The following is a 68,820-nucleotide window of genomic DNA, read 5'->3' on the forward strand; positions in this document are numbered from 1 at the left end:
TGTAATATTTTGAGTTGTGCACACGACTTTCGTAATGAAACCAAAACTAGTCCAGGTCCTCATTTCCCAAGCCCTTGAAAATGGGCAACTTCATCGTATTTGACATATTGAATGGTGGCAAAGGTGGTAGCAGTGTGGGCGAAGGTGTATGTTGTGGAGGTGAAGGTGGAGGTGGTGTGGATGGATGGGGTATTCGAGGAAACCCTTGCCTTATTAACTGGACAGTGCTTTGCGGTGAAGCCTGTGTTGATCCCTCGTCGTCACTTAGAGGAGGCTCAATCAGCAGGCTATATTCAGGGTCTGTTCTCCCTTTATCCCTGAATAACTTTCCACTTCATGTAGCTCCAAACATCAAGGTAATGGCATAACCCTCCTTTCACACAAGAGAATCTTAATCCAAGTAATCAAAGAAATTAAATACTTACCTTGCGGTCCCTTGAAGAAGCATCACTCTATTTTACTGTAGCTGACTAAGGTATCGACCATGAATTCTGTCACAATTCCTCCTATGACGCGATCAAGCTAGTGATCGAGAGTGTGCATGATCTCATCTTCAGAGGCTTCCAATCTCTGCACTAGCTATGGGGTCCACACTATTGGACCGTCAAGCCTCCACCTTCCTTGGTCGTATGCCAATGTAGAAATCTACTCGTATAGTTCAATCGAGAAGGAATATAAGAAAAGATTTTGTATCTCCATGTACAAATATTTGTCCATCCATTGTTCTTTCATCAAGTGGGATTTATGTTTTCTTTCACTGTGAATTCGTGGATCTTTCTATCCAACCACTCCTCAATTTCCTTCTTAGTTGGATTCTAGTGATGCGACATCACACATCGCTTTATGCAGATACTGGTCCCAGCAACAGAACCATTTGTTGGCTTAGTGGGTCTTGACCCAGGTTCAGAGCTAGTTTTCCAAACAAATCCCTACACTAATGTCTCTTTCGGCATCAATCCGCGAAAGAGGGGACTAAAGTCTCACTCGAAGCAGTAGAGGGGGATGCCGGAACCAAGTTTCTGCACCCAGAGATTAGTGTAATGTTTTGTTATGCCCTAAACCTACCTTCATGTAGATCGATAAGCCTTTAAGGCTTATCAATATAACTCTATTTAATCAGCCTTTGGACCTTTGTGAAGGTCTATGACTTTCTTTCGCAGACCCTGAATAGGTGAATCAACTACTTGCACCCCTTAAAGACTACTCTTCACCCCACAATTGCTTAGGTCATCTTAATTATTTGATAACTTCAACATGCAACAATATATGTTTCGCGTAAACAATTAATATTAAGTGCGTTCATAAGACAATATCAATTATGTAAAGTCATACATCAATATAGTATTATTTCATAAACCCCTCATTCATCACAGCATAAAAGTGCATTCATTCATAACAAAAGTAAATAGATAAACACAAGTGTTTATAGAACAATCTCTTTATTGTTACTTCCATTTTGATTACAGACTCAAGAATTCCCAGCGCACTCAGTTGCAGGGGTCCACGCACTCAGGTGCAGACTCTACACTAAGCCTTTGTGCACAAAGTTGTAGAGCCTCTCTTCTACTCTAAGACTTCTTCGCTCTTCCTTCTATTGACCCATTACATTCATCTTCATCATCGTACCATGCCTTAAACTCTCTAAGACTCTCCTATTTATACAGTCCCATGGTCCACATACCATGGGTAGATCTACAAAAGATGACTCAACATACGTAAAATAAGGGTAAAACCCTTTATGAAACTTTGACTATCTATGCGCTCCACAACCACAAATTGCTAAGACTTTAAATTTTATACAATAACACTTGGGATTTTTGCACCAATACTTGGGATTTTTCCCCAAAATTGACCCTAAGGGACCTTGTCCCAACATCTCCCAAGGAATCATGCAAAGGAATACCTTTATTCAAGAATCTACTTTTAGCATTGGGAGGTTGCATGTAAGGATCATTTCAGAAACCTCCTACCAAGTTTTGCTCAGCCTAGATTCGTGGCATGCATGTCACATCTTCGATTTTATCAAAACTCATGAACCAAATGTTGTAGATCTCTTTCTCCATATCGACCTTGCAGCTCTAACATCCCACATTTCACCTAGGAGTCATCGTCACATACTCAGTTGTTTCGAGGTAAGACCTCTTTTCAAGTCTCACATTGTGTTTCTATCGCTTTTTGTGTTTCACTTTGTGTGAGTGTTGTCTGCTTGATTTCAGTGAGTGCTTGTTATCATTTTGATATATGTTAGCTTGTAGAAGCAATGTTTCAGTTTTCGTTCACATATCAATGTTTTCGCATGCATGACATTGTTTTTATATGGACGGTCGCCATTGCGGCGACTCGCTTCACACACATGCATGCTTTCCCATTTTCTAAATCTTGCACTTGTTGTTTGCATGTATGATCATTCACTCTTGTTTTCACTCATCTCATCATGCATTTAGACTTCTCATGTTTTCAGTCACCCATCCGTCGGTCTCAGCTACCTTGGCCCGGGCCATGCCTTTTCCTGGCTAGCACTACACATTTCTGAAAGCGAAGGCTCTGCCTTCCCTCCAAAAATTGTGCAAGTCTAGCTCAACACTGACCTCTAGGCTTGCATTGCACAATCCTTGGAGGCAATGTCCTACTGGGCCCAGAAACTACGCAATGCAGTTTGCTGGTTGCATGTTACTGCTCACTGAAATTGTGCATTGCACAATTTCAGTCCTCAGCAGGCCAGGATGTACTGTGCATTATGTAGTTTCAATAGTCAATCAACCTCTACACAACCCGGAATATGCCTTGCACAATTTTCGCAATCAGTCTCCCGACCTCCCAGCGGAAATTGTGCAACCTTCACGATCGATCACACAGGTACATTTCAAGTCAGTCCTCAAGTTTGTTTTGGTTTTCGACTGACAGATTCCTTGCCATGAGTGTTTCTATGTCTCCAGGCATCACAAGTGTTCATCTGTCTCTCAGTAGCACAAGTACAATGACCTTCAGGAGAACATATTCAAAGGACACCGTTGAAAGCACAATCGGGGTTGCAGCCAAGTAAGTGTCTATGAGCTTACCTACCTAATAAGACATCAAGTTGTTCGTAGACAAGGACATCAAGATAAGATGGCCGCAACATCACACCGAGTAGCACCATCAGTAGCAGTAGAAGGTAGCACACTTGGATGTCGTGAGTGCAAGAGGAAGGTTGTTAACAACATAGAGGCAGAGCAAAGATACGAGTTCAAAGCAGATCCACTCATGATGAAAGCAAATTTGGAGATTAACGTTATGAGGTGATGACACAAGATGAAGATCGCACGAAGGCAGAGAATGAAACAGAAAAGGAGTTGCATGTGCTAAAGTAGCAACAAAGAAGAACAAGAGTTGCATAGATGAGAGAATGAGTTGCAGCAAGAACAGGTACAGTAGGGGGTGCAACATGCACAGATGGATGAAATTGTGTTCATACAAGTTATGGATCCATTCCAGTAGCTGGCATGGAATAGACAAGGCAAGAAGTGTTGTTGATTGCATGCAAGGAAATTCAGTAGCATGCATGTCATTATGTACACACATGCAATCCCACCCATTTGGCACACTCACTGAGGCAAAGACAAGAAGCAAGTCTGACTAGAGTTGAACATGTATTTCGACAAATTGATGTGCACGACCACCAGACCATTTTTGGAGATCAGCACATACACTATGCATGAACATGTTGCTAGTCCGATCGCACCCAGGACGACCATGTGCATGCTATTAGATGAGTTGGATGGAGGAGCCATATCAATGTACCCGGATGTAACAGAGGAAAGAGTTCGCTTCAGCAAAATGTCACCATTGACCACACAGACACCATCACGGATGACCAATCTTGGCATCAGTTCACCACCATCGACCATCAAAAGGATGTCAAAGAGTTGGTCTCACCACAACAGTCTAAGTTTCAGTGATGTTTGGCATGGCTTGCTCAAGCCATTTTGTCTCACATGGGTACATGTGCATTATAATGTAACATCTTTTCAAGTGGAATTTCAAGTGTTGATAGTTGGATTTAATACTCATAGAGTCGATGAAGAGTCATGAGGGTAGATGAACTGTCACAAAGGGGAATGTCAAGGGCGACCCAAACCTTTGCTATAAATAGTCCCTCATAACACATTGTAGAGTCTTTTGGTCAGCCAAGATTTGATAGGAGTATCTTAGAGAAAGCTTGGATAGTATTGTAACATGCCTTGGCTTCCCCACTGCGCAGAGCTAGTATTTCCCTTTAGAGGAGCAGGCGGTTGTGGCTATAGCATTCCGCTATTGGAACTAGTGGTTGGATATGGATACATTGTATGACTGGAACTTACACTTCTTAATATAGCAGAGCCAACACATTTCATGCATATGTCATATTGTATTCCATTTATCGTTTTTACTCTAAATGGTATATGTATATGTTTGTTTATGCATGCATATATAGACTATTATCTATAAGTATGTATGAATCTTATGGAAATGTGTTGATTGATTTAACCATCGCTTTGGATTGTTAGCTAACTTGCTTTCCAGTTTGTGATGCATCTTTGCTCATGTGTTCCCTTTAAAGCCATGTGATATCACAGGTTTCCAAGGAGCGCACTCACCCCACTCTCTGTGTGTTAAAACCATTCATGCATCTTCCTTGTCTCGCCGCAACTGTCACACCCTTGCTACCAACATGGAAATCTTACTTTCCTCTGTGCAAAATCGTGTTCAAGGCATTATCGTACGACGCGCTTTTGGGACTCCTACACCAAAAGGTCTGATGTCTAATTGGGACTTCTTACGGGAGAGATCCCCTGACATGTTGTCAATCCATCACTGTCAACATTTCTGGTGCTAGAAGGAGGGCTAGATGACAAGTTGTGTCATCTCATCCTGTTTTGAACCTTTTCATATCCATTATGGAGTCTTTCACTCTCCTCCTTCCACGATGTTTTTCACATGTCGAATTTGTTAACATCACGAGGGAGTTTTTGGATCTCTTGTCCACATACACATATGATGGTGAAGATGAAGTGGCATGGCATGGATTTTTGGAAGTGGTTCCGTGATTTACAGTTTCAAGCTCCGAAAAGCCAAATTAAATTTCCTTATCCTTGGGATAGATTCAAGTACTGTCTTAACAAATCAGTTCATCCCAAGAAAAATTTCAAGCTCAAGCCCCACTCAACATACTTCAGTGATGGAGCTACACAATCACAAACGAACATGGTCACTGTCACAAGTGATTGTTCGCCATCCTCTCATCAAATAGCTCCACCATCATAGAATTATGTGGGAGAGCATGAACACACATTTGTTGAATCATCACGTCCTCCTGACATCACTCCTTCTGATTTTTGCGTAGACTTGGTTGTGAGTCCTACACCTCGTCACATGTATTTTATACTTCAACCTCCATATTCATACTCTGATCATCCTCCAGATGACATTGTCTTGTGCTCTTCCATTCTATACTCTACACTTGATTTGAACGAGGATCGATCTATCGACGGGGTTGGTGTTGCACAACCAACATGCACTGGAATTCATGAGGAGTATGATGGGGAGCTTGAACATCCACCAATAGCAAAGAACCATCCCTATCTATTTGTACCTCCTATGTTTTTTCCTGACATCCTCAATGATCCTTCCATCCCTAATTTTTCATGTGTATCTCTGTCCATGAATGCACCTATTATTAATAATTCATAGGACACACTGTATGTCATCCCATCATCCAATAATGGAGAGGGCCAATCATTCATTGAGAATCCACTTTATCTTTCATCTGCTTTTTTTGGAAATGAAGAGGGTGAACATCCTTGCTTCTCATCTACCCCTCTGTGTGATTCATCAAATCATCAGGATGCTAACCAAGATCCTGAATTTTCTGACCTTGGTTATCATGATCTCTTTAGCTCATCATCCGATCACGATTTTGATTCATTTGTTGTTAATACGTCTAAGCCATTGGTCTATGATGATCCATCTATCAACAAAGTTGAAACCCCACAGACTATCAAGGAACTTCAGCACAAGCTAATGGTTATGTGAAGCCCTCGCTCTCTTGAGGTTGGTTTCACTTTTGATCATGAAATTTTTCAAACACTCAAGTCTCCTCATCACTCATTTTTGTGCACTTAAGATCAATCTAACACTCATATTTTACTTCCTCCACTCAAACTACACGATCCCATCGCTTATGCATTGGAGGAATATTACACAGCAAGTACACTTGTGCAACACAAGTGGTCTAGCTTTCTCATGTTTTCTTGCATATCATGGTCACGAGAATGCATACTCTCAACATTTGCATGCAGTATAGAACAACACCATGGCAAGTCCACAGAGTGCATGTCACGAGCTTTCACTCATTTTTATTTTGTGAACACTTGTAATCTCAAAGTGTATCTATTGTATCTTTCACATCTTCTAGTTTGCATTGTTGTGTTTTTCATGAACCATGCCTTCACCCACATGGGTCAGCCAATGCACTAGTGGATGCATTGGAAGTATCACTTCATGTGAGATGACCCATGCATTGTTAGCTTATGAGTAGGAGTAGTGTTTTCTTTTGAGTTATTTGCTTGCATGCATGTTTTCTTCTTTCTTTGTACGTTTGTTTGCTTGCTTGTGTATTTTCTTACTCGCTTTTCTTTCACATTTTCCTCTTCTTCTTGCTTTTCTTTTTGGTTTGTTTTCTTGTTTTTGTTCGTAGGTTAGTTTCGCATGGAATGTGTGCAACTCTTGAAACAAGTTGGGTAAAGTACAAGAGGACTTGTACAGCTATCAACATTCGGTTATCTATTATTTGCTCTCTTATTTAAGAACTTTTTGTCTTCAATCCATAATACATCAATGGAAAGTACATACTGTTCAAAGTTAACCTTGTTGAAAACACAACACTTGCATGCTAACTAGTGTCACCTACTCTAGTCAGTTATTTTTGGGTTAACCCTCAACAGCTTAATCAAGTAGAGTAAGGTGACGAGGAAAACCTTATCAAACACATCATAGGTATATAATAAACTACTTCTATGAAGGAAAAACCTATTTTGCTATCAATAAGTTGGGATCCCTCTTCCACCCTTGAAATGAATAAGTGTTATGCACATTTATGAAAATAAAAAATGAAAAAATGAAAAGTGAAAAAATTTCGAAAAAATAAATAAAAACGGTTAAGGTGAAAGAAGAGAAAGGCTTCCTACGTAGGGAGGTGACGCAAGTAACTCCACTAGGGTATTGACTAGGATCGTTGGTAGCAGAGCGATGCTTGTGTTCCTGTGTGACTCTATTGGGGTGCTATCCAAGCTTGTTGGCAGCAGAGCAAACCAAAGATGAAACTAAGACTTTGATGACTATACTGCTTATGCACCAATATACCCATCAACCCAAATTGAAACAACTGTGTTGACTTGTCTTGGAATGTGTGTTGACCAACCACGATCTTAGAAATTGCTACATCTTACAATCAAGCAAGTTTGGAAACCAAGGCGAACTGAGAACTGAACAATACATCCAGAGGTGCTAGACTTGCTTTTAACAAATAAGGTCCATTCAGAGAGCTAGTGTTCTACTAGTGTGTTGCAAAGTGTTGTAGCACCTACAACCACCCTCCAAAATTTTTCCTTAGCTTTGTTTTGGAGCCTCCCTACCAACCTTCCTCAGTAATAGGTATTGTCTTGTCAAGCAACAAGCTTCAGTGTTTTTCTAGTAGACTGCCAACCTGTGCCTGATAGCTTGATTTCATTCCCCTCACAAGCTCTTTCTTCAGACTTGGTCTAGCTATACGCTGAGAAGCTTCCTCAAGAAATTGTGCAATTCTGGAGGGGAATTAGACTTCCCTCTAGAAATTGCACAATCATGTCTGGTAACCTGTTGGGATCCAGAATTGTGCAAATCTTCCTATCACCCTTTACTAGAAAAGTTATGTAATTCCTCTTGGGAAGACTTCTTTGCCCTTAAATTTTACAATTCTGGGTAGTAGTCAGCTACTTAGCCCAAAAATTACAAAATCCTTCTGGGCAGCCAGCCCAACTCCCTACCAAAAATGGGCATTTTTTCCCCTCAATTGAGTAGACTGTTGCATGTGAATTTAGGTTGATTGGTTCCCTACGGACCGAGAAAAATTGATTTTCATGCATGGACTGCTTTTCCCAAGGTAGCATGTAAAGGAATCCCTTGATTCAGGGATCTAATTTTAGTAGCTAGAGGTTTCATGCAAGGATCATTTCAGAAACCTCCCACCAAGTGTTGTTCTTCTTAGATTTGTGGCATGCATATCACATCTTCGATTTTATCAAAACTCATGAACTGGACGGTGCAGATCTCTTTCCCCGCATCAACCTTGCATCTCTAACATCCCACATTACATCTAGGAGTCGTCATCACATTCAGCACAGTTCTTTCTAGGTAAGCCCTCTTTTCATGTCTCGCACTGTGTTTTTGTTGATTTTTGTGTTTGTCTTTGTGTGAATGTTGTCTACTTGATTTCGGTGAGCGCTTGTTGTAGTTTTGATGTATGTTAGTTTGTAGAAGAACCGTTTCAGTTTTCATTCGCATCTCACTATTGTTACAAGAATGACATTGTTTCTATACGGACAGTCGTCATTATGGCAACTCACCTCACACACATGCATGCTTTTCTGTTTCTGAATCATGCACTTGTTGTTTGCGTGTATGATCATTCACTCTTATTTGCACTCGTCTCATCATGCATTCAAACTTCTCATGCTTTCAGTCACCATCGGTCGGTCTGAGCTTACTTGGCCCAGACCGTGGCTTGCCCAGCTAGCACTACACATTTTTGGAAGCAAAGGCTCTACCTTCCCTCCAGAAATTGTGCAAGTCTAGCCCAACACTGACCTCTAGGCTTGAATTTTGGAATTCTTTAAGGTAGTGTCCTGCTGGCCCCAGAAACGACGCAACATAGTTTGTTGGTTGCATGACACAGTTTAAATCCTCAGCAAGCCAAGCTAGACTATTCATTGTGTAGTTCCAGTGGTCAGTCAACCTCCTAACAACCCAAACTATGCCTTGTGCAGTTTTGGCAGTCAATCTCCCTAGCTCTTAGCGGAAATTGTGCAACCTTCACAATCAATCACATAGGTATGTTGCAAGTCAATCCTCATTTTATTTTGGTTTTCAGCTAACAAATTGCTTTCCATGAGTGTTGTTACTTCTCTAGGAATCATAGGTGTTCATCCATCTCTCAATAGCACAAGTATAATGGCCTTTAGGAGAACAGAGTCAAAAGACACCGTTGAGAGCACAACGGGGGTTGCAACCAAGCAAGTGTCTATGATCTTGCCTACCTATGAAGACATCAAGTTATTCATATATAAGGACATCAAGATAAGATGGCCACAACATCACAACGAGTAGCACCATTAGCAGCAGTAGAAGGTAGCACACCCGAATGCCACAAGTGTAAGAGGAAGTTTGTTGATAGCATAGAGGCAGAGCAAAGCTGCAAGTTCAAAGATCCACTCATGATGAAAGCGGCTTTGGAGATTGAGGCTATGAGGTAACAGTGTGACATGAAGCTCACACGAAGGCATAGAACGGAACAGAGAAGGAGTTGCATGTGCTGAAGCAACAAATTAAGGAAGAACAGGAGTTGCATAGATGAGAGAATGAGTTGCAATAGGAATAGTTACAACAAGGGTTGCAACATGCACAAACAAATGAAATTATGCCCGTACAAGTTATGGTCCCATCCCAGCAGCTTTCACAGAGCAGATAATGTGAGCAATGTTGTTTATTGCATGCAATGGAATTAAGAAGAATGCATGTCATTGTGCACATGCATGCAATCCCACCCATTTGGCACACTCACCAGGGTGAAGACAAGAAGAAAGTCTAACTGGAGCTAAACATGTATTTTGACAAGTTGATGTGAATGAGCACCAGCACATGTTCGGAGATCAGAACATACACTATGCATGAACATGTTGCTGGTTCAATTGTGCCTAGGACAACCATGTGCATGCTATTAGATGAGTTAGATGGAGAAGCCATATCAGTGTACCCCAAATGCAACAAAGGCAATACTTCTCTTTAGTAAAATGTCACCATTGACCATAAAGACACCATCACAGATGACCAATCTTGGCATCAATTTGCCACCATCAACCATCACAAGGATGTCAAAGAGTTGGTCTCAATAGAATGGTCTAAATGTCAGTGATGTCTTGCATGGCTTGCTCAAGCCATTTTGTCTCACATGGGTGCATCTTCATTGTAATGTAACGTCTTATCAAGTGGAAGTTCAAGTGTCAATATTTGGGTGTAATAGTGGTAGACTAGATGAAGAGTCATGAGGGTAGATGAACTGTCACAAAGGAGACTGTCAAGGGCCACCCCACCCTTTGGTATAAATAGTCCCTCATAACTCATTGTAGAGGCTTTTGGTCAGCTAAGCTTTGATATTAGTATCTTAGAGAAAGATTGGACAATATTGTAACGTGCCTTGGCTTCTCCACTGTGCAGAGCTAGTATATCTCTTTGGAGGTCCAGGCAGTTGTGGCTGTAACGTTCCGCTATCAGGACTAGTGGTTGGACATGGATGTATTATATGACTGGAACTTACACTTATTAATATAACAAAGCCGTCAGGTTTCATGCATATGTTATATTGTATTCCAGCTATTTTGTTGACTCTAAATGGTATATGTATATGTTTTCTTATGCACACATGTATGGACTATTTTGTATAAGTATGTATGAATCTTATGGAAATGTGTTGATTGGTTTTGTTAGATAACTTTCTTTCCAGTTTGTGATGCATCTTCGCTCGTATGTTTCCTTCCAAGCCACGTGGTATCACAAGTTTCCAAGGGGCGCACTCACCCCACTCTCCATGTGTTAGAACCATTCATGCATCTTCCCTATCTCATCGTAGTTATCACACCCTTGCTACAAACTATAGGTTTTAACCCCATATATAAATTACCTACATTCGAATTCTAAAACATAGAAAATAAACAATGCGAGAGCGTAACAAATAAAACACATATACACAAATATTTTCCCTAGATCCCAAAACTGGGGCTACCAGCTTGATTTTTCATTATCTTCCTTTCAATGTTACAATACATATTTATACATGCTGAAGAATACAATACCATGGACCGAAAACCATCGCATCCAAAACCATGGACCAAAAACCATCGTGTCCAAAACCATGTGTGAAAAATCATGCACAAAACCATAGGTAGGTCTGTCCAACCTAATATAGGGTCCAAACCACTCAAACCCCCTGTGCCTCCCCCCGCTATGCAATCGACACAACGAAAGGGGGACTCTGGCCCCCTTCTAACCCCCCGATTAACTATGTGGACTAGTCATGGAAATAATATAACACAACCCAACATTGTCCCATTTGTTGTTTTCTTTCCACAGGGAACCACAAGAGAGCTTAGTCATTTATCCAGCCCTGCAACACCCATTGTTTCTCTACACCAAGAGAACTTCTCAGAGCTCACAGATTTTGTAAATGCATCTGTAGTATTCTTCGAAGTGTCCACCTATACTAGCAACACCTTTTTGCCTTCTATCATATCCCTTACAAAGTGATATTGAACATCAATGTGCTTTGTCTTTGAATGATATGCGAGGTTCTTTGCTAAGAAAATTTCATTTTGTCTATCACAATCTATCCCTATAGCTCCTTGTACTAACCCCATACTTGAACACAATATCTGCAACCAAACTTCTTCCTTTCTTGCATGAGTGGCTACCATGTATTTTGACTCTCTAGTTGATAGTGCCACTATAGATTATTTCTTACTCATCCAACTAACTATACCTCCAAATAGGTTAAACACATACCCACTTGTAGATCTTCTCTGATCTAGATCTCCAGCCCAGTCTGCATCAACAAAGCCACGAATATCGAACAATTTGTCCAATCATGATCTTCCTTGGTAGCACAAACCATAATCACTAGTTCCACTCAAATACCTGAAAACCTACTTCACTATTGTCCAGTGCTCCTTCCCTGGTTTTGACATAAACTTGCTCAATACTCCCATTACATATACAATGTTTGGTCTAGTACAGACCATCGCATACATCAAGCTACCAATTTCAGTTTCATATGGAACACAAGACATGTCCTCTTCCTCTTCTTGTGTCTTGGGACATTGTTCAACGGATAACATTACACTTACAAGAATAGGAACCTTCACCGGTTTACTATCCTGCATATTAAACCTCTACAGTATTGTCTTGACATACTTCCTCTGGTTTAACCAGAGCTTCCTCTTTTCCCAATCTCTTTTAATTTCCATGCCCAAAATATAGTTTGCAACACCAAGATCTTTCATGTTGAATTTGGAGAACAATTGGGACTTCAAATCTTGGATAATTTCTTTGTCATTTCCAACTAGCAACATATCATCCACATATAATACCAGATAAATAACATGGTCACCAATCACTTTAAAATACACATAGTGCTCTACTTTGCTTCTGGTGAATCCAAGTCCCTGTATAAATGTATCAAATTTCTGATACCACATCCTTGGCAACTGTTTTAACCCATACAGAGACTTCTTTAACTTGCATACTAGTTCTTTCTTACCCTTCACCGCAAAGCCTTCAGGTTTCTTCATGTAGATTTCCTCTTCCAGATTCCCATGAAGAAATGTTGTCTTCACATACATTTGTTTTACCTCAAAATCAAAAGTAGCAACAACATATAAAAGTAATCTGATAGAAGTTACCTTGGAAACAAGAGAAAAAATATCACCGAAATCGATTACGGGCACCTGGGAATAACTTTTTGCTACCAACTGAGCTTTGTATTTCTCCACCTTTCCTTCTGCATTTTTCTTCCTCTTGAACACCCATTTTCTACCAATTGGTTTCTTTCCAGCCAGCAACTCCACTAGATCCCAAGCCTCATTTTTGTGTAAAAATGCCATTTCATCAACCATGGCCTCTTTCCAGAGTTTTCTATCCTCTGAATCTACTGCTTCCTTCACAGTTCTAGGATCATCATCAGTAATAGATAAAACAAAATTTTAATAGAAATCAGATGGACTATACCTTTCTAGCTACCTTCTTTCTCGAACTGATACTCTCACACCCGAATTTTGTGGCTCTTCATCTTCTGATTCCTCCTCTGCTTTAGAGTCTGATTCTTCCTCCTTAAGCTCAAACTTTATCTTCTTAGGTTCCTTTGGTTGGACTTCACGTTTAATAACATCTTTTACCCCTCTGAAAAACACATCTCGACTGTACACAACCTTCCTTGTTACTGGGTTCCAAAGCTTATAACCTTTTAAACCATCCTTATACCCAATAAACATGCACTTTTCAAATTTACTATCCAACTTGGCCCGTTTCTCCTTTGGAACATGTACATATGCATCACATCCAAATACCCTCAGATGTGAAAGAGAAGGTTTCTTACCAGTCCATAACTCTTTTGGAGTCTTACCCTCCAACACTAATGAAGGTGATCTGTTGACCAAGTAATGTGCAGTCTCCACCACCTCTGCCCAGAATTCATGTCCTAGCCCGACACCACTGAGCATGCTTCTTACCCTTTCCATAAACATCTTATTCATTATTTCTGCCACTCCATTTTGCTGAGGTGTATATGGAGTGGTCTTCTGTCGTGTTATACCACACTTCTTACAGAATTCTTCAAATTCCTTACTGCAAAACTTTTCACCGTTATCTGTGCTCAGCACCTTTATCTTCTTCTCTGTCTAGTTTTCCCCTAGAGCCTTAAATTCTTTAAACCTGTCAAAGACTTCAAATTTCTTCTTAACGAAATATATCGATGTATTCCTTGAGAAGTCATCTATAAATGAATTATAATACATAGAATTACCAAGTGATGGAACCTTCATAGGTCCAAACACATCATTGTGCACAAGTTTTAATATCTATTTCACCCTCTTACCACCAGAGGGGAAACTCACCTAATTATGCTTCCCATATACACAATTTTCGTAGAAATAAAAATCCAGAGAGCTATTACTCATACCTTCTACCATACCCTTACCATGAACTATTTGAAGGCCCTTCTCTCCAATATGTCTAAGCCTTTGATGCCATAGCATGGTCTTCTCTTCAAAGACCACTAGATTTTCTATTCCAGTTTTAGGAACCACAGAACTATTGCACCCATTAGCAACACTGCTACCAGAAACTTGTAGAGAGTTCCAAATCCTACTTCGTGCATCAATACTAGTGCCCCCCAAACCATCTTGTAGGTATCCTTCTCTAACACTACTTTTACACCTGCATCATCTAGCTTGCTTACAAAAATTAGATTTCTAGCTAATGAAGGAATATGCAGAACACCTGGAAGTGTTCTAACCCTTCTACCTTGCAACTTCAACTTTACTTTTCCACGACCAACAATTCTATCCTTCCTGTCATCCCCCAAGAATACATCACCACCATCATATTTCTCGTACTTGTAGAACCACTCTCTATGGGGAGTGAAGTGAAAGGATGCACCCGAGTTAATCAACCATGCCTCATGATCTACATGTGTACTTGAAGAAGCCAAGTACACATTGCCACCTTCATCTGAGGTGGTTTTCACCTCTGCAGAAGGAGCATCATCAGATCCCTTTCCCTTATCAGGAGCTTTAGATTTGCAATCCCTTTTGTAGTGCCCTTCCTTTCCGCATTTCCATCACACCACCTTTACATGTTTTTCTAGAGATTTAGATCTCCCTCTAGATTTAAACCTCCCACTCAATGACTTATTTTTGTTTCTGTTCTAGGACCGTCCTCGTACAGACAAGGCATCACCATTCTGGCTCTCCATATATTTTCATCTCATCTCCTCCATCAACAAGGGTGAGATTATTTCATCAAACTGCAAGGTAGTTATATTGCTACCTATTACAATAACCAAACTATCCCACAAATTTGGTAGAGAACACAACAAACTGATCTTCATTTGAAATTTTAATATCAACAGATAATAACTAACTTACCACACTATTAAATGCATTCATATGCTCTATCACCGAGTCTCCATCTTTCACCCTCAAGTAATACAACTTTTTCCGTAAGAATAGTTTATTCACCAGAGACTTAGATTGGTACAAAGTCCCTAACTTGTCCCACAAAGCCTTAGCCGTAGCTTCCCCTGATACATTCAACAATATTGAATTTGAGACACACAATCATATTGTGCTCTTTGCCTTTCGATCTAACTTCTTCTATTCTTCATCGGACACTCCCAATGGTTTAGTATTTGGATCTAACGATCCACTGATCTTCATCCACCAACAGATCCTCCATCTTGAGTTTCCACAACTAAAACCTCTAATCATTAAATTTCTCGATCTCTATCTTTCCACTTCTCACCATCCCATTTCCCCACCAGAATCGATCTCGCAGATCTCCCACTGAACAGGGTCTACCACAAACCCAAGTGAAACCCCTCAGCAACAAAGGAATCCCCATGAAGCCAACAAAGCTATGATACCAAATGTAGGTTTTAACATCGTATAGAAATTACCTGCAAACAAATTCTAAAACACAGAAAATAAACAATGCGAGATCATAACACATAAAACACATACATAAAGATTTTCCCCTAGATCCCAAAATCAGGACTACCAGCTTGATTTTCATTATCTTTCTTTCAATGTGACAACATTATACATGCTGAAGCATCCAATACCATGGAACAAAAACCATCACGTCCAAAACCATGGACAAAAAACCGTCGCGTCCAAAACCACGTGCGAAAAATCATGCACAAAACCATAGGTAGGTCTTCCCAACCTAATATAGGCTCCAAAAAAAAAATTTCTGGGGCACTACCCCAAACCCCATAGAGTGGGGTTACCTGCACCACTCAAACCCCCTTTGACTCCCCCCGCTACACAATCAGTGCAATGAAAGGGGGGTTCTGCCCCCCTTCTAACCCCCTGGTTAACTACATGGGCTAGTTGTGGAAAGAATATAACACAACCCAACACCGACAGGGACATCTTACTTTCCTCTATGTGAAATCACAATCAAGGCATTACCATACGACCCACTGTTGAGACTCCTACACAAAATGGTCTGAAGTCTAATTGGCACTTCTTACCAGGGAGATCCCCTAACATGTTGGTGTGTCCAACATAGTCAACAAGTTATGACAAGCTATACACTAAATTGTTTTTTGAGATTTTTTTCTAGAATAATAATATAAATTTAAGGTTATGACAAGATATACACTAATTAGTAGAAGAATTTTTTTATTTTTTTATTTTTATGGAAAAGGTAATCATATCTGTACAATAATTTATACCTATAACATTGCTTGAAACTACATGGTTTTTACTATTAGTCCCATTTAAATGAGCCTAGATCCATTTTAATTTTATGTGTGCTAAGAGGGATCAATGCAAACATTTTTTCATGTTTTGTATAAAAAATAGAATTGATCCATTAGGTTGATGTAAAGATGAGTTTAAGATCGATCTATACTCATAATTGATGTGAATATTTTCTACTTTATATCGAGGTCTACCATATTTATCTCGTTTGATTCTTAGTTTTCATTTGCTAATAATCTTATTTTATCTTTATGTTTATATGTAGAGTATTTCACGTGAGGTTAAACACTTAAATCCATCATATAGTCACCAATTTATGTAGAGTTTGGGGAGGCATTAAAGGGTTTAGCTGCAATTTTTGCATACGAAGCATATGACCCCATGGAAATGATCAACTGGAAAAAAATGGATAATAATTTCAAGTTCACGTTGGTAAACATAAACTCCAACCATTGGCTTTCTATAAGACTGGAAACTTTAGGCGATCTTATGATATGGTTGACAACATCATTTGTTATATTTATGCAGGAACCAATGTGCTAATTCAACAACATTTTTTTCATTATGGAACTACTACTTAGTTATACCTTCAATAATACTAGTCTATTGACAACAACTTTATGGTTAGCAAGTATGGTAGAGAATGATTTTAATGGTGTAAAAGGATTTGGGACCTATGTAGATTTTCTTGTTGAATCCCCACTTATTATTGATAACAATAGGCCACCACCTAGGTGGCCTTCATATGAAGTCATTGAATGCAAAAAAGTTGTAATGTGGTATCGTTAAGAACTTCCTCCTATTCTTCATGATATATCATTCAGAGTAATTAAAAGTGAGAAAGTTGGAATAGTTGAATACACTGTGCAGGAAAATCAAGCATGTTCAATATCTTGTTCCACATTCATGAACTAGAGAGTGAAAATAATCTCATTGTTGAATGCGACATTTCTAAGAATGGACTGGCCAATTTGCACAAAGCTTTAGGCATGATACCACTAGCACCAGTTCTATTTTCAGGTATAGTTATCTCTATAGCTATGGTGCACTATAGCTCACCATTCATCACTCATGTTTTGTGTTTGTTGAAAGTTATAGTTTTAGAGATACCTTTTATATAACAAATTTCACCATTTGACATTTACTAATATTAATACCCCAAAGAAACATGTCCATCTCTGAAGATGGAATATGCCACCTTATTGAAGCATAAGCAGGAAAACTAAATTTTTCCAATACAGTTTGAGCTTTTTAAAGATGAAACTACTTCTTAGATCTCATCTTAATTGATACTCGTGCTCACCAACAGACTGCTAGTACTTCTAAAGAGTCATAGACTTCTAATTTTAAACTATGTAAAAAGGCTACAACATAAAGATGGAAACTATATGCAAGGGGTATTTCCTCTATTTGAAGGCCCCATGTTATCTTATCACTTAATGAATTAAGCCAAGTTTTTTTTTTTTGTATCTCAGAGAAAACTAGAAACCCACCTAACATGTAACTACTAACAAACCTTTGGGGGCCTACTACCTGTCCTCCTCTCTACAAAATAGGTCACAACCGAGGGGATTTGAACCTTAGATCTCTCAATTTTCACAGGTTTCACATTACATCAATCACCAATTGAGATTCCCCCTTGGGATGAATTAAGCCAAGTTTAAGTTATGAGAATTCTGTGTTTTCAACAAGCCTTGTCATTATATGCTTGAAATTTTCTAACTTCCTAGTTTTTTATTGTCTCAATTCTTATCAGTTGGTATCATTGAGTAGTATTTTTCTAGCATATTCCCTTACATATAGGCTTGAATTCTCCATAAAAGTTATTTTCTCTACATTAACAATCATAGTTAAACACTTACTGTTTTGAAAAACATGGAAAGGATAGAAAGGAGTTTTAGTTAAACTCAAGAAAAAAATTATATTGGAAAAACTAGTTCTACTCACAAGTATTTTCCAGTCTAACTCAGAAATGGTGTGTCATACTTTCCATCATCGATTTTGAATTATTATCACATTTTATTGGTCTATTATATGGACCAAGCTGGGTTTGACCTACAAGTCCAGAATCCAAGCCAAACAAGGTGAATTTTGTAGCACTCTTAACAAGTCATTGTTTAGTTTGTAATTTCACTCTAGTATTTTCTCTATGTTAAAGCATCTAAATAATTCTCAATACTCATCACCTTTATGTACCCTTTGTTTCAACACATTTCTATGCATTATTTATTATAAAATACTCATGATTAAATCCTTGGGGAAATATTATACACTAGTAGAAAATGGTGAAATTAGTGACTAGGTGACTAAAAAAGTTAGTCACCACAAGTTTTCCTAGTGAAATACTACCAAAAATTAGCAATATTAAGAGAATCAACTAAAAATGACTAACGTAAATGACTATTTTAGTCACCAATTAAAATATACCACTAGATAATAAGTAATACTACTAAAAATGACTAACATAAATTACCAATATAGTCTAGGAAAAAAAATATGACTATCTAACAAAAACTACAATAATATGAATTAGTCATTTATGTTAGTCATTTTAATTGCATCACTTCAACAATCTAAACTTACAAGTCATAGGGGATTCAAAGGTTGTTTTATATTGGATGAAAGGTTATACTTCCTTGTACACTTGTTTATTGGATCAAAGGATTATTAAAATTATGGAGCTTATTAGAATATTTAGGGTCATATCATTTGATCACATTCACAGAGAATCAAATTAAAAGGCTGACAAATTATCAAAAAGGGGAGTGAGCCAACACTTCCTTTTGCAACACAACATGACCACCTATATATGTTGAAACAACCTTTCCAAATTATTTAGTTGTTTGCTCATATATTTCACATTTCTTCCTCATCTTGCAAAGTGGTAGTGCTAAGGAGAGGGTATGAACTTTGATCAAAGAATGTTCACTTTATACCACTACCCAATTTCCTTCATGAAACTTGCATGAATATGATAAATGGATGACATTTGAATATTGCAAACATCTAAGTAGTCCACATTCAACTTTGTTCTCTTCATTGTCCTTAGTAAGAATGACAAGTTTGAATATTTCCTTTATTTATCATCACAAACACATGACTCTTTGTTGTCCCAAACAAAGTTAATATTGTTGGTGTATGATCTCTTAAATGTGGAATGGTCTCTTGATGATGATGAAAAACTCTCAATCTCCAATTCTCATTAATACGATGAATGAATGATCTAATGCCTTACCTGTATAGACAATTTATGATTCATTTTCTATTTTTATTGTGTCATTGTATATATGTTTCACTAGCATCTCATGCTATATGGTTAATTGAGCAATCTTTATCTTTCATTTTTCAAGTATAATTTGGTTGCATGAATAAGCATAGTTGTGTAATTAAAACCATTCAAAATTTGTTAATAATTCATGGTTTGTTTGACTATTCACACACTTATCACTTTGAGAGTGATTAGTGTCAAATCACTAGTCTTCATTAAGGAACTTCACTTCATTACTCAATGACCTAGCTTAGCTCAATATTTAAGGATTCCCCCCTAGATAAGGATATCCTTCTTGTAGTCTAAAGAGTGAGAGAATTCCACCAAGGGGACATTGGGTGGCTTGCTTGATGGGTGGGGTCAAGACTTTCTTTTCTATGAGAGTATTTGAGTGGAGATACAATTTAGAAAATGCATACAAGAAAATTAGTTTCCTTTATTTCTATCACCTAAAATAAAATTTTGTGCTTTTAATAAAATCTAATTTCGATAAATAATTAATTCAATAAAATTAAAAAAATAAGATTATTATTATTATTGTTATTTTTTGTATATGAGAGGATAGACAACTATAGCATGTTTGTACTTAAGAATCTATTCTATCCACTACCACAATCACCTCCAAGTGTACCCACATTGCCTCATGCATGGCACACTGAGCTAATCGAAGTTTAAACCAATAACATCATAAGAAATGCCTTAACAACCCATTCTATCATAAACTAATATACACCATGGGGAAAATTAAAAATAACTTTTAATATTAAAAAATATAGCCAATTTATTTTATTTTAAAATCAATTTTAACATCTAATTTGAGGACACTCCGTAAAATAAAAATTAATGTGAAAAATGTTAAGAAAAAATAAGGTTGGGTTAAATTATTAAAACAAAATAAGTAAAGTGAAATATAAAATTAATAATTATAATTATAATTATTAATTCAATCATATTACTCCTAATTTACCAAGTATCAGAGGCATAAAATCTCTTCATATACATACCTTTTTTAAAGTGAAAAGAGATTTGATCCCCTCTACCCTTGGTAAAACCAAAATTAAGATCTAAAATTAAGATAGATCCATGCTAGTTTTATATCAATTTATGTAATTGAAAGTAAAGAATTATTATTTTAATGAAAAGTTACTTTCAAAAATATTTGTAATTTCCTCAATTTTAAAATAAAGCCAGCCTAGTTCTATCTTAACTCCAGATCTATCAAGCAATGAGAGGGACCACATCTCTGGAGGTGCACACCTCTTTTTTGAGTACAAAACTTGAGGAAATGTTTGTACCTCAAGAGATTTGATCCCTTTTGGCGCTTGATAGATCCAGAGTTAAGATGGATCTAGGTTGGTTTCAGTCATGTGCAGCCAAATAAAATCTAATAAACATATGATTAATTTTATCAATAATATGTAAATTCATCTAATATTAATATAATCATTTTAAATATGCCAATATGTCTCAGATTAATCTGTATACTTTAATTTCAAATTTGCTTAGTTGCCTCAATTTGTTGTGATGATAATAACTTTAAATATGAAAATTGATGAAATATAAATTTTTTATGTAAAGGGACAATGTAATAGTGTTGAATGATAGAAAATGTGAACAATAAGAATATAATCAATTACAAATAGTCTTCATTGTGGTTAATCTAAAACTATTTTCTTCTATTATTCTTATTGTCGCCCTTGTTACTTTTGTCATATTTTCATATTGATTGTCATATTTTCATATCGATTATATGAAAAGGACAGGTTAAACCATAAACCATTTAGATATTTAGCTTAATCTATTGTAGTAAACATCATTCCTTGTCTCTCCTTCTCTCTAATATTAATAGGTTGAATTACTAAAACACAAAAATAATTGTACATTGTCAATAATTTTTTGTGCTTACAGTGAAATCAATGCACAATGTTAATCCAATCGCTTTAAAATTAATGTACCATCATACATCCAATTAAATCAAAACAGAAATCAACATTTACACTGAAATTAATGAATTTAATGCAAGCAACTAAATAAGATTAGAAAACAACATTTACACTAAAATCACTGCATCTAATGAAAGCAATCAAATAAGATTAGAAATCAACACTTACACTCAAATAAATTCATCTAGTGCATGTAAGAAAATTGGATTATAAACCAACATCTACACTGAAATTAATGCACCTACTGCAAGTAAGCAAATAGGATTATAAAGCAACATCTACACTGAAATAAATGCATCTAGTGCAAGAAATCAAATAGGATTAGAAATCACCATCTACATTGAAATCAATGCATTTAGTGCAAGCAATCAAATAATATTATAAATCACCATCTACATTGAAATCAATGCATCTAGTGCAAGTAATCAAATATTATTAGAAATCAACATCTACATTGAAACAAATGCATATAGTGCAAGCAATCAAATAGGAATAGAAATCACCATCTACATTGAAATCAATGCATTTAGTGCAAGCAATCAAATAGGATTAGAAATCATCTACATTCGAATTAATGCATATAGTGAAAGCAATCAAATATCATTAGGAATCAACATCTACACTAAAAGCAATGCATCTAGTGCAAGAAATCAAATTGGATTATAAATCACCATCTACACTGAAATCAATGTATCTAGTGCAAGAAATATTATTCCCTCTCCTCCCCCCATATATATCTATATCTCCCTCCATCTCTCCTTATTTTCCACTCTATCTCAACCCCCCAAACACACATGTTATTTCACTTAATATCTATTAATCTCTTTGTCCCTCCCTCCCTCTCTACATCTCTCTCTTTTTTCCTCTCTTCACTTTCCATCTATATCTCTATCTCCATTTGCCTCTCTATATCACCGCCAAAACATACACTCTATTTCTTCAATCTATCTACTTCTCTCTCTCTCTCTCTCCCCCTCCGCTGCTTCTATATCTCTTCCCTACTTCTTTCCTCTCTCCCTCTCTCTCCATCCTCCACTTTATAACTCCCTATCTCTCTCACTCCTCCTTACTCTCTATATTTATTTCTTCTTACCTCTCCCTCCCCCATTCCTCCAACTCCATCTCTCTTTCCCTCCCTCACTCCACTCTCTCACATCCTCTCTCTCCTCCTTCCTCTCTTTCTCTCTCTCTCTTACTCTTCAGCCTCCAAATCTGTTACTATATCCCTCCCTCTCTCCTTCTCTCCCCCATTCTCTCCATCTCTCCTTCTTTGTCTTTATCTCAACCCAAAACATACACACTCTCTCTCCATCTCTCCCTTGTTACTCCCTCTCTCTCAACACTTCTCACTCTCTATGTATTTCTTCTTCCCTCCCTCTCTCCCCCTCCAACTCCATCTCCCTCTCTCCTCCTCTCTCTAAAATATTCTCCCTCGTACTTCCTTTTTATCACTTTCTCTCCTACCTTCCTCTCTCTTCCCCCATCTCTCTCTCTCTCTCTCTCTCTCTCTCTCTCTCTCTTGCCCCATAACTCTCCTTCTCTCTCTCAAGTATTATCTCTCATTCTTCCTCTCTCTCTCTCTCTCTCTCTCTCTCTCTCTATGTTACTATATCCCTCCCTCTCTCCTTTTGTCTCCTTCTCTCCCCCCGTCTCTCTATCTCTCCTTTTTTGTCTCTTTATCTCACCCCTAAACATACACTCTTTCTCTCCATCTCTCCCTTGTCACTCACTCTCTCTCTCCACTTCTCACTCTCTATGTATTTCTTCTTCCCTCCCTCTCTCCACCTCCAACTCCATATCCATATCCCTCCCTCTATCATCTTCTATCTCATCCTTCCTTTCTCACCCTTTCTCGCCTATATTTATCTCTCTTCCCCCATCTCTCTCTCTCTCTCTCTACCCTCCAATCCTCTCACTATCTCCCTCCCACTCTCCTCTCTCTTCCCCCTCCATCTTTGTGTCTCCCTCTCCCTCTTCTACCCTTCTCTACCTCTCTCTCTTTTTATTCCTCCTCTCCCCTCTCCTTCAGTTTATCTCCATCTCTCCCTTGTCACTCCCCCTATCTCTCCACCTCTATAGCTTTATGTCTTTGCTATTACCTTCTATATATATAGAGTTAACATATATCATCATATATTAATATATATTATAATATAAAAAAATTAATATTGGATTAAAACAAAGTTATTATATTTAATAATATCAATATTATGATATATTAAAATGAATATTAGATTTAATAATAATATTAATATTATGGTTAATAGTATTTTTTGCATGGTGTTAATAATAATTTGGCCCATGGGATTTTTCCCATAGGCTTCACCTAAATAAAACCTATTTTTTATGTGTTAGTAAGTGTAAAGAGGTTTATGGAGCAAATATAGAAAGAGGTTTTATTTATTTACCATACCTCTTCTTTATTTATATTTTTATTTATTTATCATATTTCTTTTATTTATAATGGTATTTGGCTCATAGGCTTTGTATATAATTAGATGTTGATTTATAATCTTATTTGATATGTTTTTATTTATTTACCATACACCTTTATACGTCTTTATATTTATTTATTTATCATACCTCTTTTATAAATATGGTAATTGGCCCATGGTATTAATAATTATGTGTCCACGAGAATCCACCTAAATAAAACGTATTTTTTGAGTTTAATAAATATAAAGAGGTTAATGGAGTAAAGATAAAAAGAGGTTTTATTTATTTACCATATCTCTAGTTTATTTAATTTTTTTTTTATTTACCATACCTTTGAAGTAAACATAAAAAAATTCTTATTTATTTTCCGTAGTTCTTTTTTTTACTATTCGTAAACCTTTTTATATTTTAAATTTATGTTGTCTTTATATATAATAATAACAATTAGATTGATTTTTAAATAGGGTCATTAGATTAATGATGTTAAATGTTAAATATTAATGTTTACATTTACGTTTATGTTTGTATTCACATTTAAGTTTACATGTTTACATTTTTACATGAGATCTACCCTATATGGGCAATAATTATTTAATTTTAATCTAAAATTATAAATAACTTTGAAAAATACATATAAATAACCAAAAACAATTTTATATTAATTAAAATAAAATAAATTTCAATTAATTGAAAGTTAAAATAATATTATTTGAATGAAAAGTTGCTTTCTATTTTCAAAGAGAGTAAAGAGATTTGTATTTATTTTATTTAAACTTTGAATTACAAATAACTTAATAGTTTGATAATTTAAACTGCTGTAAATTTGGGGTTTTGGGTCATCTTGCCTTGATAATTGGCAATGTAAAGGCATTGTTTGACATCTGGCACTGTTTCTACCATGATAATAGCTATCCAAATATCTGGGAGGGTAAAACTAATCCAGATCGTGCAGCTGGATTTTCAATGGATCCCTGTGTTTGGTGCCCTTGAAAACTGACATCTCAACCATCAGATTCATTTCAGATTCTCTCGGGATTGAATTAGCCACAAATAGTTGGGAACTAGAGAAACAGAGATGCAGTGAGCTACTGAAACCTAGAAAAAAACTAGAAGGTTTTTAGATTCAAAGTTCGTTGTAATGGAGACATGCTGGGTGTTTAAGATGTTGGTTACATGTCTAGCAATTTGAACCGTTGCATACAGATCAATGGATGTCGAGGTTTCATCAAAAGTCGATCTTTGAAAAAGTTGAGGAAAACTTCGGATCTGATGCTTGATTACTCTCACATTGTTGTTGAGCTAAATCAAATATTCAGCTTGTAGAATGATTGATCCAATCATTACACGCTACGGAAAAGGTAAACTATCTTGCTTCTTGGCTGATCCAGATTCTGTGCTAGATCTGATTAGTAACTCTTAACAAAGTGTGAAAAATCATTTCGTAATTAATTTTAGATTTTCTGGAGTATTTCCATATTAAATTTTTTTATTAGATTACATTTTTCATCTATATCTGGAATATGATAGTGGATGGTTCCAAACTTAGATTTCACATTTTTTAATTGTTTAGATCATATTTATTTGATTTTTCTGAAACTTCACTACATTATTTATTTCTCTTGGGAGATCAAATCTTCCATATATGTCTTCAAAACTTCGACTCAAAAAACCATTATCCTTTTTCTCTTAAATGTGTTATTTTTTTGGTTGAATTCAAATTACAGATATCAGCGGACATGGTTGTGAATGCAACTTTAGCAACCATGGCCAAACACCCAAGAAAGCATGGTGTAAAGGTTTATCAAGTTGCTTCTACAGTGGTAAATCCCATAACAATTCAGGAATTTTTAAAAATAATATTTGAACATTTTAAATATAATCCCTACATTGATAGCAAAGGAAACTTGGTAAAATTGTTGAAACAATTCACTTGCGTTAATACTATGGAGAATTATGGGCAGTAGTTAAAGTTGTAACGATATTATGTGTTTCTTACTCGAAATTTTGATGAATATAAGTGGAATTTTAAAAGTTAAAAATTTACTCATGTAAATTTTACTTTGCATATAATATCTGCATATAATCTCTGTTAAAGGAGTAGATATGTTATTTAATCTAAAGAATTATCGATTCACCATAATTATAAAAAGAAATACATAAAATGAATCATGGCAAACTGATAGTTATATTGAAGATATCGGGGTTATCAAGATCATCTCCAAAATATATGTTATAGCAATTGAAGCACCTCGAAAAGATCTACGAGCTATATGCATTCTACGAAGGAAGGTGAACTATGTGCAATGGAGATGAAATACAAATTTGTTGGTGTTGTATTGTTTTAAACATTTTGATTGGTAATCAAGTAGCATACATTAATAATTTTTTTAATATATTTGTGCAGATTCGATACAATAGTGAAAAATTGTTTCAAGAGCTCTCTGAAGATGAATGAGACAGTTTCGGATTTGATGTTAAGATTATCAAGTGGAAAAATTACATCGGAAATATTCATATTCCTTGACTTGGTGAATATATCTTAAATGGGTGAATATGTATTAGTGGATCACAATGGTTGCAATGGCCATGAAGACATCAATTTTCACTTCACTGGGTTCACTATTTTTGGGAGAGTGATGGGGGTTGTTGGAGCATAAAGTTGTCTAGATATAAATGGAGGTGGTGCCAATGTGAAGGTTGAACTCATTTCCACCAGCAATGATCTCATTAATGTTGTGTTTATGTCACAGGGAGGTAGTTACACATTTACAAATATTACTCCAAGGAAATATAGGCTGGTTGCTTCCCATCATAAATACATAAACTCCATCAATCCTCGAGAAATATACAAATATTAGGTCATATCAAATCCCACTACATATTTTTTCAAAAAGGAAAGGCCATGATAATTTTCTCTCTTTGCCTTCTTTTGATACACATATTAAGTTTAGAGATTCCTTAAGGATGAGTGTTTGAAGGACACAATAGCCCTCCATGAAATCAAATGTGAAGAAGTGGAAAGATCGGGCTCTGTGAGCCAATTGTTAAATAGAGGAAGAAGATACAAGGTCATACCTAATGTTGATCCTAGCTAGGATGGAGCTACTCATTAGGTAAAATGACTGAGGTTTATAGAGTATACTTTCTATAATATTCTCTTTCAAATACATGATTCTCATGTTCTCTAAACAACTGTCCAAAGAGGCTCTCTAGAGATGGAGTTGGGCTTTGGAAATCTGGTAGTAGATGACATCTTTTCTGTCCCAAGTTATGATATGGATGGCTTAGTTGTTTCTCAAGGTAACCCTATTTTAGATGTTCATGTATACCTTTATTCAGATGATTTCCATGAGGTGAAGTACCCTCAAAGAAGCTCCTTGGCCAAATCAAGTGCTTTGTCATCAAATATCTGATGCAGATGGGGAATTTGCTTTTAATTTTATTCCAAATGGAAAATAAAGGTTGTTGCCATTATACAAGGGTGAGAATACAATATTTTATGTTTCACTTCCATATATAGAGGTTCTTGTTGAGCACAGTCATGTTAATATATCTCAGCCATTTCAGGTCATAGGTTTCCTAGTTGGAGGACTTGTGGTGACTTATGATGGAGTCTATTTTGAAGGTGTTAAGATATTAGATGATGGACGAGAAAAAGATACAATAGATGTCTAGGGATATTACAAAATTGATCATGCAACATCAACACGCTACACAATCAAGGCTGAGAAGGATCACTTCGAGTTTAGCAGTTTGGAGAATTTCATGATTATGCCAAACATGGCTTCAATCCCAAAGATAGAAGCAACACATTATAATATTTGTGGTTCACTAAAATTAGTGAAAAATGGCTATTATGGCAAGTGTCAAGTTGGCTTGACACATGGGTCAAACAATGTTAAGCCTCAACTAAAGAGGATTGATGATATGGGAAACTTCTGCTTCGAGGTTGAACGATGTTAATATCGAATATCCCCACTGACCACAATAGTAGAACTTGATTCCAGTCTTCAATTTTCACTATCACATATTGATGTGATATTAACTAGACCAATGTTTGGCATTGAATTTATAAAGGCCCTTGTTGATATATATGGATCGGTGATATGCAAGGAAGGATGTGACTCCTCAATTTCTATATCACTTACTTCTCTGACTATTGAACTCTAGGTTCAAAGAAGCTTAACTCTTTAATTTTAACAAATGAGAGTAGTGACTTCATATTTGAGAAATTCGTACCTGGTGCATCGCGTCTTGAGGTAAAACATGGACCTTCATCTAATTTGTTAGATTGTGATGATAAATGGTGTTGGGAGAGAAAGGTTATTAATGTCAATGTTGGCATTTTTTATCATTCAGAGATAATGTCTATCCAAAAAATCTATTGGTTTCATATTATGTCTACTCATCCTGTGGGTTCTTCATCGTACAACCAAACAAAGAACCCATGAATTGTTGATTGAGAAAGGATGGTAGCAAATTTGATTAGAAGCTTCTCATGTGCACATTACTTCATTTCTTGAACTCGTGCATTTTATTTGGAATGTCTTCATTAGAATTCAATGTATTTAACCATAAGCCTATATATTTGACTGGTCAAAAATATCTACTGAGTGGTGACATACATGTTGATTCAAGTTCTTATCCCATAGCAAATGGGTTGTCTCGAAGCATTATTGTAGACATCTAGTAAAAGGAGAGTGAATTTATAGATATGATCAATAATGTCAAACTTGTTTCAAATGATAATGGACCAACCAACATTGTTGTATATCAGTACACTCACTGGGCCAATCTTGAAGATGAAATGGTATTTGTTCTAAGAGATAAAAGGAATGATAGTGAGAAAAATAGTTTTGAAAAGGTCTTGTTTTACTCAAGAAGTCGGCATGTTGTTGTTAAAACTGATGGGTGCCAACCTGCTATTCCTTCTTTTGTGGGGTTCCCAGGAAAGTACATTCAGGGTTAGTGCTACCAACAATCCTAGGTGTTGACATTAAAGTAATTTCTCAAAATGACAGTAGCAATGGTCATTTAAAAAAGGGTGACATGGTTCTTCAAACTTTGACAGGATCAGATGGTCTGTTTTTGGGTGGTCCTCTGTATGATGATACTGAGTACTATGTTGAAGCTTCCAAGGGATATCATTTAAAAGCACTTGCATAGGACCCCTTTTGAATCTTAGCTATATGCTCATCCAATTTGATCAGACACCCCACTCGACTAGCCAAACCATAAAGAATATTTGATCGTTAATATTCAACCTTCTATGCACTCCTTGTGTTTGTGGTCCTCAGTAGAGGAATCACTGAATTTGTGTCAAAAAGCCGCTAGATATGGACAAAACCTCTTCAATCGCATTACTTCAAAATACAACCATGTAAGTATAGATTTTACTATTACTTTCAATACTTTACAATGAAACCAATGTAAATGCAGGTTGTATGTGGATAAAATATAAACCAATGTAAACGCAGGTTGTCTTCTATGTGTATGCAGGGGCATACATGATAAAATATTTGAGAGTGAATGGGATACTGTTTCAAGAGCTTTCATGCTCTATCTTGAGACTCAATATACAACGTGGAAGTAATTCGACCGTACTGGAAATGGACTCATATCCTGATAATTCATACAATTTCTTTGTGGACATATTGATTGAGATGATGGATTAAAGGATTTGGTAATATGTGTTGTGCCTTTGCTTAAATAAATGTGTCTTCTCAATTTGTTGTTCAAGAGGCTTCCTAATCTCCAATGTTTGTTAATGGGTGACAAATTTACCTTGGTAAAAACAAAAAATTTTCTTTTCTTTTACATGTGCAACAAACAACATGTTTCAATGTTTACGAATGTTTGCATTTGCTACTTAGTTGTCAGGTATAGCATAAAAAAAGAATTATACACAGCATATGTTGATATATCTTAGGTTGACTATTATGTCTTGGTTCATTATTATGTCATGTTTGTAGATTCAATATATCCAATAGATATGAAACAAAACCAAGTAACGACTTTGTTTCATATCTATTCCTTAATGAAAATCTACACTACTTAAATTAAAAAATTTAACCTGCTATAAGATGTGAAAAGACCATAAAATTCTTCCATGGTTTTTTCCATGATGTTCATAATGAATATTTATGTGTTTTACCTCATAAATGAGTGTAGAGTTGGCTTATTCTAGTTTTGAAATTCAATGAAGGAACTTTCAAAATATCCCATACCTCGACGTCTCAGATCCCCACTCTCTCATCTTCGTATATACAAGTTTATGTAAACATAATTGAATTTCATGAGAGGGAAATTGGTGTATTAGGTTGCTTTTTTCAAAGCGCCCCTGTGATAGAGATGATAGAAATTCATTTAATTGATGACTTGAATTATGACAATCCATGATATGTAAAGTTTTTGGAGGAGATGATGTATTTGAATAGAGTTTCAAAGCAAGCAAGGATATTGATATGAGAATATTCTTTTCAAATACACACTTCAAAATCTTTAAACCATTGACCAGTAAAAAGGCTTTCTGGCTTCAATTTTTTTCTTTATGAAAGGGTATGACCAATGCAGGATGTATGGAGATATGAGAATGAAATCCTCGTCTTGATCTTAGTTCTTATGATTCTCTTCTTCTTCTAAGCTAAGCAATTGGAAAAACATTACCTCCCTACCACCACAAATAGACAAATCATTTTTCCTACACTATCTTTCAAGCTCCACAAGAGGAATACTAAACAATTCTCAAGTTGTTGCTCCATCTCCAATCACCATAGCAACATTTTTATTTGGACCGGATCCATATGTTATTGTTCGTAAGATTGGATTCAGAACTATCAAGGTCCTTCAATGGTGGGGCATCTCCACATATTGAACGAAAGGGAGGGACACCTTAATTTCCAAACCGAAGAATGATAGCTCTTTGTCCATTCACATAAGCATATGAAAAGAGAAACTAGTCTGACCAAACCTGGATAGCTTTAATCACTCTCTCCTTCAAGGACATCATCATATAAATGTAAGAAAATTCACAAAAACATCCACACAGTCATTACACTAATTATGATATATTTTTTTTTACGAGTAAAAATTACTAGCTACCTTGCTAATTGATGACCAATAAGGGGCTTGATCTTAATACATGATCTATTTTCATCATTACTATCCTCAACATGTTCTATTATTTAGAGTGAGATTTTGTGAATTGGCAAGCGTGTTTTTCCACATTTCTGTTTTTATATCCCACAAAATTGGAATCCTTCTACATTTGGCCTCCTCTACTTCCCTAGGCTACATGTGTTAAAGAGGGTACAAAACATTAATGATATGTTCTTTTTCCATAAGTTCTTCTCATTTTTGGATGAATTCTGTGGAAATTTTATTCATGCCAATTATGTGGCACGAAATAATGTTCCATTATTCTTTTTATCATCTCTTATTTATGAGTTAGCATCTTTCTATTGTACTAGTTCATTACGACTATGTCATGTAAAGATCAAGTTGAGTGGGTTTTACATTTGATTTACAACGTAGTCAACAATTAAATATATAATTTTTATGTTAGGTTGAATGATGGGACAACACACTTTGATTTCCACTAGTGCTCTCTTTTTCATATACTATCACAAGTGCACAAATACAAACTCACTTTTCCTTTTACCCAGATAAGAAAATGATGACAACTTTGTATTTGTAGTGATAAGGATAACTATGTATTGGAGCTAGACCTTGAGCCCTTTAATTCATCCCTTCCTTACCCAACACGACCATCTCTTATTGGTAATAGAGTTCAATTTCTGAACCAACATTTGTCTTCAATACTATTTCATGATAAACAAAGAACACAACCATTGTTGGATTTCATTCAAGCACACAAATACCAAAGGAATGCCATTTTTCTTTCCTTGGTTAATATATTGTATCATTGTGTTTGATAGTTAATTCATTATTATTCTATGCCAATAAATCTATATCAAATAGCAGAGAAGGATGACCTGGCTATTTTAGAGATATATAATATAAATTAATTAAAAATTCACAGGGTATTTTGATTCTCATCTTTCTATGTCACTTCTTTAGAGAAAACTATATATTCAAATACCAACTCAACTCAAACCAAACTAAAATAGAGAATCCTAGTTATGAATATGTTTCTCTCTCCATACCTTATAATGACAATATTTTTTTGAATTATACTTGAAGTTCACTGATAATAACCTAGATTTGTATATTTCTTTTAGCACCAAATTGAAATCATGGTAAAAATACGAATATCCCATTAAATATGACCTAAATATGATTCAAAGAATATCACCATTAGTCTGAGCAAGTGGTAGAGTAATTTCTGAGGTGTGAATTTTTATTAGAGGCATAGTTTGTTTATTTGTTTTGGTTAGAAAATGGTTCTCTCCTACTTTTATGTGACTTTTAATTTATCATATCTAGCATGTTAAGAAATGGAAAAGAATAATGTGTGACATTTATCTTGTAGAAATTGATGTTGAATGAATGGATATAGAGTTTAACCAAGCTACAATCCGCTTTGGTAAAGGTAAAAGGACATCTTAAAAAGTTACCTAAGAATACACCATATACATAGTTTGAACATAAGTAATATATGGCTTTTTAATTTCCATATATGTTCTTTTTTCTATCCAAGATATTGCAGCAAGACAAATATTGATATTGTAGAAATTGTTAGAGGACCTCATTGAGGTAAATTTTTATGATGTTCTACTTGGTTTATACATTCTAATGATAGGAAGGCTTTAAATACAAATTAATATAGTACCAAAAAAAATTATATTCAAATTTTATACATATAAAAGATAAAAACAAATGTCAATTCCTTCATTTGATTGTTACTTGACTCTAGTGTGAGCAGGTTACATGAAATGTGATTGGAAAAAGGATGGGGAGACAATATAGAGATCATCTCTTGGATATGATTCATTTCTTGTTGGAGATCCTTCAGGCACTTCAACCATCGACTTTGGAAACGTTTCTAGTAAGTATTCCTATGGTTTTTAATGTTGTGATTATTTCACCTCATGGTTATTTGGGCAAGCAAATGTTTTATGAATGCGTGATAAGATATCGATGGATAGGTAAACAATTTTTTTATAATTGCAATGTCCATTCCATGATATCCTATCTTTATTGTTTGATTGTATTTTGAATGATTATTTCAATTTTACTTTACATTTTAACTATGAAATTGAAAATACTTGGTATTATGTCTATTTAAACAACAACCAAAGCTTGAAGATGAAATTGATATTACATGATATTGAATGAAAACCTTTTAACTGTTTTGTATTGAAATATTTTCATGATTAATAGAAAAGTTTACTTTCATGTTGTTATTTGATAACAAGTTGTTTATATACTTGACCAAGTTCATGCATTAGATAACAAATTGTTGTTGCAAATAAAATGACAAGGATTAGACAACACACCTCAAATTATTTGATTTAACAAGTTACTTACAGCTTGAGCTTTTTAGCATGTAACTTGGTTGCCATTATTGTGCCTACGCTTTCCCTGAAGGTTGAATACTAAGTTCCTAAGGTGTTCTTTTCTATGGTCACTTTAATTTATTTACACAGGTCATATGGCGACATAGTAGCCACTATCGCTCAACTGAAGAAAACTTGTTTGATTTTCTTGCTTTTATAGGGAACAATGGCTTTAACATTGTTGATGTTGAGGTATATGTAATATAAATCCTTTATAGTCTACTTTCATTTATATTCTAGTGTTCATCGTCTTTCATGTCTTACACTCAGCATTCTAGGTTCTTTTGTTTCAAGAAAAGGAAGTTGGTATTGATGGTAAGCAGCGGGATTTGAAGAAAGAGGAGAACACTAACATTGGAGTGAAAAATGCAAAAAGAAAGAGAAGAGAACTGGTATAGTGGTACCCATAAAGCTAATATCCTGCATAAGACACACACATAGAGATTGTTGTTCAAGTCTTCAGAGTTGGTGAATTCACCTACAATGACTTGACAACACAATGATAATGTTTTATAGTGATGAAACAATATTTCATGTGTAAATTGTAGTCCAACCAATGTTAAGTTGGAAACTCATATTGTAATACTTGACATTTCATATAATATAATTTCTGTGGTTGAAATTATTTATAGTTGTACTTGATATTGTTTAGTATTTTAACTATCATATGTAATTTTGAATTTTCATATTAGATGAACCAATTCATATTGTATGATGTTTCTTTTTTAATTTAGTCGCAAAATCATACTAATTAATCTATGTTGATTAATAATGAACACATAAAATCAATCTAAAACTACTAAATTAATAGTTTATATTTACGTCGTAAGGCGTTCCCCTCTGAAATCAACACCCCCAGCTGCTACCGTGTGCGATTATGGACCATCGATTATCTATGTTAGATGATAGAAGCATCTTCTACCGTCAGATTAATAGCTAAAAACAGTTACTAACTCCCATCAACTATACAGCGAAGATGGATACCTCCACATGGTTACTAACTCCCCAGCAATTGTGCGACAAAGATTGATACTCCACGCAGTTAATAAATCCCCAGCAATTGCGCAGTGAAGATCGATACCGTTACATGGACGCTCCTTCTGCTCTATATCGACTCTTCCATGCCTCTTTCTCAACGGCCCCACGTTCCTCACAGTTTCTCCCACCAACACTAATAATAGATATTCCAGAACGAACAGTTTGGAACGACTACACGTGTCCCTTTACGAACGAACCATCTTACCCTTGCTGCCATTTAAATATGGCGACATGCCTCTTCTTCTTCATTGCATTTTACAGTATTGGCTGATTTTTCGAACGTGATCGTTGTGCTCACTTCTATTTGATTTCCTTCAGGTATCAGTTTTCTCTCTTTTTCGTCTTTCATGCAGTCAACCATTCTGTCTATCTTTGATCTTTGTTTCGAATCCTTCCCCTGTTGTCTTCCACTTTTTCTTCCATATTTTAGACATATAGACGTTGTCAGGTTATGCTCTTTCTGTTAACTTGTCTTTGTATCCCACGAGGATTCATTTTGCTGTCTTGTTTTTGGTTTTAAATTATTTAACTTGCTCAAGATATGTAAAAGATGATTTCGGCTACGAGTGTAGATTGCGAAATTCGGGAGCGTTTTTGGCTTATTTACGCCTTGAAATGTTAATCATGGTTTCTAATTATGGTCCATGATTACGTAGGTTGTGTATTGTGTTGATTTCGTTTAAAGATGTAGATATTCGTGAAGACCTTGACCGGTAAGACCATAACCCTTGAGGTGGAGAGCTCTGATACCATCGACAATGTAAAGGCCAAGATTCAGGACAAAGAGGGAATTCCACCATACCAGCAACGTCTCATCTTTGCCGGTAAGCAGTTGGAAGATGGACACACTCTCGCCGACTACAACATCCAAAAGGAATCCACTCTTAACCTTGTCCTCCATCTTAGAGGTGGGATGTAGATCTTTTTCAAGACCCTAACTGGGAAGACAATTACCCTGGAAGTTGAGAGTTCTGACACAATTGACAATGTCAAGGACAAGATCCAAGACAAGGAGGGGATTCCACCAGATCAGCAGAGGTTGATCTTTGCTGGAAAGCAACTTGAGGACGGATGCACTATTGCCGATTACAACATCCAGAAGGAGTCGACTCTTCACCTTGTCCTCCGGCTTAGAGGCGGGATGCAAATCTTTGTGAAAGCCCTGACCGGCAAGACCATCAGAAGAGATTGATCTTTGCTGGGAAGCAACTTGAAGATGGGAGGAATCTGGCGGATTACAACATTCAAAAGGAGTCAACCCTGCAGCTTGTCCTTCGGCTCCGTGGTGGTATGAAGATATTTGTGAAGATTTGACAGGCAAGACGATCACACTGGAGGTTGAGAGCTCCGATACGATTGATAACGTAAAAGCGAAAATTCAGGACAAGGAAGGGATTCCTCCTGATCAGCAGAGGCTCATATTTGTTGGTAAACAGCTGGAGGATGGGCGAACTATGGCCGACTATAACATCCAGAAGGAGTCTACAGTTCACCTTGTGTTGCGTCTACGTGGTGGGTGTCGAAATTCTCGACATATATTTTAATGAATAGGGTCTAAATGTGCATTTCATTGAATTCTTAGCTAGCTGGCAATTAAATACACTGTCAAATATGTTCTACTGGTTATTTTTAGTATGTTGTTATGTGGCACTCTTATGAAGAGAAGTTTCAATAAAAATTAAAGCTTTGCAGGTTAATTTTATGATGGTTTGTGATTTGTTCATGAACTATTGCTCTGGAACTCGTTTTCCAAAAATAATATTATGATATTATATATCTTAGATATATTTTCGAGTGGTTTTATTAGAAAATTTTAAAGTTATATGTTGTAAATAATTAATTAATTTTTTTGAAGGGTTAAAAATGATGAAAAGGAATAGAATGATAAAACAGAGATATTTTAGAACGTTGATATCATTGAAAACTCTGATTATGATTTTAAACTTCATCGAATGAGAGAGGACATGGCACCTAACCTTTTTTAAAGGTTAAAAATATGAAAACCGAAACGGATTCCAACTTGACCCGTTCCTTATTCAAGAGATTGTCCTCAAATTCTGAAATTGCGGAATTTATTGATTCTATAACATGGTCTTTGTTGGTAAACACTTTATAATACTTCGTTGTTTTTACTCGTGTTTGAAGTGTAAGACTTTTTAAAGTGTTTTACCAAGCTTTTGATAAATATATCATCATCACTTTGTTCTTCCTCTAAGTCTTCCACCTCAATATTGTTCCCAAGTGAATTAGGGTTTCTTTTTAACAATAGGATTGCTCAAAATTTTCACTAATATATAACGGAAACCTTAATTTTGGATTTCCGAGGTTTTCTTTAAAGTTCTATGAGATCACCTAGAATTTTCACTAACCCATAATGGAAAACTTAATTTTAGATTTCCAGGGATAGAATTTTCACTAACCCATAATGGCAAATTTAATTTGGATTTCCAAGGTTTTCTTTAAACTTATATGAAAATGAAATAGAAGGATAAGTTTCTTTGTACTTTCCATATACATCTACAACCTTGGAATTCCCATCTTATGATTTTTTCCCCTAGATGTTCAAGTAAATGTTCCATCTCTATGAATGGAAACCATCCAACGTTGTAGTGCATTTCTTATGTGCATTTCTTACATTTTGGATAATCCAGCAAAATCTTAGCCCCTTTTGGCTCACTTCAAACTACAAAACCCATGGCTTCTTCTTCATGAAGCTCTTTGGAATTCCCATCTTATGATTTGTTCCCCTAGATGTTCAAGTAAATGTTCCATCTCTATGAATGGAAACCATCCAACATTGTAGTGCATTTCTTACGTGTTTTGGATAATCTAGCAAAATCTTAACCGCTTTTGGTTCACTTCGAAGTACAAAACCCGAGGCTCAGAGACATGACATAATGCATGTGTGTATACTTCATGCTTATTGTTTAACAGTTGACCAAATAGAATGGGAAGAAAATTTGGTTTAATAGACTTTGGTAGGCATGAAAATTGTTGAGGATTGTCGTTCATGCCAAATCATGACATGATAACTAGGTTGAGGTCGTGGGATTAGACCATCACTATTCAACATGCATTTAAACTCTTAATTATGTTGTAAGGCATTCCCTCTGAAATTAATTCCCCTCTATGCCCACCTGTCATCCTTATACACCATAGGATCCTATGTTAGACGATTGCAAAAGTTTCAACCATTTGATCAGAATGGTTACAAAATGGTTACAAATTCATTTGGGAAATGGTTTGTGCAATGGTCAGCATAACCAATTACAGCATGGTATCAATCTCATTACTTTTGGCTTCGCAGTGTTTGCAAAGCGCAAGAGGAGAGCAGTGGCTGCAGAGCACAGGAGGAAAACTAGAGTTGTGATGCCCGACAAGTACAACGAGGCACCTTTCTAGGTGTACATTTCAGACATCAGCATTTCTATTTCTTCCGGTGAGCCAGGCTCTTGTCCTGGCCTTCACCAGGTGCCTGTGCTGCGAAAGCATTCTGAAACCTGGCAGATGGCGGATCTAGGGCATGGGCAGTCATATTGTTTTTTATTTGCAGTGGCGAATCCTTCCATGCAGGTATCTTGATTGGTGAGACCTACACTGAGAAATGTCTTCACATTGCCAGGAGCGTTTGAGCTGAACTTGGAGAGGGCTTGGGGAGAGATCATCGACTGTCATATCCAGTAGTTCGAGATAGTCCTCGAGAGCATCCCATTCTAATCCAAGGGCCACTTCCCCTGTCAGCTTTGAACTGACCATGAATGTCCTCTCCACTATGCCAATCAATGCCTTCACCATAACATTGATGACCTGAGGAGGATTTGCTTGCATGGATTTAGTGAAGAAGCCTGCAAGAGTCAAAGCGCAGACCTGTGGGTGGGGCATCCTGTCGCAAGCTCCTTTGAGAAATTCATTTGATGTTCGAATCGCCTTGACAGAAGTTTTGAATGCTATACGACTACTCTTCGACTGAATATGTTGGACAGAAACATAAACACACTTGAATGTTTATATGTTTCCTATTGTAAGAACATTGAAATATTACCTCCGCAAATAGCATATCAAAATTACCTAAAAAAATTAAATTACTACATTAAATGGGTAATATGCATTAAATTACCCAATCCATGATGAGGAGGGGTCCTTCACATCCAGGCATCCATATTCATAAGACCGTCTTTCATAAGATCCTAGCTCAATGCATCAAAGTGCCCAATCACCTAATCAAGATGCCAAAATTAGGGTCCTCACAGTTCCCTCTGCTCATCATGCTCGCCAAGACATAGGATCATCCATGCACATCCTTCTTCCAATGTGTTCTTTATGAGGCACCTTGAGAGATACCATACCTCTGATTTTATGTTCACACAAGTTGCTACAGGGGTTTGCTCCAAAGTGCCTCGCACTTCTTCTATCTTCCAGACTTCCAAGGGTACTGTCACCCTTATCCAATGGTGCCAACACAAAGGAGCTGCATACTTTTCTTGGATGAACTTCCTTTGCTTCAGCTGCTAGCCAAAAATAGGATCACATGGAGGGCTGCCACTAAACCTTCTCAACAAAATCACATCAACTACTAGATAATGACATTATGGAGGGCTTTTACTATTCTTCAAAAATCATTTTCAGATTGATGTCTAAAGGGACCATCCCTTCTCATAACTGCATCCTCTATTTTTATTGGCTTCAGGGCACCTCTTATGAAGGTTTCGAAGACATGAATATATATTCCTTATTGATTTGCAAGTTGGCTTGAATGGAACAGGCTTTTAACACTTGTATATATATATATATATATATAGGGTTCCTTGATTTTACTAAGATAGATGACATAGGATGCCCACTGATTGTCTTCTCAAGACTTGCAAATATATGCATACAAAATCTTGACTTCCTTAAATTATGAAGGGCCTTAGAATTGTCCTTTAAAAGATTCTCCTCTTCCTTACAAATATGTGGAATGAGAAGTCCACCACCTTTCTTCTTTTATAGCCTGGAGATCAAGAAATCACAGCCCCAATGACCTATACTGGTCAGCCAAATTCACAGAGCATGATAGTATATAGCGTGCTTTATGTGACATAGGCTTCTTGGCCTTATTACAAGCACAAGGAATAAGTATGCATCTTCTTAGATAAAACAATCGACATTAACAAAACTTTTTCTCTTCAATAACTCAGAGAATAAAGAGGCATGAATAGGTTGGATTCATTGTCTTAATTGAAGAGCGGGAGAGAATATAAGACAGAGTTCACTGAGCCATAACATTTCTGCCTCCATACCACAAGATCAAGAACAGAGTAATCCTTTCTCCAAGGTTGGCTTCATGAAATAACCTTTGGCATATTCTTGTGTTCTTGCACTTTTCTTGGCCTCTTAGGAGAAGAAAGTTCTTTTCAAAAGACTTATCCAAAAGCATAGTTATGCCCAGAATGTAAAATAGAGATAGCTCCATTGCATAGTAGACCTTTATTCTTTCTTGTGCTCAGAACAATAGGAACACTTGGCTCCTTCTTAATGGTTCAGAAAACTAGGCCAACAACTTGGTTCTTCATTGCTCCATAGGACTCTCTTTAATTCATTGATCAAATCCAAATAAATATATGTATCCCTAGAGTCACTTATTTGATCCTCAACAAATTTTCTTGTTGGACATCTTTGTTTACAATACTTGAATTTATGTGAGCACAGGTGACTCGATGGAAGGACTGCTAGCTTCAGAATTCTGATGCAAAGGTGCCAAAGGGATTAGATATTGAAACATAGTGTTAACTGCTTTATCCAATGAGAAGATTGGACTCAGATCAACAAAATCTTAAAACAAAACTCTTCATTGACTTCTTATCATGACACGTGGTTTAGCTGTTGAACGAGGAATTTAGCATCTTCATATTTGATTAATGGCCTTCATGAGCTATTTAGCCTAGCTCTTGCATATAGACTTGTATTATTTTCTCATGTTTTCTAAGGCTTGCAACAAGATACTTCAAATACATTAGCAGTCCATTGCTTCATCTCTTGAGATTCATACTGTTGACTGCTTTATCCAATGAGAAGATTGGACTCAGATCAACAAAATCTTAAAACAAAACTCTTCATTGACTTCTTATCATGACACGTGATTTAGCTGCTGAAGGAGGACTTTAGCATCTTCAGATTTGATTAATGGCCTTCATGAGCTATTTAGCCTAGCTCTTGCATATAGACTTGTATTATTTTCTCATGTTTTCTAAGTCTTGCAACAAGATACTTCAAATACATTAACAGTCCACTGCTTCATCTCTTGAGATTGCATTCCTCCTCTTGCTTGGGCTTGACCTCAGCTAGCTCTAATACCATGTTAATTTTTGAGTTAACATGTTCTTTGCTTAGATCAGAGGTTAGTTACTTCATTAATCCATTAGCCCATTGTTAATTCCATTAATCCATTAGCAATCACGTTGACCATTATCACATGACAGTAACTGATGAAAAAACATCAAACATAAATGCAAAAGACAAGCCAAGACAAGAGGACACCATGATTTAGACTTAAAGCCAGGGAAAAACCCGACAAGGGGGAAAACCCACAGATATTTTCTTCTTGACAATAGCAAATGTTCACAGAGATATAAATCCATAAGTACAATGATACATTAGTCAAACTCAATATATTGACTTGCCATAGATGATCCCAATCAAATGTCCAAAAGTCAAAGTCACATATGCAAAAGTCAACAATAGTCAAATCTATCCTAACCAGTCAGCAGTCAACGGTTAACAGCTCAGTCAAATCAACCCAATCTATTCGGTAAAAGGAGAGAGAAATTCACCCTCTCTAGGCAGTCAAAATGCAGTCAAGGCAGCCTTCAAAAGTCTGGTCAAAACTTGGTCAATAGTCTGCAGTTAAACCTACCTCAGACCTGTGGTCAAACACCTGAGTTTGTGCTCAGTTCCTCTTCTCACAAGTGTGGCCTAGATGGCAGAGTAATAATCCATCAAAGTCGCAGTCAAACAGTTGGTCAAAGTGCCTGGTCAATGCTACACTGTGTACTGGAAAAGTCACCCGCAGAAAATCGCAGGAAATTCGTCCTCCAAAAATTTGCACATATGAGAGAGAGATAGTTTCTCAAAGAAAGTCGAATCCATCATGAGAGGAAAGAGGAAATCATGTGTGATGATGCCAAAATGGAGTGAACTCATCTTATATTTATACAATTAAATGTGGGTCAAAGGTCATGTCTTTTGGGCTTCATGAGCCTACATGACTGTGGGGCTAACCTTGACCAAAACCAACATTGTGGGCTTGACTTCAAATATACATTTCTGCCTGTTAGAATCCATCGTGCTTTAGGTCAAAATTGGTCCTCTCGAGAAGAGGAATCCAATGCCATCATCATCTCATACAAAGGAGCCGTCCATACTTGAATTTGACCTTATTTGACCATTTTTAGCAATTGCCTATACAGAACATCTAGTTAAAAGACTAATTATACTCTCAATAAACATTGGACAAAAACTTCTCTCGATCCAGTTTGAATTTGGTAGTATCAAACAAAATTTTCATTCCACAGATGAAACAACTTTAGTATTGCACAAGAGTTCAACTTTTTTGTGGAGAGGTATGTTCATGACACCTCACTTACAAACTAGTTTGTTGTAAATTTCATCTTAACAATGATTGATTCACTCAAACGAAATAAAATGGGCAATAGATCCACATACACATCCTACACACATGGACACATACATAAATATTGTGGGAAGGAAGGAAGATGTGCTGACCTGACTTGAAGAAGAAATTGTTTCAAACCAATGTTGTCAGACTTGGACTCTTCTAAGACTCGGTTGGGCTATGACTTAGGAAGACTCAGCAGAATCTTTCAGACTTGGCAAAGAGAAAAAAAATTACTCAGAATATGTGTTGGCAAGTTTCAGAGGAGTCTAGCAAGTGGGGATTATGACAGAAGAGTGTCTAGGAGTTACTCTTTTCAGCGGCGACTCAGTGGACTTGGCAAGATTCAGGAGTCTGAAAAGAGTCTGACAACATTGTTTTGAACAGGCATCAGTCACAGTCGAAAAGAAAATGAACAGACAAAAAATCAGCACTCTTAATAGAAAGGATACATGTGTAGAGTTCTATTTAAGAGTTCAAGGCTAGACTCCAGTATAAAGGTAAATTCTGTTTGCTGCTGGACACTGTAAAGTAGACAAACAACAAGCTAAGTATTTTATTTAGCTGAACGTGAAATGATTTGAAAATGCTCAAACGTTAAAATCAGTCAAATTCCTGTCATTTATCTTGGACCTAATTTCATACATAAGCATGCTAGGAAATCACACTCCTCTATAAAAATATACAAGTTGTAAGACAATTATATAAACAATCATAGATTGAAACAATTTCGAGCAAAGGAAATGTTATTTCAATATATTGGCCCTGTTCAAGTTTTGAATGATTTAGAAATTAGCAGATCTGTTAGATAGTGGAAGCAGGAAATTTGCACTTCTTTTCTGTCAAACCTAGTAGCTGATAAAAGATGAGAAATAACTTAATCACACACCTGTTGGTAAAGGCCTAATACTAAGAAGGTAGGTAGAAGTGGATGATTAAGATTGTTTATAGGTTTAGCCAACAGTTTTATTGGTAACATGCATAGTTTGAACTTTTGGTGATATTGTTTCATCACATAGGCTGACTACGGTTTGGTGAATTGTTACTGGAAATATACTTAAGTCAAGATAAAATATAGGTGGTAATACCTAGTTGAATGGAGAGTCCCAGTATATTGGCCCTTTTGAGGATTATTACTTGACCAGTTTGTTGCCTTAGTCTGTTGAGTACATTTTTTTTGTTTTTGTTGGTTGGTTGTTGTTGTAATTCGTAAATTGTATAGGTGATTTTCATTCACATGCTTATTGGAATAGTTGGCTCTTGAATAGGGCAGTCATGCAGTTGAGTATGTGAGAGGGGTTTGTAGAACACATTATATAATGAACTCTTATGTAGAGGCAAAAAGTATCACTCATAGCCTACTCAAGGCTTCAGATGGGAATTTCTTTTATAGACTGATCAACTTACTAGAACTACTACTGCACTTTCTTCATCAATAGAAGCCACTTGAAAATGCTTGAAAATAAACTCTCTATAAGGGCCATTGTCAATAAAAATATTTTTAGTGGAGGGTGTTTCTACATGTTGACCGACCATGTAAATTGGATCTTATAAATTATAATTCTTGTTTTCTAGCCTTCTATTTTCTATAGATATCAATTGTGTAGTTGATGGCATACTTTTTATAAATAAATTTCCATGGCTATTACGGTTCAATTAAGAGCCAAACTCTTGCAGAGTTCAAAGTTGAATTCATTTGTAACTACCTTTGATTTAGGGAGTGGTCTAGAAAAAACTTCAATGCCTAACAAGACTGTGATAATCACAACCATAAATGTTGCTTGGGCAGAAGAAAACAGTGTACTACATTTGTACATGCAGAGCCTTCGAATAGTTATTGAATCATGTTCTCCTTGTTGCAGTGGACCAGGGGTCATTTAATCGTTGCCAACATATTCATCACAGTGCTATATTTTGTTGAAAGAAATATCTTATTTCAATGAATCTGCCTCTGCATACCAAGACTGGCGTGAATAGTAAAATTCACTGAATCTGCCTCTGCATGCCACTAGAAGTTGTTGGATGAAAATATATGTTTTAAAGGCAAGAAATGGAATGGTTTTTTTGTTATTTGGATTACCAAAAGAAATGGCTTAGTTAAGATATATTATAAATGGAGGCATAATTTCTAAGGCTCTCATGGTGTTATTTCAATATATTGGCCCTGTTCAAGTTTTGAATGATTCAGAAATTAGCAAATCTGTTAGATAGTGGCGGCAGGAAATTTGCACTTCTTTTCTGTCAAACCTGGTAGCTGCTAAAAGATGAGAAACAACTTAATCACACACATGTTGGTAAAAGCATAATACTAAGAAGGCAGGTAGAAGTGAATGATTAAGATTGTTTATAGGTTTAGCCAACAGTTTTATTGGTAACATGCGTAGTTTGAACTTTTGGTGATAATGTTTCATCACATAGGCTGACTACAGTTTGGTGAATTGTTACTGGAAATATACTTAAATCAAGATAAAATATAGGTGGTAATACCTAGTTGAATGGAGAGTCCCAGTATATTGGTCCTTTTGAGGATTATTACTTGACCAGTTTGTTGCCTTAGTCTGTTGAGTACATTTTTTTTGTTGGTTGGTTGTTGTTGTAATTGGTAAATTGTATATGTGCTTTTCATTCACATGCTTATTGGAATAGCTGGCTTCTTGAATAGGGCAGTCATGCAGTTGTGTATGTGAGAGGGGTTTGTAGAACACATTATCTAATGAACTCTTGTGTACAGGCAAAAAGTCTCACTCATAGCCTACTCAGGGCTTCAGATGAGAATTTATTTTATAGACTGATCAACTTACTAGAACTACTACTACACTTTCTTCATCAATAGAAGCCACTTGAAAATGCTTGAAAATAAACTCTCTGTAAGGGCCATTGTCAATAAAAATATTTGCAGTGGAGGCCCTCAACCCAACAACCATTTTATCCAGCCTTGGAAGGCAAATAGTTGAGTTCAAACATGATGAAAATTTAATTCCCTGTATACAAAAGCATGTATTAGGTGTTGATAATGGCTAGAAATATGAACTGAATCTGTATATACCTCCTTCTATACAAACATGAACAGAAGAGGCAGAGGTATAAGGTTCACCTCAAATTTTCTTGCAAGTTCAATCCACTGTAGGATGTGAAAGGAAGTGTCATAATGCTAAGAGCGAAAAAGAGGGGAAGGAAGAAACTAATAATTTCATAAATTTTAGCTTTCTATCCGTACCTTGATTTGTTCTAATAAAATAAATATTAATTGTTTGACAGCATCCAGGGAGCTATCTGGTAATAATAATATTATTATTATTAGTATTATAATAATAATAACAATAATGGAAAGGTGGGGAAGGAAGAAACTAATAATTTCATAAATTTGGACCTTTTGTCCTAGCTTTATTTGTTCTTCAGATCCAACTAATATTTTGTAGATCCAACTTATGGTGAACCAGCAGCTTGAAAGCCAATTGCAAGTCATTCAGCCAACAACGATCTATAAGCATGCCATAGTATTATGTCTCTGCATATTCACAATAGTGATTCCATTGTCATATTATTATTCCCCACTTGGACAGAGCGATGACACAAGGGGTTTCTACATGTTGACCAACCATGTAAATTGGATCTTATAAATTAAAATTCTTGTTTTCTAGCCTTCTATTTCTGTATATATTAATTGTGTAGTTGATGGCATACTTCTTATAAATTCTTCCACAAACTATTATTATTTACAAAATATTCATTTTGAGAATACACATAACTAACTATTGCAATTGTAACTCATTATCATCCACCCTTGCTTTCAACAATGTCCATTCACATGTCCCTATTCTTCCCCACTCTATGCTATTCTTCCCCACTCTATACATGTCTCTATTCTTCCCCACTCTATGCTATTCTTCCCCACTCTATGCCTTACGGCGTTTCCTTTGCAACATAAGGTGCAAATGCTAGTGATTAATGATGAACATAAATAAAATGAATATACGACTAAATTAGTCATTTATATAATGAATATGAAACTACCAAAAAAATATAATTGACTATTGTAAATGATTATTTTTTCATTACAAATGACAGCTGAATTTTGCATATATATGACTATTAGTAGCTAATCTATAGTATCTTATAACACGACAAAAATTTAGTCATATTTCTTTGGTCATTAATTGATTTCGAACGACAACTAAAATTTGCATATATATGACTATTAGTAGCTAATTTACAGTATCTTATAACACAACCAACATTTTGGTCATATTTCTTTGGTCATTAATTGGTTTTCTCAGATGATAATATAGTAATACATTTTGTTGTATATTTGGTCATTAAATGTGGCAACTAATGACTAAATCAATAACTAAACTAATGACCAAATTTATGACTGAACATACTGCTAGATGATAAAATTGAGACGATCAATTAATGACTAAGCTAAAAATGACTAAAATTTGATCTCGTTATAAGATACTGCAAATTAGCTACCATTGGTCACCAACTGGAAAATAATCATTTATATGCAAATTTTAATCATTGTTTTAGTAATTAATCAGCTATTTTTTAGTAGTGATAACTATATGGGTTTGGCTTCATTTTGGCATGTTTCCCTAAAAAGATTTATGATCTGTAAAATCCATGTTATTGTTTTCAGAGATAGAAGAGGGGTGTATCAACCAACAGTGCAATTTTTGTTTCTCAGTTTCTCATAATCTTCTATTGTTTTTTTCTCTCTCTCTCATTTAGCATCTTTCCAAAGATTTTGATTTTGTGATGTCAGTTAATAAAGGACATGGAAAGTGCAACAAAGTTGAGATTTCCTGCCATTGTGAGAATGCAGAATCTTGTCTATTATTGTTGCTAACTGGATCAAGATTTTTAAGATACAAAGAGAATTTGGTATTACCTTAAGAATTTACTCCACATACTTCTCATTATACCCTTTTTTGTTCCTTGGTACCATTGGATTGAATTAAGGTAAAATTCCAATTTCATCACACAAATAAATTGTGGCTGAGGAGGGGTTTGTTACATGTCATAACTCCTCATATAATTCTTTAAAGGGTGCTAGCTCAATGGAAGAGCGCCTACCTTATAAGCAGGAGGTTGGTGGTTCGATTCCACTGAGCCCTAGCATGAATTAATCAATGATATTGTAGTTTATTTCTAATTAAATACTTTTTATATTGATTTATTTCAATGGTGAGATATTTTTTTGGATTCATCCCAACTATTGTCTCTAGAGAGAAAAATGAAATTGTCTCCTAAGAGACAATAATGCTTGTGTTATACATTGTCTTTATAGAGACAAATTTTTAAGACTATAATTTGAAACACTCGCTTAAAGACAATATTTAAGACAATACAAAAAAAAAAAATGGTCTTTAAGATAATTTAACACCCAAAATTTGTCTCAAATATTGTCTTAAAACCACCCTCTATGTTGTAGTGTTTTTCAAACCTCTTCAATCATTAATGTAACATTAATGTAAAAAAAATGTAATATTAGTATCGATGGAACATGAACCATACTCTACCATGGTTGAAAACATTAATGTAACAATGTTTAACATTAATGTAACAAAAATACATTGTTACATTGATGGTCAACCAAAGCCAACCCTGATAAACCATGGTCAACTCTCCTCAATGTTGGTCAACCTTGTCTAAGAAGTTCAACCATGGTCAAAGTTTTCAACCCTCTTGTACCATTGTTAACCATCATCAACCATCAACAACCCTTGGCAACTGCAGTGAACCCTTGTCAATTATGTTTAACCATAGTTAGACAGTGCCAACCACAGTCAACCATGGTCTACTAATTTGTAACATGCACACCAATCATTAACTAGCATAACCACATCAATAAAGTGGTTTATATATGTTGATCAATGTCATTTTCCACCTTTATTATGCCAATAGGCATCATTATGAGTGGAAAATGATGTTTATCGACATATATCAACTACTTTATTGATGTAGTTGTGCTAGTTATACTTGCTTACAACAATGTTAGTAAATCTATGTGACTTGTGTAGTCTTTTTTAATCCTTTTTTGGTAATTTTAATAGGAAAGGTGCAACCAATAACATACACAATCCATTCAACCACAACAAGAGCACTATCTACAAGTCCTCCATAAGTCCATAATTTTTAACTAAACATCACACTAGCTCCATCTGAAATGGAAAATTTAACTTCCAATTGTTCCCAACTATAAAAGAGTTGCTTCTTACTATTGTAGTAACGTAATGTGAAACTAGAAATCTAGGATTCTCAAACAACATTTTATTCAATTCTACACATGCCTGATATGGGAAATATTTTTTTTCAACATCACACCCACTCAATAAAAGAGCTCAACTAGACTCTCCTTCAAGAAATTAGCAAGCATTGTAGCTATAATTTGGGTTTTTTAAATCAAAATATGATGTAATTAAAATACAAATGTATAAACGTAACTAATTTAAGTTATAGGTAGGATGCCCATGAGGTGTATAATAGATGGCAAAGGGGTGTACTATTAAGTCACTCTATGATGTGAAGGTCATCGGTTCGGAACTCCATGGGTGAAAATCCAATCATGTTAAAGGTTGGTGGGGTCCAGGCCAAGTGCGATCCCTAGGTAGTTTTGATAGCTTAAATGCCCCTAGGTCACATTTCCTCAAGCCGAAGGTCAAGCTTGTAGATATCAAATCAAACAAATCAACAAACAAAACGTTTTTATAGATAAGATAATAAATAAACATAAAAAATATTACACATAATCAAGAGATAATAATTTACGAACTCTATTCTAGATAAAACTAAATCATTTATAAAAAATTAAACATCCATGGGTGTCTCAACAATGAAGATCAACATCATGAAATGTGAAAGAGGGACAAAAAGAGAATATAATTTGATGTTACTAACTCATTTTTTACCACAAAACTAAATATCATAAAACTTGTTAGAAATCCTTAAAAAAATCAATCAAAGAAAAAATATACATATAATTTGATGTTCTTAACTCATTTTTTACAACAAAACTAAATATCATAAAATGTATTAGAGATACTTAAGAAACTCAAATCATAGAAATTTTTGCTCATCATATATTTATAAAAATTAAATTGCTACTTAAAAATTAAAAAAAAAAAACAAAAACAAAAAAATAGAAATTCACATAGGTGAAGGATGCCTATCTTTCTACTATGATGCATCTCATACTTCCAAGGTAGTAACAAAAAAATCATGTAAAAAGTAAGTATCCAGAGTTACAAACTTCTAATAATTGATATGGAGACCCAGCATAGTGAATTTCTTGATTGGATATGTAGTATGCAAAATGAACTTAACAAATTTTTCTAAGTAGGAAATTTCACAAGGTTAGAGAGCTAAGAACAAAATAAAATGGGTAACAAACTTCTGATAATTGATATAGAGACCCAGCACAATGAACTTAACAAATTTTCTAAAGAAGGAAATTTCACAAGGCTAGAGATCTAAGAACAAAATACAATGGGTTTGGATTATTTGTTACCTTTAAAATCAATGAAACAATCTTTCTATGTGTGCAAATAAAATTTTCTCACTTTCCCAAGCTGAGAATCACAAAATTTTCCCATTTTTAAGATCTAAGGGGCAAATCATTGGGTTTAGAGGTCTAATGGTTTCTGAACTTAGAGATTTCTCCTTAGAGAAATTTATACTAACGAAATAAAAAATAAATAACCGCGCGGCTATGATGAAGTTCATCCTGTGGCTTTAGTTGTTGTCCATCTATGGTTAACTATAACTTGATTTTGATGCTCGTCTTACTGCCACCGGTACCGGGAACGCGAAGGTCTTCAATCAGTAAGCCGCAGGCGCTTCTGTTTGTCGACCAGAGTACAGCGTGTCCAGGCTGAACATTATATGGCGGCTCTACTCGCTCCCACATAACCATCTATGAGATGAAGATAAACCTTTAAACTGTGGGCGTAAATAGGATTAAATTTGTGGATGTGTTTGAAAGTGGAAGAGTCGTCGTAGTCCAAAAGAATTTGCACGCCTACGTGAAAATATGTCCAGGGAAGCCAGTCCAACATTTTTATGAACCATACATATGAATTCTCGTTCAGAAAAAGTCCTGGAACTTTGGGAACAAGATCATGCTTATTCACCAACCGCAACACCTTTACTCCCATCTCTTCCATTCGCAGGGCAAATCCTCTATTCCCTACGCGTGGACTTGCAAACGCAAACACAGTCACAGGTATAGGCCGCACCGCCGAATCTGTGTTCAGCATCTGCTTAACGTCATATGAACTTAAGGTTGCGAGGGCAGCCCCTAAGCTGTGCCCAGTCAAAGTTACGCTCACACTTTCGTCCTTGTATTTATTCACTAGTCTTGTAATTTCAGAACGAACAGTTTCTCTCGCACATCTTGAATCCTCTGCTACAGAGGTGTAGCAGTTTAAAAAACCCTTCTCTACCCGGACACCCTTGTGTTTGAGCCGAGCATTTCTTGATAATCGGGCACTAACTAAAATGTTTGTAATATCCTGTACCCATTCCTGACCTGTTTGGGTTCCTCTCCATGCTACAACAATATCCCGCCGCCCTAATCTTAGTATTTCCTGAGGGTTTGTGCAGACTGCAATAAAACCAATCCAAGCGGATTGCTTTCTGCGGTTCCCATATGCAATACCAGTTTCTGCATATAAATACTCGGTCACCTCATAACCCTTACAGTATACGGCCGTATCACCAGCCATTTCACAAGCATCAAACAATTTATCAGGGCTGCACCTACACCCACCACTATAATTACTGGAAAATTCACTATCAAAAGCATCATAGCATAACTGTGCAAAGTTACCATATCTTAGGACCTCTGCTTTCAAAACTGAATTCATGGGATCTAATAATCCATTCCATGAATTTTCTCCCTGGATATCTTGCCACATATCGGCGAGTGCTTTCTTTTCATATGCGCTCAGGTTTTTCAGTCCATTAATGAGCATCGGCTGATCCATACGAGTTGAGGAACGAGAGATTGCTTTTTGGGTTGTGAGAGTGCCATTGCAGCTTGACACCCTCATCCTTTGCGAATATATCCGATAAAGGGTTCCACATAAATTGTGAAATCCAGTCCTCATACTTTGTAAACAAAACAGATCTAGGGTTCGAGACATGAAGCCGTGAATTGCAACCCTCATCTTTTGTACTATAGAATTCGCCAGATGAAATTGTGAAATTCGAAGACGCTGTGAAGCGAAAAGGCGGATAAACAACTCAGAAAATCTTACGCAGTTGTATGAAAGTTAGCTGAATCTCTCTTATGTGCAAACCCAACATCCGAGGGATACACTGAACGTGGACTCTATATATAGAAAACCTCGGAGCCGTGTACGAGTATAGACTGGTAATCTATTTGCAGCAGCAATCAGGATTGGCCTCGCTAATTTGAATTTGGGAAATTTGACGTGGTCGCAATGAAACGAAAACTCGCTATACTGCTACTGCTTCTAAATCGACTGAGGATTTTTACTTTGAACGAGTTTAATATTCCTTTAAAATCTGATTCGAATAATTCAAATACATTCAGAATGCCACACAGGTATGGACATGCTACAGGGTGTATAATCATGTAAATGGACGAGCATCTACGTTTCATTTCTTGAATTTTAGTGGAAACTGTCGACATACGAACAAATTCAAATTCAAAAGAAGGGATTTCTAAGAAAATGCTTAAAGTTATATGAAGTAAGGAAATTATTGTAATGTCTATGAAACTAAAGATACAGATGAAAATTTATGCGGTCCTAACTCACTCCAATATGAATTTGTCAAACTTGATTATGTCGCAATAAAGTTCAACATCCTTCTACGTTACGGCATTGATTGAAAATTCATTGTTCGTTTTGATAATGCCACACGAGAGTTCAACCTTCTCACCTTTCTGCGTTTCTGCATTGCTTGAAAATTCATTGTTCTGATGTGATGGAAACTGTAGCTCACGGCCAGTTACGGCATTGATTGAAAATTCATTGTTCGTTTTTTCGATAATGGTTCAGGGTATTTCAAATTTCTCACCCTTCTGCGCTGTTACATTGATTGAAAATTCATTGTTCGTTTTGATAATGCCACACGAGAGTTCAACCTTCTCACCTTTCTGCGTTTCTGCATTGCTTGAAAATTCATTGTTCTGATGTGATGGAAACTGTAGCTCAAGGCCAGTTGGTTGGTTACGATATTATTATTATTATTTAATATTCAAATGTTTTATATAAAAATAAATACATATTTTCATTAAAATGTAATGGTTAATTAATTATTAAATGAAATGGTTAATTAATTATTTTATTTTTTACAAGTAATTTTTTTTTGAAATTTAAATTAATAAACCTTTTAAAATAAACACCACATAAATTAACTGGTTTATAGGACAAGTACATTTTAACTATGTAAATAATTCTTTTTAGTTTAAAGTTTTAATTAATTTATATTTTATATTTATATAAAATTATATTATTCAAAGGAATGTAGGAGTATCAGCTTCATATTTTCCGAACAAGAGGAGTCACGAATTTTCTATAAGAGAAGGAATTTCCTAATAAATTGTAAATTTTTAATTAATTTATTTTTTATATTTTTATAAAATTATATTATTTTAAGTGATGCACGAGTATCTCTATATGTTGTTGACCTAGAGGGGTTGCTTATGTTGTTGACCAAGACCGGTTACTAACTTTTTTACCAGGGAAAGAATTTCCCCAGTCGGTAAATTGTACAAATTAGAAATTGTAGGTTGTCAATTAGTCAATGTGTCTTTACCAAGAGGGTTTACTAATTCTTTACAAGGGAAATTCCCTAATCGGTAAATTGTACAGATTAGAAATTGTAAGTTGTAAATTAGTCATGTAGGCATGTGTCTCTTTGTAATTTGTAATTATGCTAGGTTGTTTTAGTGATTGGCCAAGTGGGCCTTTTTTCAATGTAGAAGGTGTAAGATTAGGAATTTTGTACAAATTAGAAATTGGAGGTTGTAAATTAGTCATGTAGTCATGTGTCTCTTTGTAATTATGTTAGGTTGTTTTAGTGATTGGCCATGTGGGCCTTTTTTCAATGTAGCATGTGTAGGATTAGGAATTTGGTTGGTTTTTGGTAATGGACAAAGATCTCGTTTTTATTGAAATATTTTCCAATCAATGATGTTGTATATGTAAATAGGTTTGCAATAGTGTGAAATCTCTCCTAGAATTAGAGCTTTAATGAATGTGAAAAGGGAAAAGCTCTCAAGTGCATTTCAAGAATTTGGGAGGACTTTTGTAAGCTTTTATGTATATATTTTATGGTTAAATAATGAACACGAGTTTGGGATCTCTATGTGTATCATTGCATGATTCCTCTGCATAGGCTTTTTGCAAATTTAATTTTATTAATTTAGAAATTAGTGGGAGAACCACCAAATCATACCAACAATGTGTATTATTGAAAGGGTTTCAAAGCGAATGGTTGTATGTGTTTATGCACTGTCATTGAACCCCTGTGAAAAATAAAAGGGAATCTGTAAAGTTTGCAAAGTCTTTGAAATCATATTTTGTATGTGCTGATTATTGATTCGATGAAAGGAACAGTCTCTGGCTACTAGGTCTAGCTACTAAGACTGTGCGGAGTTATTTAACACTCAAGAGGACTACATAATTCTTAGAAGGGAATGGGTGTCGAGAGGCAATTAGACCATGAAGAATGGCACACAATAAAGAGGCATTGAATTATAGTAAAGCTGAGAATATCCATGCTTGGTCTTTGACAATAGCAATTGTCAGTTCCAAATCAAATGTGTTTGAGAAGAGAAAACATTTGATGGTCAACAACTTAGGAAACAACGAGAAGGTCTAAGGCAAGCCCTATTCAAAGGCAGAGGTTATGGCATGATCGATATTTTGTAACTCAAGAAAAGGGGGAAGGCTCGAGTTAGTTTCATCACTTAGTGTATGGTAGACTGGAGTCTACTCTGTGGGAAAAAAGAGGATTATTCAGGACTACAATCTATTCAGCATGGTTAGGTTTGGTGGAGTTGACAATATGTGGAGAAATTTGCAAGAGACGAGGCTCAACCCCTGACCTGAAGTCGAGGGCAACCTCCCCTTTTCCCTTTCACCACATAGGCCCAAAAGTTGGACTCCAAAACTTAGGGATCCAATGCTTGCGAGAGATAATTGCATGGTTGATCCGATGCTCCACAATTTGATGTTTGTCAACCTAGAGGGGACAAGAATATGATGCAGCCCAATATAGATTAAAAATCTTGTGATGAAGCCACGATTTAATTATCGGGAGGTTTATATGCATAGGGATCTCCTTGAGGAGAGTTGAATTTCCAACTGGTCTTGGTTTCTTTGTGGGCACATTATCCCATCTATGAAATGTTGAACCTGCTCTACAATATTGGTAGGGATTATGTTAGTGCCTATGGATAATGGTTTGGATATTGACTTGAGAAAATGATGATATCTTGTTGAGTATGAGCGGTGTTTGAGTGATTAGAATTTGTGGTTTTGGGAAACTTGGTAGATTCGGTAAGCCACTAAAGGAGCCTTCCATCAAGTGGTATCAAATCTGGAGCTATTTTTCAAGCATTGAATGGGAGATTGTCGTCGATGAATGAAAATTGTCAAAGAGAGCGCAGAAAGAATTTCATGGAAATCTGGAGAAAAACCAAAAGGTAATAATAAAAAAAATTATGGTTTATGACTAATCATATTGTTGTTTTATAAAAGTAAGATTGAAGGAGTGAGTTGGATGGTAAAGAGACCCATGGCATAGAAGGTAGAAGAATTTTCTTTTGAAGGAGACAGGGAAATGCAAGGAATTAGATAGGAGTTGTCAGAGTAAATTTGGGAGCAGATTACATCCAAGAAAAAGGGAAGACTCTAACATTTAAGGAAAAAATATGGTCATTAAATGTTTATTTGATACGAAATTGGTAACAACATCACACTACTATGATAATATTTAAGGAGGGAACGAGTAGCATTCTCAAGAACTTTGGCAGAAAGGAACTTGCAACAAGAAGACAGTAGGAGAAAAAGAACCCAGTTGTGGTTGAAGAGTGAACAGGATAGGAGATCCTCAAGAGGAGAGAGCAAGTGAAGTTCTCATGGGACAAGTAGAAGGTGTGACATCCAGAGAGGATCAAAGAGTGCTCAAGAGGTTCCATAGGAGGGAACCAAGAGGGACACCAATAGCCAAGCGGAGGTGAACTGTATGGGTAAGAAGTGAGGTGAGGCTTGTTACAAGGCTACGTTGCAACTCACGATGAGCATGGAGGAGTATATGCAGAGAAGGAAGAAGGTGACCATTGTTGGTCATGAGGAAGGGTCGAGAAAAAGCTACAACAGAGGGGAGAAGGAATCCAAGAGAAATGGCATGAACAAACTAAGCTAGGAGGAATTTGAAAAGGAGATGACTAGGTTGAAGGAACAACTTAATGTGTTAATGCAACTACTACAAGAGAGAAAAGTAGACTAGAGGCAGAACATAAGGAGGAGGTTCAAGTTATCTATTAGACAGAAGGAATCCCTAAAATCTAGAGAGCTAGGGAAGCAGAGGATGAGGCCTTTGATAAAATCCTGGATAGAAGAAGAAAAGCTCAAAACAACTAAGCCCAAAGAAGACAGAGAAGGGATATCACTCCTTGAACATAAGGAAATGACATTGGTGGAAAGTCTCATGGGTTGTGGGAAAATTCTGTTATGCAACCAACTCACAAAAAGAAAAGGAAAGATAAATCAACAACTTAAAAGTTATCCTCTTGGAAAGGGAAACCTCCTTTACTTTACATAAATGAACAATTCTTGGATGATACACATGACAAGACCTCATTGGTATATATAGGAGTCTAAAGGATCACAATATAATTAGGGCCTACATAAGAATAATAATGTATGGGAACAACAATAACAATAATGTGCTTCTATGGGGCACAACAATAACAATATGAGGCTACAATAACAATAAAAATAAGGGGGCTACATGATCCAGGTGGATATTGGTGGCCACCTGCCAAGTCCACCTGGACCCCCACCATTGTTCCTCTCAACATTTTCAGTTTCCTTAATTATAGCGTAGTTTACTATTTTTAGCAGTTTTTCGGGTCGTAAACTTCCGGAGCCGTTTTGAGGCCCTAAACGACGTTTTTTGGGAAATCTAGCTCCACGATTTTTTAAATAAAAAATCGTCTTTTCCGTTGTAGTCCTCAGAGAGATCTTTCCAACGGGCTATCATGCGCATAAAACGGAGATCGTATGCCAAAGTTACGACCCCAGGAAGTTGATGTACCAATTTACCCAAACGGGGCCCATAGTTTGGCGTTTCATCTTCTAGGGTTAGGTTTTGGAATGTTAAGGGTTTTCCATTGTTTCTCAACAATAAATAGGCCTTCGAGCCTCATTGTAAGACAGTTCAAAGGCATGTAGCCGACACATCTCTTCTCAGAGATAAGCTACCATCGCCCTAGCTAGGTTATTTCTATTTCTATTTGTAAGCATATTTCAGTATTTTACAGTAATGAAATGAAGCATTATTTCCACTGCATATCTGTCTTTATGGTTAACTCTGCATTTTATTTCGTTCCTGTTTAAATCCGAATCAGTGGTATCAGAGCGGTTTGTTTTTTCTCTGTTTTTCTTTGCATGTCCCCAACGAGGTCAGGATATAAGGAGTTAGGGCTTGAACTGGTCGAACCTTTGCGAGACCAACCTCGCAAATCCCGACGACCTCCCATGGCGGATGAGAAGAAAGACGAGGGGGCAGGAGATCCTATCAAAATCTTGCTCGAAGAAGCCCTCGAGCGACAACGGAACGCGATGATGGATATTTTTGCCCAGATCCTTCAGCGGCTACCTAGAGGCGACGCATCGGCTTCCAGTAGCTACTCTAGAAACGCCACGCCCTTTAAGGTGCAAGTTAATTTTGAAATCCCCATATTCGAGGGTCAGATAGACGCGGATGCCGTAGATAAATGGTTAAATCTGATAGAGGGTTATTTTTCTGTTCATGAATTTTCAAGTCGGGAAAAGATTGTTTTTGCTCTTCTCAAAGCAGCCCCCCACGTCAAAGAATGGTGGGAAACCTACTGCGAACAGAAGGATGAAAATACCGGCTCACTATTTTCAGCCGCACCCACCTGGAATTCATTCCGAGATGCCATCAAGGAGCAGTACTACCCTGTCGGAAGCTATGAGGATGAATACATAAAGTGGACCACGCTGCGGCAGGGAAGGGACCAAGACGTGCCGGAGTTCACCAATCTTTTCCATACCCTTCGCACAAAGTTGGGAATCAAGGATACAGAGCAGCATTTGATACTCAAATATCGCGGCTGCCTGCATAAGTACATCCAGGAAGAAATAGAATTCCTGAACATCTCCTCGCTTAGCACAGCATATCGATATGCCTTCAAGATCGAGCAGAAGTTTAAACAAAGGAAGCGAGACTTTGGATCTGCGAATCAGAAGCAAGGGAAAGGTGCACCTAAACCACATAACAAAGGACAAAGCCAAGGCGGGGCAGCCCAAGACAACCCGCCAAAGCTGCAAGCAAAGAACAGTGCCGCGAAGCCGAAAAAGGACACGGGAAAATGGTGTGAGTTCCATAAGAGCTCCACTCACAACACAAGTGAGTGTCGGGCCAAGCAGTCACTGGTGGCTGAGCTAAAGGTTTCAGAATCAGATGCATGTTCCGACTCTGAGTCAGAACTCGACAAGGGGAATGACAAAGGGAAGCAGATCATTGATGCAGATCCCAACGCCACTGTTGCTACCGCCAAGGTCCAGAAAAATGAACCCGAAGATCCAGAGGAGGAGGAGCGTCTCTTCCACTCCCAGATGTGGGTAAAGGGCTCCCCACTACAGTTCATTGTCGATAGCGGGAGCCAAAAGAACCTCATTTCGGCAGAGGTCGTGAAGCGGTTGGGCTTACCAACCACATCACATCCACAACCATACACCATCGGGTGGCTTCACCAAGGACGGGATCTCCGTGTGAGCCAGCAATGTCGCCTTCCATACAACATCAAGCCCTTCACAGATGAGGTATTGTGTGACATTGCTCCCCTTGAAGTTTGTGATGTATTATTAGGGCAACCATACTTGTGGAAGCGACATGCTGCGTATGAATCAAGGCCCCGTGCTGTTATTATTACATTGGGAAACAAGTTGTACAGGATACCAGAGGTAGCACCATCTACCGTCATCTCTTTGATTACTGCAAAACAATGCAGTAAGCTCATTTCCAAAATCGGGAAATTTGTTTTCCTGATGATACGCCCTCAAGGAAAGAAGAAGACGGTGGCCACAGCCTCCAGGCAGGGCCCTTCTGCACGACAACTACAGATGGACAAGGTCGTGGAGGAATACGAGGACATCTTCACCTCCCCCGCAGGGGTCCCTCTGCACTGTCAAGTCAAGCACTCCATCGATCTGACCCCAGGTGCGCCGCTACCCAATGGACCAATTTATCGGCGCTCCGTTCTGGAGAACGATGAAATCAAGAGGCAGATTCAGGAGCTGCTGCAGAAAGGTCACATCCATCCGAGTTCATCGCCTTGTGGGAGCCCGATCGTGTTGGTACAGAAGAAGGATGGGACTTGGAGACTCTGTATTGACTATCGGGCGTTGAACAAGATCACTGTCCGTAATAGGTACCCGATCCCACGGATTGATGACCTCTTGGACCAACTAAAGGGGGCAAAATATTTTAGCAAGATCGATCTAAAGTCAGGATATCACCAGGTACCAATCGAACCCTCTGATGTGTGGAAGACTGCCTTCAAAGCCAAGGAGGGCCTTTTCGAATGGTTGGTTATGCCTTTTGGATTGACGAATGCTCCTGCAACCTTCATGAGGCTAATGGATGACATCTTGTGGCCATTCACCAACTCATTTGTAGTGGTATACTTGGATGACATTCTGATCTTCAGCCAGAGTTGGGAAGAGCACCTCCACCACATCCAACAGGTTCTCCAAACACTGCGGCAACACAAGCTATGTGCCAATTTGGAGAAATGCACTTTTGGCATGACCCAGGTTCAGTATCTAGGATACATTATTGATGAACAGGGGGTGCATGTGGATCCAGCCAAGATCCAAGTCATTCGGAATTGGCCATCTCCAACCACTCTGACAGAGCTCCGCAGCTTTCTAGGTCTTGCCAACTTCTACCGCAGATTCGTGTTGGGGTTCTCTCATATCACTTGGCCCTTGAGTCAAGTCACCAAAGGAGGAGCGAAAGCAAAGTTCTTTTGGTCTGAATCTCAACAGAAGGCATTCATAGAGTTGAAATATCGCCTCTGCACGGCACCAGTGCTTGCATTACCATATTTACAACAACCATTTGAGGTCGAGATAGATGCCTCTGACTATGCTATTGGGGCAGTCCTTACTCAACATGGGCATCCAGTGGCATATCACAGTGAAACACTTTCAGACACAGTCCGGAAGTATCCCACTTATGATAAAGAGATGTATTCCATTGTGCAGGCCTGCCGACAATGGAAGCATTACATTTTGGGGAAGGAAACGGTCATCCACACAGACCACCGACCCCTCCAGTTCATACAGACCCAAGGGAAATTGCAGAATGATCGCCATCAGAAGTGGTCTACATACCTGCAGCAGTTCCATTTGAATATCAAATATAAGAAGGGTAGCACCAATAATGTTGCAGATTGCCTCAGTCGACCACTGATCATGGCGTTAACCACTTTGCTCAACTCTTGTGGGCACGAGACTTCTGATTGGCTACTTCTCTACAAAAGCGACCCAGAATTTGGCCACACATACCAGACACTCTTGGAGGGTCGGCATGTTCCAGATTTTCACCTCCAGGATGCCCTGTTATGCCACCTGGGTCACCTTTGTGTTCCTTCAAGCGAGCGTGCCAAGATGATTTGGGAAGCACACTATAGTCGAACTGCTGGGCGTTTCGGGGTCGAGAAAACGGTGGCAGTACTGCAAACGTATTTCTATTGGCCGAATCTTCGACAAGATGTCAGGAAGTATATCAGATCATGTACTGCCTATGCCATTGCCAAACCGACCATTAAGAAGCAAGGCCTCTATAACCCGCTACCTACCCCTAGTCGACCTTGGGAATCCATTTCCATGGATTACATGTCAGGCCTTCCTTCCACTAAGCATGGAAGTGACTGTGTTTTTGTGGTCGTCGACAGGTTCTCGAAGATTGCCATTATGGCAGCCTGCAAGAAGAATATCACAGCAGAAGCCACTGCTAAATTCTTCTTCGAACGAGTGTGGGTGCACTTTGGGATCCCACAGTCTATCATCTCAGATCGGGATAGTCGGTTCCTCAGTACATTTTGGTCCAGCCTCTGGTCAATGCTAGACACCAAACTCACTAAATCCACAGCTTTCCATCCTCAAACTGATGGCCAGACAGAGGTTGTCAATAGGATGATTGTACACATTCTGCGCATGTACAACTCAAAGCATCCACGCACATGGGACGAGAGCCTCCCCTATGTTCAGCACAGCTACAACCGAGTTCTTCATAGCTCGACTGGCCACAGCCCTTTTCAGGTGGGCTTGGGATTCCAGCCACTATGCCCCATTGATGCGGCCATGTCACTTGCAGCTACTCACACAGATTCAACTCATGTCCAGTCCGAAACAGACAAGGCAACCAGCTTCATTGAACACATCCAACATATTCGCCAGTAGGTCCATGACATTCTGGAGAAATCAAATGCCAAGTACAAGCAGCGACATGATCAACATCGGGTGCCACACAAGTTTCAGGTGGGCGACAAAGTCTGGTTGCATTTGCAAAAGGAACGCCTTACTGGAGCCTATCGGAAACTGAGACCACTCCGATATGGTCCCTACACCATTACTAAGGCTGTGGGAGACAATGCATTTGAACTCAGCATTCCCCCATTCCTTGGCCTACACCCAGTGTTCAATGTGGACCGCCTGCGGCCATACTTTCCACCATTGCTAGATACATCCGACATTGCAGAACAGCTCACACCCACAGAATTAAATCCAGATTGCATGGAACAAGCTGCAACTGATCGAATCATGGATACACAGATCAAGAATACTCGCCAACAGAATATTCAACTGTATCGAGTTGTCAAAGCAGGCCAACTCTTTCACAATGGCGAGTGGCTCACCAGGGACCAAGTTCAGCAAAAGTTTCCCCATCTCATGGAGGAACTCAACGCAATGGGGACCATTACTTCCTAAGGGGGGAGGAATGATCCAGGTGGATATTGGTGGCCACCTGCCAAGTCCACCTGGACCCCCACCATTGTTCCTCTCAACATTTTCAGTTTCCTTAATTATAGCGCAGTTTACTATTTTTAGCAGTTTTTCGGGTCCTAAACTTCCGGAGCCGTTTTGAGGCCCTAAACGACGTTTTTTGGGAAATCTAGCTCCGTCTTTTACGTTGTAGTCCTCAGAGAGATCTTTCCAACGGGCTATCATGCGCATAAAACGGAGATCGTATGCCAAAGTTACGACCCCGGGAAGTTGATGTACCAATTTACCCAAACGGGGCCCATAGTTTGGCGTTTCATCTTCTAGGGTTAGGTTTTGGAATGTTAAGGGTTTTCCATTGTTTCTCAACAATAAATAGGCCTTCAAGCCTCATTGTAAGACAGTTCAGAGGCATGTAGCTGACACATCTCTTCTCAGAGATAAGCTACCATCGCCCTAGCTGGGTTATTTCTATTTCTATTTGTAAGCATATTTCAGTATTTTACAGTAATGAAATGAAGCATTATTTCCACTGCATATCTGTCTTTATGGTTAACTCTGTATTTTATTGCGTTCCTGTTTAAATCCGGATCACTACATTAGTATTATAGGGACCTAAATGCCCCTCTCCTTCAAAAAAGTGTTGTCCTCAACGCTTGAGTAGTTTTGGATGTTTATGTATAAAATTTTCATCTTCTCATGTGGAATCTTTAGTGGGTAAGTCCTTCCACTTAATGAGATACTCTGAAATTGATCAATTTTGTAGTTGTCAGGTTCCTTTTTCCATGACTTCTTGAGGCTCCACTATGATTTTTCCTTCTTCGTCAAGTTCTGGCAATATTTTTTGAACTAGGAACTTGTCTTCGATAACATTCTTTAAGCATGAAACATTGTAGACGGTGTATTCAGGAAGATGCAGGCAGCTCCAATTTGTATGCCATAGTACTAATATTTTGCAACACCTTGTAAGAAACATAGTACTCGGGTGATAATTTATTATCCTTCTTATCTTGCTTCAAGGACATTTGTTTGTATGGTTGTAGCCATAAAAATAACCAGTCGCCTACATCAAAACCTCTTTCACTACAATGCTGAGATTCCTATTGTTTCATTTGATTTTGTGACAGAGTGAGCTTATCCTTTAAGAGATGGAGAATTTCTTGTTGATGCTCGATGTGATCTTCGATTTCTTGAACCTTAGAATTTCTCTTAAAGATCATGTGATGGACGGTGGATGATATCCATAAAGTGCCATAAATGGTGTCATTTTTGTTACAGTATGGAAGGAAGCATTATACCACCATTCAGCGAGAGGTAACCACTTGACCCATTGTGTTTTCTTATCGGATACAAAGTAATGGAGATATCCTTCCAAACATTTGTTCACTATCTCTATTTTCCCATCAAATTGAGGATGATAAGATGAGTTATGAGAAAATAATTTCGTCTAAAAAATTCTAGTGAAAATTGGATCTTTGTCACTTACAATAATCTTTGGGTTTCCATGTATCTTTTGAATTGTTTCCATAAATGCGAGAGCAATTTCACTTTCTTTAAAAAGATGAGATAGTGCACAAAAGTGTGCATACTTGGTAAGTCTATCAACTACCACCATGATGACATCTTTCCTTCAGACTTGGGTAAACATGTCATAAAATCCATTGAGAACTCCTCCCAACACTGACTTGGAATGGATAAAGGTTGTAGCAAACCTAGAATCTTAATTTTCTCAACTTTATTTTGTTGGAAAACCAAACATTATGCCACAAACTTTTGGATATCGTATTTAAGGCCATCCCAAAAAAATCCTTGTTAACCCTGTGGTAAGTTTTTAAAAATCCTGAGTGCCCTCCTTAGGAGGAGGTGTGCAATTCCAAAAGAATCTTTTATTTGAATTGGGAATTCTTATAGAGATATAAGCGATATTTTTACCATAATGAATCATTTTTCCAGATAAATGTATCTGATGTACTAGGATCTTTCTGAAACTTTTGAATAAGTGTCCACACCTCTTCGTCATTCTTCTATTCATCCCTTGCTTCAGTTATCTAATCAGGTTGGATAACAGAAATGGCACAGAGAAATACTTCCAAATCCTCATCCTTTCCTATGAGTGCATCTGCAACACCATTTTTCTTTCCTTTTATGTAGATGATTTCAAAGTCATAACCTAACATCTTTGTGACCTTTTTTTCTACTCTTCTAAAGATAATATTTCTACCAAAAAGTATTTAAGACTATCATAATATGTTTTTACCTTGAAGTGTCTTCCCATTAGGTAAGGTGGTGAATTCCTTAGTGCATGTAGTTTTGCCAACATTTCCTTCTCATAAATAGGTTTTTGTAGATACTTTCCCTTGATTGAATGACTTTCAAAAGAAATGGGTCTTCCTTCTTGCATTAAAATAGCACCAAGTCCATTTCCTAAGGCATCACATTCCACAATAAAGGTTTAATGAAGTATGGTGTAGCTAAGACTGGCACTTGGCATATTTGTTCTTTAAGATATTCAAAGTCTTTAGTTGCTTCTGCAGTCCAAGAAAATGCATCTTTCTTCAGTAATGTTGTTAGAGGTGTTGTTATTCTCCCATAATTATTAACAAACTTATGACAATACCCTATCAAACCAAGAAATCTTCGAAGATACGTTAGGGTTGTGGGGATTTTCCATTCCTTAATGACTTTAATTTTGTTAGGCTCTATCTTAGCACCCTCATGAGATACAATATGACCCAAATATTCCACCTTCTGTACTCCAAAGAAGCATTTGGATTTTTTTGCATATAATTGTTACTCCTCCAATAGAGTTTGAGCACCTTGTCGACATGTTGAAAATGATCCTTCCAAGACTTGTTTTAGATTAGTATATCATCAAAAAATACTAACACAAATTTTCTAAGGCAAGGTTTGAAAATGGAATTCATCAAACCTTTAAATATGTAAGGTGCATTATTAAGGCCAAAAGGTGTTGGGTGTGGAGCCTAATTATCTTCTTTATTTAGAGGTATCGCCAGATTGGCCCCTGTTTGTAATGTGGCAGCAACGCTGCCCATAAAATGTATGTTGCAAGGGGGGTCCAGGGGGGCAGGTGCGATCTTTGGGAGCCCCCCCTGGCGAGGGATCGGGGGTAGTGCCCCGAAAACTAAAAATAGATGTAAAATTGCCTTGTAAAATGTTGTAATTTTGTAGTCAATCTGGGTCGTTCATTAGGTAGAGATCTGACGGTAGAAGTTATGTTTAATTTAGGGTTTTTTGCCCTAGAAGGAAACCCCTCACTATATATGAAGGAATTTTATTGTGTCTATGTAGATCTATTCTAAGTGAGAAAGAGAGAGGAGATTGTGTGAGAGCAAAGAGGGAATTACAGTGGATCTACTATAGGTTGTATCTCTTTAGTTTGTTGGATAATATAAAAGGAAGGACTGGATGTTTCTCCATGGACGTAGCCCAAATTGGGTGAACCACATATATATGTGTCTCTCTTGTTTTATGCATGTCCTTTGTTTATATTTTTGCACTATTTTATGTATTCCATTGCTCTGTAATATATATAACTTTCTAACAACTGGTATCAGAGTTGAAGGTCTATTTGACTGATAAACTCACAAGAGAGAATCATTCCTGGTTCAAGTGGGAGTAATGGCGGAAGATGGTAGGTTTAGTGTCGAAAAATTTAACAGCCAAAACTACCAGCTGTGGAAGATGCGTATGAAAGATTATCTGTATTAGAAAGATCTGTACCTACCATTGAGCGGAAAGATAAAGAAGTCGACGAGTATGACAGACACAGAATGGGATATTCTCGACAGAAAGTCACTTGGAACAATATGGCTATGCCTAGTGGCATCAGTAGCTTTAATATTTCAAAGGAAATAACAACAGAGGGTTTAATGTCGACATTGGCCAAATTATATGAAAAACCCTCAGCCTCAAAGAAGGTATTTCTTATGAAGCATTTATTTAATATGAAGATGTCAAAAGGTGGATCTGTTGCTGATCATTTAAATGAATTTAATACAGTTACGAGTCAGTTAAGTTCTATAGGAGTTACTTTTGATGATGATGATGTTAGGGCTCTATTATTTCTATGCTCATTGCCAGAAAGTTGGAATGGTTTAGTTATGGCCATTAGTAACTCTATATTTGGATCTAGTACTTTAAAGTTTGATGATGTTTTCGATGCAATCCTTAGCGAGGAAATGCGATGGAAAAGATCTAGTGAGACATCAGGTAATGCTTTGACTACAGAGACTAGGGGAAGAAAAATGGAAAGAGGAAAGAGCCTAGGATATCGTAGTAAGTCAACAAAAGGTAGATACAACTCCAGATTGGGGATAGTGTGCTGGAAATGTGGGAAGAAAGGACCCTTGAAGAAAGACTGCAAGTCTCGGAAGGGAAAGGAAGGAGACGCGGAGTAAGAAAACAATCATGAAGCGAATGTGACAGATGATGTGTTGCAAGATGCTTTGATTCTTTCATTAGAAAATATTATTGATGCCTAGGTGGTAGATTCAAGGGCCTCGTTCCATGCCACGCCTTATAGAAAACATTTTCATGATTATATTCAAGGATATTTTGGACAGGTTCAATTGGGTGATGATAAACCCTATAAAATGAACAGAATGGGTACAGTTTTCATAAAACAGAAGGATGGAAATCAATGGTTGTTGAAGGAGGTAAGGCATGTTCCAGATCTGAAGAAAAATTTGATTTCAACAGGGTAGTTGGGAGGTGAAGGTTGTGTAACAAAATTTACAAATAAAACCTAGAATGACACTAAAGGAGCCTTGGTAATAGCAAAACAAGAAAAGGTTGGTACACTATATTTATGGAATGGTATTTCTAATTCTGTTAACGCTTTGACCTCAATAGGAGAAGATATGACATTGTGGCATCATAGTCTTGGGCACATGAGTGAGAAGGGGATGAAAATTATTCACTCAAGAAATTTGTTGCCAGGTTTGAAGCATGTTGATTTAAAATTCTATGAGAATTGTGTTTATGGAAAATAGAAGAGAGTCAGATTCCTTAGAGTTGGGAAAGAAAAGAAGAGAAAAAAAATTGAGCTTGTGCATACATATGTATGGGGACCTGCTTAGGTATCATCTCTCGGTGGCTCTCGTTATTATTTTACTTTTATTGATGATGCAACTGGAAAAACCTGGATTTATTGTATTCGAAATAAATTTAGTGTATTTGATACTTTCAAGAAATGGAAAGATTTGGTTGAAAATGAGACAAAAAAAAGGTTAAAGTGTCTCAGATCAGACAATGGAGGTGAATATTGCAGTAAAGAGTTTGATAGGTACTATTCAGAGAATGGAATTCACAGAGAGAAGACAGTTCCAAGAACACCACAAGAAAATTGTGTGTCTAAAAGGATGAACAAGACAATCATGGAACATGCAAGGTGCATGAGGTTGCATGCAAAATTGCCTTTACAATTTTGGGCAGATGTTGTAGATACTGTTGTTTATCTAATAAACATAGGGCCTTCAAGTTCCTTGGATGGTGGTATTCCAGAGGGGGCATGGATAGGTAAAATGGTAAACTACTCATTTTTAAAGACTTTTGGTTGTGAAACCTTTGTCCACATTAATAAAGAAAATAGAACAAATCTTGAAGAAAAATCAAAGAAATGTACCTTTATTGGATATGGTGTTAATGATTTTGGCTATCCCTTTTATGATTATGAAAAACACAAAATTATTAGGAGCAAAGATGTCATATTCAATGAAATGGTTTTGTATAAGGATTAGATGCAGGAAAAGAAACAGGAAAAAGAAAACAGAGAAAACACAGTGCTTGATGAGATCACAAAAAAAATGAAGGTACCTGAAAATCATAATGATCAATAGACAGAACAATCAAAACAGCAACAAGCACCTCAAACGTCTAAAAGTGGTGTTATAAGATCTAACAGTATAAGTAGACCCCCTGAACAATACTCCCATTCATTGTATTATGTATTGTTGACTAATTCTGGTGAACCTGAATTTTATGAAGCAGTGCAAGTAGAAACCAGGAAGAAGTGGGAGCAAGCCATTAAATAAGAGATGGACTCCTTAGCACATAACCAGACTTAGGACTTAGTCGGGTTGCTTGCAGGTAAAACAACATTGCAAAATAAATGGGTTTACAGGTTGAAGGAAGAGGATGGAGGTAAAAAAAGGTATAAAGCTAGACTTGTGGTGAACGGGTTTGCACAGAAAAAGGGTATAGACTTTGATGAGATATTTTCTCCTATTGCTAAAATGACTTCAGTTAGAACTATTTTAAGTCTAGTAGCAACTGAAGATTTGCATCTTGAGTAGTTAAATGTAAAGAAAACCTTTCTCCATGGGGATTTGAAGGAAGAGATATATATGTAGCAACCACAAGGATATGAGGTAAAATGGAATGAGAAACTAGCGTGCAGGTTGAAGAAGAGCTTGTATGATTAAAAAGGTTCCGAGGTAATGGTATCTAAAATTTGGCAGGTTTATGTCTGAACAAGGTTATACTAGCTATCACTCTGATCATTGTGTCTATCTCAAAAGGAAAAATGATGGAAACTATATTATATTGTTATTGTATGTAGATGACATGGTTGTTGCAGGCTCTAACATGTAGGAAATAAATGTGCTTAAAATAAAATTGGTGAACTCATTTGTCATGAAGGATTTGGGTGTTGCAAAACAAATTCTCAGTATGAGAATAACTAGAGATAGGAAGAATCGCAAATTAACATTGTCTCAGAGTTAGTATATACAAAAGGTGTTGAAAAGGCTTAATATGCAGAATGCAAAACCAGTTAGTATACCTTTGGCTATCCATTTCAAACTAAGTAAGGAAATGTATCCCAAGGCTCAGGATGAAATGGATTATATGTCTAAAGTTCCATATGCATCAACAATTGAAAGCTTAATGTATGTAATGGTCTGCACAAGGCCTGAGATTGCACATGCAGTGGGAGTTTTAAGAAGGTACATGAACAATCCAGGAAAAGAACATTGGATGGCAGTGAAATGGATTCTCAGGTATTTGTGAAGTACCACAAATCAATAATTATGCTTTGGTGGTTCAAACATTGCTCTACAGGGATATGTTGATGCAGATATGGCAAGTGACAGAGATAATAGGAGGAGCACCACAGGGTATGTGTTTATTGTAGGTGGAATAGTTGTCAGTTGGGTCTCAAAAATACAAAGTGTTGTTGCAAACTCAACAACGGAAGCAGAGTATGTTGCTGCTATAGAGGCTAGTAAAGAAATGATTTGGTTACAAAGGTTTTTGGATGAATTAAGAAGTAGGAGTTGGGCAGGTTATATCGTGACAGCCAGAGTGCCACACATCTTGCAAAGAACTCTGCATTTCATTCCAAGACTAAACATATACATCTCAAGTACCATTTTGTTAGGATATTCCGACACATAGGAAAT

At 36.9% G+C, this 68,820-nt stretch overlaps 2 pseudogenes; one reads left to right on the plus strand and one right to left on the minus strand.

The window, feature by feature from the left end:
- Positions 1-35,195: 35,195 nt before the first annotated feature.
- On the plus strand, positions 35,196-36,054 carry LOC149143604 (polyubiquitin 11-like; annotated as a pseudogene).
- A 13,987-nt stretch (positions 36,055-50,041) lies between these two features.
- Positions 50,042-51,148, minus strand: LOC149143605 (phospholipase A1-Igamma2, chloroplastic pseudogene; annotated as a pseudogene).
- Positions 51,149-68,820: the final 17,672 nt, after the last annotated feature.

The sequence above is a fragment of the Pinus tabuliformis genome, chromosome X (assembly GCF_031772625.1).
Source record: "Pinus tabuliformis cultivar Carrire ecotype Pingquan chromosome X, CPIR1, whole genome shotgun sequence".
Taxonomy (NCBI): domain Eukaryota; kingdom Viridiplantae; phylum Streptophyta; class Pinopsida; order Pinales; family Pinaceae; genus Pinus; species Pinus tabuliformis.